Source organism: Bidens hawaiensis, unplaced genomic scaffold (assembly GCF_021521415.1).
Source record: "Bidens hawaiensis isolate Kalapana, Puna unplaced genomic scaffold, B.hawaiensis_p1.1 tig00000536_1, whole genome shotgun sequence".
NCBI lineage: Eukaryota > Viridiplantae > Streptophyta > Magnoliopsida > Asterales > Asteraceae > Bidens > Bidens hawaiensis.
This window is the reverse complement of record NW_027491034.1, coordinates 5,177,272-5,249,360: the sequence shown is the minus strand read 5'-3', so window position 1 is coordinate 5,249,360 and position 72,089 is coordinate 5,177,272. Positions and strand designations below refer to the sequence as shown.

Sequence of the window (72,089 nt, the reverse complement as noted above, 5' to 3'; positions counted from 1 at the left end):
GGCTACCTTTAGTCAATGGGGGCCGCGTACGAAGTATCGGGCGTTACTTAGTTGGTCGTTCGAAAAAAAAAATAAAACGTCGTTATCAAATCATCCATTACGACCGTTTCAAACCAAACATCACATCTGTAGTCCACGCATCGTGAATTACAAAGTACGTTATGAGATTACGATAAAGAGCTGGACTTCTCTTTGGCTCTTTATTCCATGATATTCCTTTAATATAAACAAATTTCATTTTTGTTTTTTTTTATATTTCTTAAATTATAAGTATGCTTTCTTTTAGTAGTACCATAATAATAAATACTTAAACGATGTAACACTCGATAATCAGATAAAATTATTATTTATTAATACGTAAGATAGATTTTGAAAGATTAATCTTGAATATTAATAATTGAATTGTAGTAGGTTTAAAAAATGTATGTCTTAAACAACAAATTTAGTAGGTCTATAAATATGGTCTAATTTATTAGTTTTATTTGTGAGAGTGAGATAGAGAGTTAATGAGTCTCATCTCCATGTACGTTTGATAAGTTCGTGAAGTTCGTTTGTGAAGTTCGTTTGGTTATATGAAAAGAGTCGAGAGTTGTCACCCTAATATCTAGTGTTCGTTTATTTGATAAGTTCATTTGATTCGATTGTTTGATCCGTCTGGACCAACAGATTTCTGATATGGTTATTGGTTAGAGATATTTTGTTTCACATCATATCATTTATTTTTATTGTAATATTTTTAATCTTATGCCATCTCTTACAAAATAGGGGTGTATACGGTTCCGTTCGGTTATTAGCATTAACCCAACCTAACCGATTGGTTATCGGTTCGGTTCGGTTAATTTTGGTTAATAACCAATATCAAATTGGGGCTAAAATTTTGCTTAAAAATACATGAAATAAATGTTTGAGTTAAATGTCATTTTAGTACATGTGTTTGTCCAACTACGCAACTTTAGTAGCTATTCTTTATTTTGTGCAAATGGCTACCTCAGTTTTAAAAAGCTTGCATTTTTAGTACTTTTTGTTAACACCGTTTATTTTGTTCGTTAAATCAAGGACACTTTGGTAATTTCACTATTTTCTTTTCACCACCATCATACCACCACCACCACCACCACCATGTCAACACACACACTAAACCTTTTCCGACGTCCGGAATCCAAACGCATCGTGAACGCGCCTCTCTCTCACCCAATCTGACGTCGTTTCCACCCAGTTCTTGGCGTTATCCGTGGTCTTCCTCCACCTCTCTCTCACCCAACCCGACGTTGTTTCCACCCAGTTCCTCATAACCCACCATATAACGTCTTTTCTGCAACACTTACCAACACTCCCTATCCTCTACGCTCTCTTCATCTACCTATTCTTCCTCGGTGCCCTGACCTCAATCACCTACAGCACCTTCCAAGGCTTCTACCGTAGACTCGTCAAGTTCTTTCCCGCCCTCAAATCCTTGTTTTACTCGTTTTTAGCGCTCAGTCGCGACGATGCTTGTTTTGTTTTTGGTTTGAATTTGGATGGGATGATTATCGATTTTGAGGAATTAAGGTTTGCTGGGATTTTGGGGAATTATGGAATTAGGGTTCATATGATAATTATTGGGGGGGGGGGGGGGGGGGTTAATTAACGGGGAGAGAAAAGAAGAAAAGAAAAAGAAAAAGAATAATATAATACTAAAATTACCCAAATACCCCTCATTTAAATAATAAAATTACGCAAATACCCCGGTCTTAACAGATGAAAGTTAACGGGGTTAACAAAGGTACTAAAAATGCAAGATTTTTGAAACTGATGTAGCCATTTGCACAAAATAAAGAATAGGTACTAAAGTTGTGTAGTTGGACAAATCACAGGTACTAAAATGACACTTAACTCTAAAAGTTTAAATATATGAAATGAATGCATAACTATATGAAATGAATGTATAAATATATGAAATTGAGATATTAGTACATGAAATGGAGATATAAATGCATGTAAATGATATTATTAAACTATTAATACATGAAATAGAGGGAAAAAATGCTTGAAAATATTAAAAAATGAAGAGTTCGGTTCGGTTAATTCGGTTTTCGGTTATATCGGTTCGGTTTCATAGGTTTTCGGCTCGGTTTCGGGTAACGATTCGGTTGTTGCTCACCCCTACTTACAAATTTGATGGACCTATTTCTCACTAAAAATCTTATCTCACACATCAGGTACGTTCAGTAGATAGTTTGCTTATATAAACTCATTTTTTAGAAAGTTAGGGCATGTTTGGAAAATCCTTATTGGCTTTTACAAAAAGACATTTTGTAAAGCCAGGATTTGGGGCTTTTTAAAAACTGTTTTTTAACTATTTTAAAAAGCTAAAATAAAAATGACTTTTATGATTGCCAAACACGTTTTAACTTATTGGCTTTTTGAAAACACCAATAAGTCAATAAATATTTTTCAAACTCAATCTCAAACATGCTTTTAAAACGAAAATGATTGTAGATTAATAAAAGTAAACAAGAGATAAAACGTGTTTTGGTTTTCGAATGGCACATCGTCTTGTAATTAATTTAAAACAAGTGTATTAAAACACTCATCAAATCTTTAAACACGGATGCACTATTGTAAATGTTTAACACGCCATTAAAAACACGCGTCAAAAGTCATTGCAACACCAAATTAAACATTCAAGGTTTCACACACAACTTTATGGTTTTGTGGCGCCACTACCAGATCCATATGCGTTGTAATCCATTCGTAATTACAATTGATGTGACAGTGACACGAATTTATCATTAAGATTGTACCAAATAGTGTTAAAAAATGTATTCTTTTTCACAAAAAAACACCACATGTTCTAGAAGTTACGAAACAAGTTAAAAGAACAAGGATTCGAGAAGGGAAACTGAATTAACATATATATTGCCGACAGATATTATAAAATATTCCTTAATAATTCCTCACTAAATAAAGTTTTATATATGCGTATAAATAAATAATGTAAGTCGCACCACATGTGGCAAGCATACGAAAACACGCATAACGTCACACTCTGAGCAACTAAACACATAATATCATATCCCCAAACTAAATACAAATAATTTTACTGTTTCCTTTCCCCCAAATTGATTAATAATAATTCGCGTCTTGTAATCTTCTATCAGGTAATTAATTACTCTGCTTTAATTTTATTTTAGGGTTTAGTTTCACGATTCAATTGCTGTTTTTGTTGTGGATTTGATCGGATCTGTGTTTATGTTAGGTTTTCTTTCAGCTAAATTCGTTTCGGAAAATTTGTATATCTGGCTGGGGATTTATTTCAATAATTGATTGAATTTGAGTTTTCTGATGTTAATTTCAGTGTTTCTTATGTATAACTGAAATTTGAATTGGTTGCTATTATGTGTGTTGATGACATGCTCGGTATTTGTGATTTAGAGTAGAAAAGGCATTCGATACTCACAAGCCGAGCCGTGCTAGCTCGTAGGCCTTTAAACTATCAGTGAACTGTTTGGGAACCATTCGGTGGGAGAACATGAACAAAATATGTGTGTTCGTTTAATTAAACAAACGATCATGAACACATGTTTCGTTTGTTCATTTATGCCCGTGTATTTATGTTTGTTTACATATTAATAACAGATCACGAATCTCATAATAAAATTACTGCTACCGAGCTGAAAATCCAAGCTCGGGCTTGGCATGTGTTCTAATTGATCCTGCATCTTAGTAGTGATACAACTTTTGGGGATTCTAGTTTTTTAGCTTGTGATTTGCATTTTAAAGTACAGTAGATGTAGATTTTTGTGGTAATTAGTAATAAGACATGCAATAAGACTGAGATTTAAGAATCTGACTCCAAAATTTTTTTTCATTTCAGGCTGTCTTATATCAGTTAAACCATCAATTTGATGGGAGGTTTATTAAGCAAAAACAGCTGCAGACCAACTGAGACTTTGCATGTTCCAAATAGTGACTCCTGCAAGAGGCAGAAAACATTATCAAGCTTTTGGGATGATAAGCCTCGGTTAATCCCCAATCTTCCTGACGAAATCTCACTAGAAATTCTTGCTAGACTTCCAAGAATCTGCTATTTGAACGTGAAAGCAGTATCACGAAGCTGGAAAGCCGCAGTAACAAGTTCTGAAATTTACAAAGTTAGGAAAGAATTAGGCACCACAGAAGAATGGCTCTATGTTTTGACCAAAAACCAAGGCGATAAACTTTTCTGGCATGCATTGGACCCGGTTTCCAAAACATGGCAAAGATTGCCACCTGTTCCTAACGTGCATTCAGAAGACGATTATAAAAACGGGATGTCGGGTTCTCGTATATGGAACATGGTGGGATCAAGTATCAGGATTGCAGATGCTGTGAGAGGATGGCTTGGACGAAAGGACGGTTCAGATCAAATCCGGTTTTGTGGGTGTGCGATTGGAGCCGTCGATGGCTATCTTTACATGATTGGAGGGTTCAATAAAGCTTCTGCTATGAACTGCGTTTGGAGATACGACCCGGTTTCAAATTCTTGGAGTGAAGCAAATTCTATGTCAATTGGTAGAGCTTATTGCAAAACGGGCGTGTTGAACAATAAGTTATATGTCGTTGGGGGCGTTAGCCGCGGCCGTGGCGGTTTAACACCGCTACAGTCAGCAGAGGTGTTTGACCCTCAAACCGGGTTATGGTCTGAAATACCAAATATGCCCTTTTCAAAAGCGCAAGTTTTACCGACCGCGTTTTTAGCAGATTTGCTTAAACCGATTGCAACTGGATTGACGTCTTATAGAGGGAAGTTATATGTTCCTCAAAGTTTATATTGCTGGCCGTTTTTTGTTGATGTTGGTGGTGAAGTTTATGACCCGGAAACTGATTTGTGGGCTGACATGCCTACGGGTATGGGTGAAGGCTGGCCCGCTAAACAAGCAGGGACCAAATTGAGTGTGATTGTCGATGGTGATCTGTACGCGTTGGACCCTTCTACTTCATTAGAAAGTGCTAAAATTAAGGTTTATGATCATCAAGATGATTCTTGGAAAGTGGTTGAAGGTGATATACCTATTTGTGACTTTGCTGAGTCAGAATCGCCATATTTGCTAGCGGGTTTGCTAGGAAAGCTTCATGTTATTACTAAAGATGGTGGTAATAATATCGCGGTTATGCGGGCTGATACACGAAATGATTTGCCGACATCAGCAGGCGAAGAAGGGGAAGGTGAAGGGACATCTGGATCAGTAAGAGTGTCGGTATCCAATATTTGGAATGTGATTGCTTCCCGGAACTCGGGATCTACGGAGCTTGTGAGTTGTCAAAATCTTGATATATAATCCTCTGGTTTTCTGTATGCTGCTATGTTTGCAGGTATGTTTTACTATGTGGAGAATGTTGTAAATAATAATATCGAGAAACGTTGTTGTGCTAGCTTACTGTTATTGTACTTTTGAGACCTTTATGAACTTTTAAGATTACTTATATATAGTCTTGATGATTACTTAAAGAAGTTCATTAGATTTTAATGAAAGTAAAATGATCTGATTTTACAAACATTTTATTTGTATGTTTTGATATTTATAAATTATGGTCATGGGTATGACAAGCAATGGGGTATGGACTCTAATTTAATTATGAGTCGGTTTCTGTCAAGTTAAAATAGCTTTGCTGGACTCGGCTTAGTAATTTATAATACAAGTTGATTAAAAATGGTTTTTTATAATACTAGTTTGGTACTTTAGTCAAAAGATGGTATAGTAGGTAGGTTTTGTTGTTTGGATTAGGTTGGATAATCTCTAAACTGTTTAAAAATCACTTTCGGATTAAATACTGGTATTATTAAAATCTTAAATCCAAAAAGAAACAAGATCTCGTTTTTTTATTCGCTAAGCGCTGGCTGGATCAATCGATGGACGAGGGAATTGTAAAGATATGAAGTGAGTGCCACTTGATGTGTATTTAATGTCCTGACTACTAAATCATGTAACAAAAACACATCATACACTTGCATTTTATAGGTGTGAACCATATAACAAGATTTTGTTGAAATGACACTGTAACTTCACTAACTTGACAGTTATGTCAGTACCAAAGGTATTCACGGCTTCACTTCGGATCTAACACCGCCTCCAACCCAAGTTCGGGTTGATTTTCTCGATGGAGAAGAGAGAGGGGGCACCAACCAATCAAAATATTATTTTCTATTATTTTTATTTATTCTGGTTCACTACTTTTGACATGATAACATACTTACTGTCGGTAAATGGCATGTCGTAGGAATATGAGTGATTTACTTACTGCTAATTGTCTATGTTGCTCATGATGCTTGGTTAAAGTTGATAGTCGTTGATACCGATGGCCTAAGGTAATATTGAGTGCCCAAGTTACAATATAATAGTGAATGTCTATGCAGTTACTATTGATAATTTGCATACCGATGATGTGATTACTACCGACATTGATTTTACTGTTGTTCATAGTTGCTAATCACAACCAATTACTATGGACAAACTGAGCAGCCGGACCGGACCGGACCGGACCGGACCAAATGCAATTTCCAAAGGCTTGCAATATGATAGATCATTTTTTTTCTTAGCCCGCGTAGCAACTCTAAACCTCCCTATTAGGGTTTTGTCCCTTAGACCTTAGTAGGGCGCCCGTCTTAACTCCTTAAAGACTCTCTTTGAACACTCGAGCAAGGGGCTTTGCTTGCTTGAATCCTCAAGGAACCTAGGTGTCAAAAATTGAAAAAGAGTATTGAATCTGACTTTATACAAATCCAATCCAACTCACTAAAATGACTTGATGGCATTAGAATCGTCGATATATGATAACAAACCAACCGATAATGAGCCAAAACATAACTTTTAGTTCCTCCAAAATTCTAAAGGTGTTGATTTCTCTTACTTTTAGCCCCACATTCCGTGTTTGGAGCCTCCGATTCTGAGTTTGAATATTTTTTACTTTTTATCTGTGAAGAAACACGGATCTACTCCCGTTGACGGGTCTTAGATCCGATGAGTTCACATGGTAGGATACGGATAACAACCAATACGATATAAGCCCAACTTCCTAAAGTCCAGTGACGTAAACCTGCAAAACCAACACCGTGAGCTCGTTACAGGAAGGACAAGAGGGGAGGTCTTCCCGTAACCACCCTCCGACGTGAGAATAAGTACAGTTCTTATGAAGGTAAAGTACTTAAGTATATAGAGAGAGTACAGTGGGAGTGAATAAATACCTCATGAAGATTGAGAGGGTATTTATAGCCGAAGGATGTGGGAATGTGATTGGGCCAGCTGTCCTTTTCAGAAGATGCTCTCGTAACCACCTGGACACGTGTCCTCATATGATAGGATCAACTATACGTCGCATGTGCATGTATAACAACCTGGACACACGTCCTTATGAGATAGGACGATAAATAACCCTGGCCATGTGCACAGTTATAATGGCCTTGCCAGGTGTCCTTTATTCATTGGCCGAGAGATCACGTATTGCCTAAGAAAACATCTTGGTAAATCTTCTAGAAAGTAATTAGTTAATTACAGCTGTCCTGAGGCATTACCTCCTGGTCATTCAGGCAGACGAATACTTTTTCCTGCGTATGACTTCTGAGGGTGCCAGGATGCTTCCGCATAAGACGTACGGGTGTTCCTTCCTTAAACGGTTATGCGGGTGATTCATATGTTCTGCGGGTGTCTTACGAGGAGGAATCCTCTGACCCGTGGGAGGTTCTTAAGGGTATTTGGGTCTTTTTGGTACCCTACCTCTATAAGTCCCTCAGTCCAGTGTTTCTTCCGCTTGAAGCATTTTTATGCGGGTGAAATTTTGGACTTAAGGATATTTTTGAGGATTTTTCTGAAATTTGCAAGTTGTGGTGAAGATATTTTTGTAATGGATAACCATACCGATAGTACAATGTGACAGCTTGCAGGCGCGTGTGTCAGGAAATGTAACGTTTATTCCGGCTGTCACTGTACCCGACTGTTCACATTTTTTCTTTTTCGAATTTCCCGCGTAACGTGGCGTCTGCCGATTTGATCCTAATGTTCTCTCTCCACTGTTCATATCCCATCGCATTAACTGCGATGGGTATAAATAGTGGAGGTTACATTCTTTTCGAAGTTTTATCGCATTTGATTTCCAAATATCGTCTTTCTTTTTCTTCCTTAAGCTCCGATTAACCATTCAACTTTTTTTCACGATTGCTCGTTGTTCTTTATTTCTTGCTGAAGTGATGACTAATCGGTCTTTAACTCCAAATATTGACGAAGTGGAGGTCAATTGGGACCGATCTGAGTATGAGGATTTGTTCCGTACCTATGGTATTCCACCGGAATGGGGACCTGAGTTTCCCGCTACCGGATCCATTGCCAGTCTGCCGCCACTTGGCAAGATGGCTGTATATGCTGACTGTTTCTCTTATGGGAATTTCAGTTACCCCATAACCAAGTTTTTCATCAGGGTGTTGAGTGGCTATGGGATCCATTTATCCCAACTACACCCTCGTGCCATTATGCAGATTCATCACTACGAATTTGTATATATGGCACACAAGATGTTGCCCCGGCTTCATCGATTTCCCGTTTTTTACTGGATGATCAACCGAGGTGGGTGGTTCAAGTGCCAGCCGATAGGATTATTGGCCACGTTACCAAAGGTGGTTCCAAGAACTGGCACGATAAGTTTTTCTGGATCTCCGAGGATGTCATGCCGGAGGTAATGGTTCGTCGTCCGACGAACAAGGCACTCCCAAAAATTGTCACAGCTGCTCATGAGGGTCGAGAGTGGTTCCGCGTCCTAGTTTCAGAACCAACCCCAATGCGGGCATTTCCCGAGGAAGCCCTTGTATGGGCGGGTATGAGCCGTTTGTGGCCATCTCCATTCTTAGAGCCTGTTTTCATTGGTTTAGACGATCGTAAGTTATCCTATTTCTTTTTGCTCTTCTTTTGTATGAAATTTTATGATTGATTTTTTACGTTTTCTCTTTCAGGTCCAGGACCTATGCTAAACGCTCTTTTTGAGGACAAGGGTTGTACAAGGAAGAGTATTCGCGACGCGAAAGATAAACCCGTTCTTGAAAAGACTGAGAGCCACTTCCTTTTTCCTGTTAAGGTGCGTGCCGAACCCGTAGTTTCGGACGCTACTTTTCAGTCAGGTGCGTATGTTTTAAACCCTCCTCCGCTTAATGCTCTTACTTCTGATGGGGTAATCGTCATTCTATCGTCGAGTGACGATTCTGCAACCCAAGAAGAAGGGAGAGCTGACGATGCTTCTGAATATTCATCTGTCTCGCACCTGTTGGCAGAATTGAAGCGAAAGAGGACCCTTCGGTCTTCTCAGGCAAGTGATGCGGGCACAAGTACCGCGGATGCCAGAGAAGAACCAGTGATAAAGAAACGGCGGAGCCATCGCCCTAAGAAGCAAGATGCCAGTCTTGCTGAATGCATGAAGACGATGGCTGGTAAGTATTATCATTTTGCATTTCATTGTTTTGACCGATATTTAAATGTGGTTTTACTGTACAGATCCGTCGATGGTTGTTGGTGGGAATGCTGTATCAGATAAGTTACCATCGCCAACACCTGAGTCCGAGAAGCAGTCATCTCCTCCTCCGGATAAGAAGAAGGAAGATAAGCCTCCTACCCCTCCTGCTGAGACAAATGTAGAGGGTCCGAATCTTCAATCGGGGGCTAATGACTCCTTGGATTACCTTTTTGCGGTTGGGGAAGCTACTGGTTTCCAAGAGAACGATCCCGTTGTGAACGAGGAAGGCTTCAGAACCCAGGAATCCCCACCTCGTTCTCCTCCACAATTTTCTTTCACTTCTTCACCTCTACCCACGGGTGAGGGGGGAAGTTTTCAATTTGGGCGATCATTTCAGGACCCCGGTGGCAGTGTCACAAAGTGCTCCTCAACAATCTTCCTCTATCCATGTTCGCCTCCATGCGTCAAGCTCTGACTATTACGGAGAGGCGAATCCAGGGGAGGACTATCACCTGTTTACTCCTCACTGGGATATTGTTAATGGATCTCGTTTTACTGATCCGGACGTTTGTATGGCATTCATTAACCAGTGTGTGCCACCTGCGGAACGAATTCACCAGTGTGGACGCTCTCGCCATGATCTTCATACGGATTATTCTTCGTCTTTAGCCAACACTTTGGCTTGCGGACAAGAAATACTACGCAAATGGCGAACGTTGGGTGGGAAGCTGGGAGAGATGACCCGAGCTGCCGAGGATGCTAAGAAAGAGGCTGAGGAGCATCGTTCAGTGGCGAACACGGCGAAGTGGAAATTATCCGATGCAGAAATTGCTTTTAAAAGTGAAAAAGATCGGCATTCTACTGCTGCCCGTCAATGGAAGGAAGCCTATGAGAGACAAAATTCCCTTCTTGAAGCTGCCCGCGGCGATGCTCAGCGGAAAAAAGAGGACCTGGCCAAAGCACTTGAGGCTAATTCAGCTTTGGAAAGCCAAGTGACCCACCGTCAAGGTAGCAAAATTTAAGAACCTGAAGCAGAATTAAAGCTGCAGAAGGAGCAGGTTGAGCTTAAGGATAAAGGCGCTGCCGAAATACAAGCGGCTTATGACTCACTTCTGCAAGCTCGTGAAGAAGCGGAAGCCCGTGCAACTGAAGCTTTAAATGACAATCAAAAGATAGCTGACGGGTTCCGGGAACTTCAGGAAAGGGCGGAACGTGCTGAGCAAGACCGCCAATGGTTGTTGGGTCGAGGAATTGACTTTGTAAGTTTCCTTTACATATTTTTCATCGCCCATTTAATGGTGTTGATGCTAATGAATCACTTTTCCTTTAACAGGTCATTCGACACATTAAAGTGAGTCCTGATCTAACTGACAACTTCGCCTTCCTGCTTACCGCCTCTTCCCAGGCCGGCCGCGTGACAGGCTTTAACGAAGGGATGATGTATGCTCAGACCGGTCGTTCCTTTGAAGACCATCCGCTTCATGGTCTTGACGTCAAGCAGGAATATGATATGCGTATTAAAGAATACGACGACCTTGTGTTTCCTTTGTAGGGTATGCTTCCGGAGTTTGCCTCAGCCAACGATGGTGTGCAACAATTGAAGAACTATCTGGATGACAAGTCGGGGGACACCCCGCCTACCCCTCCTGAGGACACTCCATCAACACCTCCGGAAGATGTATCAGCTCCTAATCCTTAGGATAGACTTAATCTTTAAGACTTGTAATTTCTTTTCATATCTTGTAGCCATCTTTTGACTATGAATGAAAAGGAACTTTTTGTATTGTGAATATCATATTGTATGTAAGATAATATCTTTTATGAGATATTTTTGAGTTACCAACGATTTGAATTTTTGCAAGTGGAATGGTTGTGATGACGTGGCGGAAAGAGAAATATCGTGGGACAACTGACGAGACGTGTACGACGCCTTTTGACAGCCTGTTCTCACTTTTTCGTCTTTCCCGCTTGACGTGTCAATCATCTACTAGTCTGCTTTTTCTCTCTCCTCTGGCAGTCAGTCGGTCACATTAATTGCGATGTGTATAAATAGATCACGCTTGCTTTCCGTTCATTCTTATCTTCCACTGATTTTTATTCTTTCCTTCTCAATAAAAAATCTAAGATTTCGTACTTCGATCTTTAAATTTTCAGATCTAAGTTTGACAAATCTGTAGTACAATTCATTTTATTCAGATGGCTGGTGATAAGAAGAACGCTCCCGCTATTCATGAGGTTGTTGTTAGCCTCAAGGAGATAGATTATAATGATGTTGTAAATGTATACGGTCTAGCATCGGAATGGGAGCCAGAACGTCCTGTCGAAGGTTCTATCGCTACTGACCCTCCGACGAATAAAATGGTCGTGTACACAGAACACTTTATCTCAGGAAACCTTAGGTTTCCTGTAACGAAGTTCGTCCAGTCGATCTTGACAACATAAGGGGTTCCCTTTCACAAATCCATCCCTTTGGGATGTTGAGGGTTCGACATTTCGAATTCTGCTGTCAGGCTAGGGATCTTGAACCGTCCGTTGGCATGTTCGCGGTCTTTACAAGATGACCTATCGAGACGGGTGGTATAGTTGGGCCACAACCAGAAAGGCGGTTATTGGCACTGAAGGGATCCGTAGTCTCTATTGCTGGAAACCAAAATTCTTCTGGATCCAGGAAGACGTCGTCCCTTTTACGATGACCCGCCGAAAATCGGCCGATGGGATGCCAACAGTTACTCCTACCACAGCGGTGAATGCGTCTTGGTACACAACGTTGACCAGTACTCCAACTCCCGTGCGCACAATTCATGAGGGCGCGATGGTGAGTGCAAGGATGAGTCGTTTGTGGCCTTTTCCGGGATTGAAATCGTACTTTGAGAAGCCCAACAAGAGTAAGGTTAATATTTCTTTTCTGAAATTCTTCTTTAATCCTGACTTCTGTTATTTTGTATACAGGTGAGGGTTCCATTTTTAGCACGCTTTTGGACAGCGATGAAGGTCTCATGGTGCGTCGTCCTATTGATCCAAAGGACGAGCCCGTGCTTGAGCGTACCCGTCACAATTTTATGTTCCCCGCCACACTTCGCTTGGAACCCTTAGTTTCCTAGGCGATGTATGCGAAAAATGAGGAACTTTATTTGAAATGTGAGGGTGTTCTTCAAAATCGTCCAATTACTGCCGTTACATCCAGTGGGGTGATAGTACTTCTTTCGTCTAGCGAGGAGTCGTCACTCTGCGAAGGAGGGTTAACAGTTGATTCTACTAAAACCCTGCGTTTGACTGTAGGTCTGACCTGCAAGCAAGACACAAAGGCAATTACCAGCCAGGTGGGGAATGATGAAGGTGATGACGCCACTGCCGAGGGTGACCATCAGATCGCTGATGATGTTAACGTCGAGGGAGAGCCTCAAGCTGTTGTCGCGGGTGTTTCCAAGGTAGTTGGTAAACGTAAAGTTCAACCTACCAAGTTCGCTCCGTCCAAAAAGCAAAAAAAGGGCGAATTTGGGAGCCCGCCTTCATCAGCTTGCTTCCAAAGATATTTCTTTAGGTAAGCTTAACACTTTTCAAACCTGACAACTATATTATATCAAACATGTTTTTAATAGACGATTGTCATCTTTCAGTAGCCCTGAAAGATTTTTCTACAGACGTTTCAGGTCTAAAGAGTTCACTCCGCCTCCTCCTCCACCGTCATCACCACTCAACACCGCCCATGACCCGATTGTTGTAACGGATACCTCTCCTCTTAAAGAGAAGGAAATTGGTAACTCCGAAGACCCCGTTATGTCATCCTTCTTCAATGTCCATCATTTCAGAGATCAAGGAGGGGTTAGTGCGTTTGCCTACGGGCGTCAAGCATCCCCGTCTCCTCGTGAAGAAGAGGCTATCACGCACACACACATATATATATACACTTTTATATTTCTTTCTTTTCTTTCCTTTGTTATTTATTTTCTTTTTATAAACATTGAGTATAATTTCGACTTAGGGCTTAAGCCTTTAATATAATATTATATTATATTCATTTGACATTACGCCTAACCTTGTTGGTGTTTTGAAATTCCTAAGGATTCGAGCAGCACTTCCACGCCACTTGATCAACCCTTCTTACGCCAAACGAAACCACCACTCCTTATCGCTCGTTGGCACGTTTCTCGAGGCACCAATACTTCACGTCATGCACTCCAAAATGATTGTCGGGACGTAAGTACGGCATCACCTTCTTGATATATACACGTCGTCGGAAAATGGCACGAGAATCGAGGTATGGCATGGAAAACGAGGAATCGGACTCGTTTATCGAGGTGGATCGAAGGCACGGTTTTCGAGGTGTGGTGAGATGTTTAGAGAGAGAGATATAAGCTGAATTTTGGTGTGGATTATGAAGACCTGGACCTTGCTATTTATAGGTAAGATTTTGGATCCCATCGCGGTACGCGATGGGTTCCTTGGCTGGCCTATCACGTAGCGTGACTATGTCGTCTGTGTCACCACGTAGACCTCCCACGTGGCGACACGTGGCAGGCGTTGTGCCGCGTGGCGACACGTGGCAGAAGACGGTGCCACCGTGTGCCACGTGGCACACGTGTCGCAGCCTGTCAGAGCACGTCATCGCGTATCGCGATGACGTTGGTTCAACAGCGATCGCGTATCGCTAATGACCCTTCCAGAAGCTTTGACCAAGCCCCATCGCGGTACGCGATGGGCTTGTCTTTTGTCCCGTCGCGTATCGCGATAAGACAAAAAAAACAGAATTTTCATTTTCAACCTTGGAGTTTGGATTTTATCAGTTTTGGTCCCTTAACTTTGGAAAGTTGACGTTTTTGGCTCAAAAATTTCCGTGTTGTTACATCCTCCCCACCTTGAAATAAATCTCGTCCTCGAGATTGCTTCACGAGAATAAGTGGGGGTATTTCCTTCTCATTTCCGATTCTAGTTCTCAAGTATACTCAGGTCCTCTTCGCGAATCCCATTTTACTTTCACTATTTTTAATGTTCGTCTTTTGAGTTTCTTTAGTTTGGAATCTTCGATTTGAATTGGTTTTTCAATGAATTTTAAATTCTCGTTTATTTCCACATCTTTTAAAGGCATCGAAAGAGATTCATCGGCTAAACATTTACGCAGATTCGAGATATGGAATACGTCGTGTATCCTTGCGTTTCCTCGGGTAGTCGCAATCGGTAGGCGACGGTACCAATTTGTTCAAGTACCTTAGAGGGTCCAACGAATCTTGGACTTAACTTTCCTTTCTTGCCGAAGCGAACTACGCCTTTCCATGGCGAAACTTTCAAAAGAACTTTATTACCGACTATAAACTCTAATGGCTTACGACGGACGTCGGCATAACTCTTTTGGCGATCACGTGCCGTCTTAAGTCGTTCACGGATTTGAATGAATTTTTCGGTAGTTTCTTGGACTATCTCGGGTCCATATAATTGATTATCTCCGGCTTCAGACCAACACACGGGCGTTCTACATTTTCGACCATATAACGCCTCGAATGTTGCGACTTGAATACTTGTATGATAACTATTGTTATACGAAAATTCCATTAGGGGTAAGTGGTCATCCCAACTTCCACCTAGATCTATCACACAAGCTCGGAGCATATCTTCCAACGTTTGAATCGTCCTTTCGCTTTGCCCATCAGTTTGTGGGTGATAGGCGGTGCTAAGGTTCAGTTTTGTACCAAGCGCTTGTTGGAAGCTATTCCAAAAATGAGACGTGAAACGACTGTCTCAATCAGAAATTATGGACAATGGTACTCCATCTAAAGCAACAATGTTATTAACATAAATACAAGCTAGTTTGTCCATTGAGTACGACTCATTGATGGGAATGAAGTGTGCGGATTTCGTTAAACGATCCACAATTACCCAGATTGCATTATGTTGTCGAGTCGTTTTAGGGAGTTTAGTAATGAAATCCATAGTGATCAACTCTCACTTCCATACGGGAAGTTCGGGTTGCTGAAGCAATCCCGAAGGCTTTTGGTATTCAGCCTTGACTTTCAAACACGTCAAACATTTCGCCACATGCGAAGCGACATCCCTTTTCATTCCATTCCACCAATAATTTGCTTTTAGGTTATGGTACATTTTGTCGCTCCCGGGATGCATCATGTACTTGGATTTGTGAGCCTCATTCGAAATCTTCTCACGTAAGTTTCCAACTTGGTACCCAAATTCTATTGCCGAGTCTAAGGATGCCATCGTCACCTTTGACTAGCGAGTCAATGGTGCCATTACGTTTTTCATCGGAGATTTGGTTTTCATTTATTGCTTGAGTTTGCGCGGATTTAATTTGCTTGAAAAGATCGACTTGTAATTCCAGCCTCAATGCTCGGACTCTTTTTGGCTTTTCGTGCTCTTTACTACTTAAGGCATCAGCCACAACGTTGGCTTTGCCTTCATGATACACAATTTCACAATCGTAGTCGTTGATGGTCTCCATCCAGCGTCGTTGGCACATGTTGAGCTCTTTTTGATCAAAGATGTGCTTTAAGCTCTTATGATTAGTGTACACGGTAAATCTTACTCCATAGAGATAGTGCCTCCATATCTTAAGTGCAAAGATTATGGCGCCTAACTTTAGATCGTCAGTTGTGTAGTTCTTTTCATTCACTTTAAGTTGACGAGAGGCGTAAGCGATTACTTTCTTTCGTTGCATCAATACACATCCCAAGTCGGAATGAGACGCATAGCAAAAGACAACGAAATCTTCAATACCTTCTGGCAAGGCCAGTATAGGAGCTTGGGTAAGCTTTTGTTTAAGTATATCGAATGCCTCTTGTTGCTTTGTTCCCCATTCATATTTGATGTTCTTACGAGTCAAGGAGGTTAGGGGAACAACAATTCGGGAAAAGTTTTCGATGAACCTTCGATAATAGCCGGCCAATCCCAAGAAACTTCGAATCTCGGTTGGTGACTTTGGGATCTCCCACTTAGAGATAGCTTCAATCTTAGCGGGGTCTACTTGAATACCGTTGACGTTGATAATATGACCAAGAAATTGCACCTTGTGCAACCAGAACTTGCATTTAGAGAACTTGGCGTACAATTTCTCAGTCCTAAGAATTTCAAGTAATGTTCGAAGATGATTTTCATGGTCGTCCTTAGACTTAGAGTAAATGAGTATGTCGTCAATGAAAACAATAAAAAATTTATCCAAGTAAGGCTTGCAAATTCGATTCATCATGTCCATGAACGCAGCCGGCGCATTAGTAAGTCCAAATAGCATAATGGTGAACTCATAATGGTCGTACCTTGTTCGAAACGCGGTTTTTGGAATGTCTTCGGATTGGACTTTGAGTTGGTGATAGCCGGAACGAAGATCGATTTTGGAAAAGAAGCTAGCACCTTGAAGTTGGTCAAAAAGATCGTCGATTCGAGGGAGTGGATATCGGTTCCTGATTGTGACTTTGTTGAGAGCTCGGTAATCGATGCACATACGCATGGATCCATCCTTCTTCTTAACGAACTGTAACGATTCCGACGAAACCCGGTATACCCTAACCGGTAGACAATAGTTACGTCATATTTAATGTCGGGTACATGAGTTACCATAGTAATTATACGAGAATACATGGTTCACTGTATTGATTGTACGTGAATATATAATTCATCGTATTGAATATGCGATTAATCGATCGATAGTTATTGAAACCCGAACGAATCGAGGGTTCAATTATAGACAAGATATATGATATTTAGTGATGTTTACGAAGTATTAAAGCTTCGGGATAAGTGAATTAAAGCACAGAAAAAGAATTTCGATTTAATGGTACGTCGGTACATTAAACGAAACCTTTAATACCAAACCGAGCAAAAGATGATCCCGAAAAAGATGCGCGATAATTAATGATATGATGTTTTAAGTTAATAAATGTCATGGTTTAAGTTTTTAAAGTTCTTAAATCAGTTTTATATAAATTTCGTTTTTAAGCCGAAAAACGACCGTTTTAGCCTCGTTTTAAGCCAAGTTAAACATTTAACCGAAAAACGAACTGAACCAGATTATCCAAAACATTATCCGGATTGCGGATATCCAAACATGTGGCTAAGAATGAAGAGGTGGGTCCCACCCCACCCCCTCAAACTTCCGATCGGCCCTCACCTTGCCACATTATCTTTTTTTTTTTCAAGCATTCCAACATCCTTCATCAATCCTCTCCACATTCTCATCCATAAATTCATATTTTTAGCAAGAAAACTCAAGGTAAATGCATATTGTAATGGCTAAATCTTGGTTTCGGTTCCATATTTTGAGTTTATTTGCAAGAAAATGAGGTTTCAAAGATGAAAACCGATTCTTGCATGATCAAGTGATGTATACGGGTTATACAAGGGATCTTGGTCCAAGAAAGGAGTTAAACGAACCAAAAACGAATTTTTACGGTTTAAATCTTTGTTTTTGAATCATAACCGAAACTATAGTGTAAGAGGCTTGATCGTGAGTGTAACTTGCTTGATATTGCGGTATGTTGGTTGTAGGTTCTGTGTTTAGTGGTAGATAAGGTGGAAAGACGAGTTTGTAGCTTGTAGTGGCGGAAAACGAAAGGTATATTCGGTTTTGTTCGGTTTTGGAGTTTTTGGACAGATTGTGGTAGGTTTAGAGTTGGGTCATGAAATTTTACAGGGATGTTCTACACATGAAAATAAGAGTTCTGTGAATTTTTTGTAATTTTTGGACAAAGGATGAATATTTGGTGAATTTAATGCTCGGTTTTGGCCAAAAATGGTGAAAAATAGTTAAATATAATGAAAAATTCTGGAAAATTGCAGATAAGCTTTTTATATCATGTATATGTCACACACAAAATTTTAGGTCAGTAGGAGAAGTCTAAATGGGCTTTTCGGTTAAACGAGTTCTAGGGTTTTCTAGCTCGGTTTTAGTGAAAATGGCATGTAAAAAGAGATTTTGGTTCTGGAAAAATTACAGGGGACTATGTGGATGGCAGGGGACATCCAGGAAAAAATTTGGGATTTTTCTAAGGTCGTTTGGTATTTACAAGATTTTAGTGTTTAAATGGTGTTTAAAAATAGATAAATAAATTTTAAATATAAAAATTAATTCTGGAAATATTTTTATAAAATTCCCCACTGTCAAAAAGTGATTTGGGAAAAATTTCAAGATCCGAGACAAAACGGATAATTAATTGTGCAAAAACAAACTTTTAAAGTTTAAAACGCGTAAACCGGTAAAGTTCGCTTAAACGAACTGACTGGTGTATAAAAACCCTAAAAATGAACTATTTTCATATCATAGAGTTAAACAAGTAAAAAATGAATCATCCGAAAATAATTCGGATGATTTGGGTATTTTTTTTACCGATTTAACAGTTTCCGGTACGCCAAAGACGGAAACGGGTCCCGCGGCCAAACAGGGCGTCTAAACCGAGCTCTAATTTCACAACTTTAACTAAATTATCAGTCAACAACTATTTTCGGGTCGTGTGTGACCAAACTCATTTTTGAAACGTAAAAACGGATAACCGTGCTAGGCACGCAAAACTAGAAAATCGACTAATAGTAATCGTGACCATGGAACTCTAAACGATATCACAATCTGAGTCCGGAGAAGTGTTTCTGGGTTAACATTGCCCCCAGAACGGGTACAGTGCTGGGTTAACAGTGTCCCCAGATGTACCGGTTAACTTGGTTAAAGTTATATTAATAATGAGTGTATAGTAACGATCGTAGGGATCATATTACAGATTAGAAGTGTTAACTGATAATGATTGTTGTTACCTGCTTGCATGTGCTAAGGTGAGTTTCACGAGCCCCTTTTTCTGAATTGTTTTTAAATACTTTCTCGGGGCGAAAGCATGTTACTACTGAAATGTTTAAGTACATACTGAACGCATGGATTTGCGTGGATTTATATATATTTTATTGTACGGGAATCGTACGGAAATGTACTAAGATGGTAATTGTCTGAGTTGCTAACATTCTAAGGCCCCGGAACACGAGTGATTAACTGAAAGCCGGTAGAGTGTGGATAGTACTATTGGTCTGACAAACCCAACTGGTCCGGCATGGATTTGCTGATGTTTCCCAGCCAGTTGCACATGTCTATTTTGTTGTTGATATATATTTTGCTATGTAATAGACATAGCGGTTTGGGGCAGGTCCGTGGGCGGGGGATATGCCACGGGGGTTGTGTGTGATAGTCAGAGGTTTCACTTGTTGGCTCAGCATAATTACATCGATAATATTATATTTTGATAATGATTTATCATGGTTTACTCGAATTGTGAAACTCACCAACTATTCGTAGTTGACCCGTTTTCTCACATGCTTTTCAGGTACAATTAAGATGAAGTGATTGCTTACATGCTAAGTGCTTGATGTGTGTATGATTTGCGTGCGGGATGTTAGGATATATTATAATAAATAGAATTATGTATCGTATGGTATGATGTGTGTATCACCTAGACGGTAATGAAATACGAGATAATGTAATTTGAAGTATATTAATGTATTCAGTTTTCTTTATAAACAATGTGGTTGATATCAGAGGTGTCTGTTGCATCCCGTTTACGTTTCCGCTGCGGTTTCGGGGTGTTACAGAACTTGGTATCAGAGCCATTGGTTATAAAGAATTAGGATGTCTTTAAAAGATACCTAAAATATAACCAGTAGCTCAAGTATTATAGGATCTGAATATTAACTAATAATTTATAGTGACGAGATCTGGATGAACTTGGATGGACAAGTGAGTTATATGGTCCGGAACATAATAACAGACTTGTCTGCACGAGGGAATTCAGGGGAAGTCACGGGGTACATTAATAGGTAAAAATGGCAACATATGTGTAAAGTATATAATATTATTTATGCGTGCTAGTGTGTATATATATATGTACGTATCTTGTGGGTACATGTATTGAGAAATAGGACCCGGATAAGGAACCGGGGGATGAAATAATAAAAGTACCAAGGATGCTGAAATTTCTAGAGCATCGGTTGATGATAAGCCTGACTTATCGGGCCATAGTTACGATATTACCAAGTTAGATCTTCCGTTTGACATTAACCAGAAATATCTAGTAACCGTCACTCCCAACCAAAATTGATAAATCCCTTACCCTACCAACACCGGTACCGTATATCCTAATAACCCCCTATGTTCACCCGCACCGCCGACCCTCACGTACGGACGGATCTGTACCTGAACCCATTCTTATTCCATTAAGGTAGATAAATAAATAAATAAATAAATAAAATAAAATAATAAAATAATGAATTTGATAATAAATGAGCAGATAAAAATAATATAAAGAAATATATATATGTATTTCTCACTCTCAAACATATGAGTCATACCACCTCCAGATCGAGAATTACTGATTTTAGCAAACCTAGAACGCCTGAGGACATTGACTGAGCAAGTGATAGAGTTTCCCATAATAGTAATTAATAATAATTGAAGGCAACCCATGTTGCGCGATCACCTTGAACATTGCAACTCTCTATGTTATCCTTACATCCGTTAGATGCCCATACCCATGTATACTCGAATAGAATGATTACCCATACACAAAGAGGTGTTGGAATCATTATAGCCTAGTTGGTTGTTCGTTCGTAGGTGGTATACCGTGTATGCCGGATATACGAATAGACACGGATATTATAACTCCATGGTACGTAATCGTTTGGTGCTCACGGTGAGCATGTATCGGTTATGCTGACATGCAGAAGGATATTGAAATCAAGCATATTAAACATTAATCGTTGTTGAGAAAGATCTATATGTCAGTTGGTGACAAGGGTTATGAAACATATTTAAACGTTAACCGACGTCAGGTTAAGTCCGCATGTTATTATATTGTGGGACATATATATATACTAGATACTGGTATGTGTAATTTGTATGATAATATTTGGTGTGTATGTGTACCTGCTGTTTATACGGTGAGATTACTATTGATTACTGCGTACGGGATGAGTACGGCAGAATGACATAAAAAGAGTAACTCCAATGATGGAGATTGATATGATTAAGTGATTGCTCAAAGATAGCAGATGATGATACCGAATGTCGTATCGCAGATCACTGCTAGTGTTGATGCAAATGTGATCGCAGAATGATAGATCGAGCAATCACATGATTATAAATATTTCAATTCTTAGTGTTATTACTAAGAGTGATAATGTCCCACCGAATACTATTATGACTACAAGTATTAGTTATAAACTAAACATGAATAGTAGTCGTAATGAATTAGATCCGGTATGAAGGATACGTTTATCGGTTGTGTTAAGGGGATTATTAATAGTTTACTGATGGTAAAGGGAGGAATAGATTAGCGAGTGGATAGAAAAGATTGAAATGGTTAAGGATATTGGTAAGAGCCTAGAACATTGTGTAGTGAAATATGCTACAGATATGTTGGTAGATTATGTTGTACCGTGATGAACACGATGGTACGAAATTATGGTTAGAAAATATTTACTCAGATGATATGGTCGGAATTTAAAATCTAGTGCTAGAACACTTTTATTCAAGTAATTAAGTTCAGAGATTGGAAACTGAGCTATGGAAGATAGAAATATTGTGTGCTGATCACTCAGAACGCGCTAATCGTTTGAAGGAATTGCCATGTCTGGTAACATGGCTAATTACTCCTGAAACTAAGCGAAGTGAGCGCTATATTGGGGACTAACTCCATTGATAAGGAGTATAGTCAATCCTGTAAAATATACAACCTTTGGAAGGGTTGTGTCACAAGCCAGCATTGATATATTTGACTCTATGGGAAGCGGACTGGAAGGACGTTAGGTGAGACGTCGAGTGTTAAAGAAAAGAAATGATAAAGGTATAGGGCAAGATGGGCTTTTGAATAAGTAGGTATGTCCTACAACCCAGAATTATACTAAGACTAGTTCTAGTGTGAAAACATGAACCGCATGAAGGGTCCTTCCCTAAATGTGGAAAATATGGTTATCGGTAGGAAGAAGAATGTCTAGTGATAGTAGGCCACAGGTGTGGTAAAGATGGACGTAATGCCCCAATTGTAGAACCAATTGAAGCCATGTGAACCGGCAACCCCAACCCATTCGTGTACAACCACTCTGAACCCAACAGCTCCAATAACAATCCATCCAAAGAAATCAAATTACGCCAAACAGTTGTACTTGCTATGAATGTGGCAATACAGAACGTTTCAAGAGAAATTGCCCAAAGTTGAACCAATGTGTCGTTAGAAGACGAACCTCATGACAAGCATCAACCTCTGATCAAGCAAGGAGCCGTGCTTTTGTGAGTAATTCGAATAAAGCCCGTCATGATCCAAAGTTGGTATTAAGTACGTTGTAGTTTTAAATCAATAGACTTCAGTGATATTGTTACGGTCGTCGATAGAAGCTAGTTCCTGTTAACCTCCTATCATTTGGAAAGATACCGATTAGTGAAACTATAGAACCCTATACTGTAGAATCGCTAACGGTAAACCCCTAATGGTTAACTAAATTGTTTGGAATTGTCCTATTATTCTGAACGATTAACCTTTCCTTATTGACCTACGACCAGTAAAGTTAAGAAGTTTTGACGTAATAGTTAACATGGATTGGCTAACTCAACATGAAGCTGAAATCAAATATGAAAAGAAGATGATTAGAAGCTCTCCTTCGGACGATGAAGCGATTAGATACAGAGAAAAGTGTACGGTGTTATGTTACCACTCTAATCTCATCTTGAGATGTTATAATATTTACGACAAGAAGACGTGGTGTATTTAACAAACGCGATTGCTAAAGTATTTAAAAGAAAACATATAGAAGATATCCCGATGGTACGCGAATTTCCACAAGTTTTCCCAGAAGAACTTCCTGGATTACCGCCAACCCGACAGGTCGAATTCAGAATCGATTTAATGCCTCAAGCTGGCCCTGTTGCTAAAACACCTTACCGACTTGCACCAACTGAAATGCAAGAATTTTTGGATAAGGTTTTATACGACCTAGTTAGTCGCCATGGGGTGCACCAGTGTTATTTGGGAAATGAAGGACGGAAGTGTTAAGATATGTATTGATTAGGGAGAATTGAATAAAGTGACGATCAAGAATAGGTATTCACTTCTTCGAAGTAAATGATATGTTTAACCAACTGCAAAGGGCGATTTATTTTTAGAAAATTGGTCTTAGATATAGTTATCACCAAATGAAAAATCCAAGAGGAAGACGTTGCAACAACAGCGTTTCGGACTCGCTACGGCCATTATGAATTCTTAGTTAAGCCTTTTGGGCTAACAAATGCGCCGACAGCATTCATGGAACTCATGAACCGAGTCTGTAAACTTTATTTTGACAAATTTGTCATAACATTCATTGATGATATTTTGATATATTCGCAACGTAAAGAAGAGCACGAACGACGGTTAAGGAAAATTGTGGAAGTGTTAAAGCAAGAGGAGTTGTACGCGAAGTTTTCGAGATGTGATTTTGAATAAAGAAGGCATAATCCCTTGGTCATGTTGTAAAGCAACAAGGATTTCACATAGATCCAAATAAGATAGAAACCATTAAAATTGTGCCAAGCGCCGATTTTAAGTCTCCCCGATGGAGACGATGGTTTTGTCGCGTATTGTGACGCATCGCGTAAAGGGTTAGGATGCGTGTTGACGCTGTATAATAAGGTTATAGCCTATGCTTCCCGACAGTTAAAAGTACACGAGAAAAATTACACTACTCACGACTTAGAACTGGGAGCGGTTATCTTCGCACTTAAAATCTGGAGACATTATCTCTACGGTACGAAGTGCACCATCTTCACCGATCATAAAAGTTTACAGCACATATTCGATCAGAAAGAACTGAATATGAGGCAACGAAGACGGGTCGAGTTGTTAAACGATTATGACTGTGACATCCGTTATCACCCCGGCAAGGCTAACGTCATAGCCGATGCCTTGAGTAGGAAAGATCGGGTTAAGCCATTGCGAGTGAAAGCGCTAGGGATGATAGTCCAGTCGAACCTTTCGGACATGATTCGAGTCGCTCAACGTGAGGCGTAGAAAGAGGAACATTTGGAAAAGGAAGGACTTTACGGCAATGAGAAGAATTTCGAACAGCGCGTGGACGAAATTCTCTATTTCAAAAATTGGGTTTGGATCCCGACCCTCCATGACCTTCGTGAATTAATCATGGACGAAGCGCATAGATCGAAATATTCCATACATCCGGGATCGGATTAGACTATTGATGATACGAATATCTGAAAGGATTTTATTAATGGCCGAGTTTGGAGAAATATATGGTTACGTATGTTGGTGAATATTTAAGTTATGCAAGAGATAAGGCTGCATACCGAAAACCCTTGGGAACGCCACAACGACAGAAAATTCGCCAATGATAGTGGGAATAAATTACAATGGATTTCGGGACGCAAATTCCCAAGATATATCAAAGGCATGAGGCAAATTGGGTAATCGCGGATCGATTAACCAATCCTCGCATTTAATCCCAATCCATGACGATTACCAAAATGAATTCTCGCCCAAATTCATGATGGTGAAATGGTATCTCGTCGTGGAGTACCAGTTTCAATTATCTCAGATCGAAATAGTCATCCTACTTCCATTATTGGAAGGCGGGGAAGGAAGCATCGAGAGCTTGAAGCTTTCTATGGGTGAAGTAGTTATCACCAATTTGTTAAAGTGAAAATGGGCGTCAATCAAGCCATAAGATTTGAATTGATTCGAGAAACAACCAATCGGATTTATAATGTTTAAGATAAGTTGAAAGCAGCGCGAGATTGGCAAAGGATTTATGCCAACATTCAAAGGAAACCATTGTCGCTGGAAAGAGGTGACAAGGTATTTTTAAGGCATCACCTTAGAGAGGTGATATGAGGTTTGGCAAAACCGAAAATAGCTCCTTAATATATTGGATCTCATGAGACTATCTCCATGGTTGGTCATTTAGTTTATCGATTAAAGTACTCCAGGGGCTAAGTACTGTACATGATGTTTTGCCATGTATACGGATTGAAAAGTACCTAAGCGATGAGGCAACGAAAGTACTAGTAATGGAAGTACTCATAGAAGACATACTTGTTATCATAAATAATTCCGTAGAGATAGTAGACGGGAAAACAAAACAGTTTGGACATACCAAGCTTTATTGATTAAGATTAAGAGGAATTCACAGCGAGGAACAGATTATACCTAGTAACGCGAAGGTGAATTCTGAAGGAAAACCCCCACCTTTCTCTCGGAAGGGGATAGTGGGCGTGTAAAATTTCGAGGACGAAATTTCTTAACGGGGGGAGAATGTAACGATTCCGACGAAACCCGGTATACCCTAACCGGTAGACAATAGTTACGTCATATTTAATGTCGGGTACATGAGTTACCATAGTAATTATACGAGAATACATGGTTCACTGTATTGATTGTACGTGAATATATAATTCATCGTATTGAATATGCGATTAATCGATCGATAGTTATTGAAACCCGAACGAATCGAGGGTTCAATTATAGACGAGATATATGATATTTAGTGATGTTTACGAAGTATTAAAGCTTCGGGATAAGTGAATTAAAGCAAAGAAAAAGAATTTCGATTTAATGGTACGTCGGTACATTAAACAAAACCTTTAATACCAAACCGAGCAAGAGATGATCGATCAAGCCGAAAAAGATGCGCGATAATTAATGATATGATGTTTTAAGTTAATAAATGTCATGGTTTAAGTTTCTAAAGTTCTTAAATCGGTTTTATATAAATTTCATTTTTAAGCCGAAAAACGACCGTTTTAGCCTCGTTTTAAGCCAAGTTAAACATTTAACCGAAAAACGAACTGAACCAGATTATCCAAAACATTATCCGGATTGCGAATATCCAAACATGTGGCTAAGAATGAAGAGGTGGGTCCCACCCCACCCCCTCAAACTTCCGATCGGCCCTCACCTTGCCACATTATCTTTTATTTTTTTTCTCAAGCATTCCAACATCCTTCATCAATCCTCTCCACATTCTCATCCATAAAATCAGATTTTTAGCAAGAAAACTCAAGGTAAATGCATATTGTGATGGCTAAATCTTGGTTTCGGTTCCATATTTTGAGTTTATTTGCAAGAAAATGAGGTTTCAAAGATGAAAACCGATTCTTGCATGATCAAGTGATGTATACGGGTTATACAAGGGATCTTGGTCTAAGAAAGGAGTTAAACGAACCAAAAACGAATTTTTACGGTTTAAATCTTTGTTTTTGAATCATAACCGAAACTATAGTGTAAGAGGCTTGATCGTGAGTGTAACTTGCTTGGTATTGTGGTATGTTGGTTGTAGGTTCTGTGTTTAGTGGTAGATAAGGTGGAAAGACGAGTTTGTAGCTTGTAGTGACGGAAAACGAAAGGTATATTCGGTTTTGTTCGGTTTTGGAGTTTTTGGACAGATTGTGGTAGGTTTAGAGTTGGGTCATGAAATTTTACAGGGATGTTCTACACATGAAAATAAGAGTTCTGTGAATTTTTTGTAATTTTTGGACAAAGGATGAATATTTGGTGAATTTAATGCTCGGTTTTGGCCAAAAATGGTGAAAAAAAGTTAATTATCATGAAAAATTCTGGAAAATTGCAGATAAGCTTTTTATATCATGTATATGTCACACACAAAATTTTAGGTCAGTTGGAGAAGTCTAAGTGGGCTTTTCGGTTAAACGAGTTCTAGGGTTTTCTAGCTCGGTTTTAGTGGAAATGGCATGTAAAAAGAGATTTTGGTTCTGGAAAAATTACAGGGGACTATGTGGATGGAAGGGGACATCCAGAAAAAAATTTGGGAATTTTCTAAGGTCGTTTGGTATTTACGACATATTTAGTGTTTAAATGGTGTTTAAAAATAAATAAATAAATTTTAAATATAAAAATTAATTCTGGAAATATTTTTATTAAATTCCCCACTGTCAAAAAGTGATTTGGGAAAAATTTCAAGATCCGAGACAAAACGGATAATTAATTGTGCAAAAACAAACTTTTAAAGTTTAAAACGCGTAAACCGGTAAAGTTCGCTTAAATGAACTGACTGGTGTACAAAAACCCTAAAAATGAACTATTTTCATATCATAGAGTTAAACAAGTAAAAAATGAATCATCCGAAAATAATTCGGATGATTTGGGTATTTTTTTTACCGATTTAACAGTTTCCGGTACGCCAAAGACGGAAACGGGTCCCGCGGCCAAACGGGGCGTCTAAACCGAGCTCTAATTTCACAACTTTAACTAAATTATCAGTCAACAACTATTTTCGGGTTGTGTGTGACCAAACTCATTTTTGAAACGTAAAAACGGATAACCGTGCTAGGCACGCAAAACGAGAAAATCGACTAATAGTAATCGTGACCATGGAACTCTAAACGATATCACAATCTGAGTCCGGAGAAGTGTTTCTGGGTTAACATTGCCCCCAGAACGGGTACAGTGCTGGGTTAACAGTGTCCCCAGATGTACCGGTTAACTTGGTTAAAGTTATATTAATAATGAGTGTATAGTAACGATCGTAGGGATCATATTACAGATTGGACGTGTTAACTGATAATGATTGTTGTTACCTGCTTGCATGTGCTAAGGTGAGTTTCACGAGCCCCTTTTTCTGAATTGTTTTTAAATACTTTCTCGGGGCGGAAGCATGTTACTACTGAAATGTTTAAGTACATACTGAACGCATGGATTTTCGTGGATTTATATATATTTTATTGTACGGGAATCGTACGGAAATGTACTAAGATGATAATTGTCTGAGTTGCTAACATTCTAAGGCCCCGGAACACGAGTGATTAACTGAAAGCCGGTAGAGTGTGGATAGTACTATTGGTCTGACAAACCCAACAGGTCCGGCATGGATTTGCTGATGTTTCCCAGCCAGTTGCACATGTCTATTTTGTTGTTGATATATATTTTGCTATGTAATGTTAGACATAGCGGTTTGGGGCAGGTCCGTGGGCGGGGGATATGCCACGGGGGTTGTGTGTGATAGTCAGAGGTTTCACTTGTGGGCTCAGCATAATTACATCGATAATATTATATTTTGATAATGATTTATCATGGTTTACTCGAATTGTGAAACTCACCAACTATTCGTAGTTGACCCGTTTTCTCACATGCTTTTCATGTAAAATTAAGATGAAGTGATTGCTTACATGCTAAGTGCTTGATGTGTGTAAGATTTGCGTGCGGGATGTTAGGATATATTATAATAAATAGAATTATGTATCGTATGGTATGATGTGTGTATCACCTAGACGGTAATGAAATACGAGATAATGTAATTTGAAGTATATTAATGTATTCAGTTTTCTTTATAAACAATGTGGTTGATATCAGAGGTGTCTGTTGCATCCCGTTTACGTTTCCGCTGCGGTTTCGGGGTGTTACACGAACAGTATCGGCGCTCCCCATGGTGATGAACTTGGTCGTATGAATCCTTTCTCGAGAAGCTCGTCAAGTTGTTTCTTCAGTTCTTTCATCTCGGTTGGCGCGAGGCGATACGGAGCTTTGGCGATTGGAGCAGTGCCGGAATAAGATCGATCCTAAATTCTATTTCACGATCGAGAGGAATGCCGGGAAGTTCATCGGGAAAGACATCGGCATAATTGGAAACAACAGGAACGTTTTTAATTTCTTTGGGTTTTGATTACTCGGTGACGTAGGCCATGAATGCTAAGCATCCTTGATTCAAACATTTTTTAGCCCTTATCATAGTGATTAGGCTAACTTGACCAGCGTCTTTATCCCCTTCAATTCGAATAGTACGTTTATCCGGGGATTGGAGTTCAACAGTCTTGCTATTGCAAAGGATACGGGCATGGTTGTCGGATAACCAATCCATACCCAACACAACATCAAAACCAGGAAGAGTCATGGGTAGCAATTGAATAGGTAAAACGTAACCGGCTAATAAGATTTTTCCGTTTTCTAGTGCTTCGGAGATTTTAATGATTTCGCCATTAGCGGTTTCAACGCTTAGAGTTTTATTAAGTTTGATTAAAGGTTCGTTTATAGACTACAAAATTTATAATCTATAAAACTTAAATTGGCTTCTGAGTCAAACAAGACTCTAGCATAAGCATTGTTAACAAGGAACGTACCGGTAATGGTTTCCGGCATGTCGGCCGCTTTCTTCATATCAAGGACGAAAACTCTTGCATTGCCCTTCTTGGGCTCCTTCTTTTGACCGCTACCACCCGCACCACCAGTCGCGGGCTTATTTTTGGGGCATTCGAAACTAAGGTGTCCCATCTCCTTGCAGTTGTAGCAGGTCATCTTCTTCTTCCAACAATCGGTCGTGGCGTGGCCGGGTTTGTGACATGATTCACAAAGTCGTGGAGTTAAGTGGCAACGACCCCTATGGTACTTCTTACAAATTTTGCATTGTGAGATGCCGGGGTTGAAGCCAGACCTTCGTTGGTCAACTCCTTTACCCTTGAAACGGGTATTTCCTTCCTTCTTCGGGTCTTGTGTTGTCACGACCCTCTTATCCTCTTCTTTATTGCGGATCATTCCGCCCATCAAGTACCAGCCAACTCCATTGCGGAGTCAGCGGTTTGTGGCAAGTGTGACCTCACCATGTCACGAATCTATCGTGGTAGTCCCCATATGTAGCGTGTAACTTTGCTGGATTCCGGGGTAACCAACTGGGGAACCAATCGGCAGAATTCATAGAATTTTTTATTATACTCACGAAGGTTTGTTCCAACAACCTTGTGAGACAAGAACTTGGTTTGAATTTGGTCCGTTTCATGCATCAGACAAAATTTCGACATCAGCAACTCTATGAACTCGCTCCAAGACATGTTATACATCATCTCCCTTACCCTACTCAAGATCAACGTGTTCCACAATTCTAGAGCCTCGCCTTTAAACATGAGAGCGGAATACTGAATCTTCTATTCATTCGAACACTTGCTTGTAATTACTACTGTCTCCATCTCTTCAAGCCACCTTACAGTCGTGATGGCTCCCTTGTCACCTTGGAACTCCTTCGGTCCATAGTACTTGAAGTCTTTGAACGAATATCCACCAATTTTGAGTGTCTTGAATTCTTGGCGAACCCCACCATCAGCGTTTGATTCATGTACACTTTCATCCATTCGTGAGAGTCTAGAACGAGGTTCGGAAATATATTTTCGAGAAGGATTCATGGAGTGAGAATGTTTAGTTTGTCTATATTGGGATCTATTTTCGGTTTCAGCCCTTACGACATCTTTGACTATTCTTTGGATTTGGTTCATGTATTTTTCAGGAATCGGTTCCTCTTGTTCATTTTCGGGACCTTTTCTTTTTTCTTCTCGTTTTTCGGCTTCCTTTCGGGAGGTCTATTATCACTTTGTCGAGACATTCTTTTTACCTTATATTCTTTTTCAATCTTTTTTTTATCTGAAATATTAACATCGTTTTCTTTTATTAAAACACAAGTTTTATTAACCATATATATATATATATATTATTTTACAACATTCCTTATATATCGTTCATACGATATATAAACTCCTATCCTTATTACATTAAATTTCACACATAACATACAAACCAGATTACACACATACACTTCATGCCATCACCACCATCATCTCAGTCATTTAAAAACTTCTTAACAACCCTTGTCAGTTTGTTGCATTTGTGAAGAAGCTTCTCTCTCATCTTCTTCTTTTTCTTCCCTTCCTCAACCACCTTCTTTCTCCAATCATCGGTCTCGTGTAGAGCGCGATCCAGATGTTCTTCATATAACTGCGGGACAACGTCGGGTATCCATATTGTGGAGATGGGTCGCGGTAACCCAATGTCACCATCTCGTAATGATTCCTCGGTTCAGGATACGGGACCTCAGTCATATCAGATGCAAGGTAGAAGAAGGTATTTGCAGCTTTGTTTTGCTCACGAATCTCATCGGCTTGTTCTTCTTCAGTTGAGATTACACCTTGGAATGGTGGGAAGCTTGACGAAGCTTGGTTCTTGATCTTCTCAAGATACTGAACATACGGATCGACGGAACCGTAGCTTGGGTTGTGGGAAGTGAGTGATCCATCAATGGATGTTGGTATCTCGTTAAGATTGTCAGGAAGCTCTTCTTCCGGTTCGGACTATTCCACATGATCCTCCTCTTCTTCGGGGTCCTCCTCTTCTTCCTCCATAGGTTCTTCTTCCTCTTCCATATACTGGGTGGTCTCGTTGATCATTGAGGGCATTTTGAAACTCTCGTAAGGCATCATCACCCTCATTCTTGGTTTGCGGGATGATCCTTCGCCATTGTTGGGTCATGAGTTGACTTCGAGAGCGGTATAGCTTCCAGTATGCCACCTTCGTTGATCGGAGTGGCATTGCATCCAGTCGGAGGACAGGGACTTTGGTTCTTCCTTGATTGGTCAGTTTGAAAGGAAGGCATGGGATGGATGTGGATTTGGTAAATATCCAGTGGGAAAGTATTGTGGTATCTCCGATGGTTGATAAGTCGGGATCTCTGATGGGTGTACGTCGGTATTTCAGATGGATGATATATGGGCATTATTGGTGGATGATAGCTCGAGTGTCTTGGTGGTTCGATTTGTTTGGGTGGGCTATCGGGTAGTTTAATTAGGCATTTCTCAGTCCCGGGGAAGTATATTGGTTTGGGACGTTCAATGTATTGGTCTCGGCTAAAGAAGGCCTCAAAGTAATCTTCATCCATGACGTCTTTTGGGAATTTGTAGTATTTTTTTTCTCTTCTTGCCTCACGATCATAATACTCCATTAATTTCTCATAAGACATCTTTGATGGATGGTTTAGAATGTAGAGAGGGAAAGAGAGGGTTACCAACCAATCGTATCCCTATTCAAATAAACAAGTAAATTATTTTCCTATGCTTGGATCGAAGCTTGGGTATTGTTTTATGATACCCAATTCGCTAAGATCTATGACTCTAATACCAAACTGTCACACCCCCATCTTAGGCCTAAGAGTGCGACTCGACAGTTGGTACCGCATTTGTAAATAAATCAGAGTTACGGGTTATTAGCGGAAGTCTTTATAAAACATGTGGATTTAAATTTAAAATATATACATTATAAAAGACGAGACGAAAGTTTCGTTTAGTTTTACTTGTTTATAAGTTTAACAAAAACCATCATATTTTATTATTCAGACAAAATATCCGAGCCATCGGATTCTTGAGTCTTCGTCCTTCAGGCTCTATTCTTGATTACATGCAAAATGTTATAAAAATACGTCAGCAATGATTGCTGGTGAATATGCTGACGCGAAAACATTTTCTTTTACTTTGTCACCCCTCGAGGGTTACGCAAGCCTCGGCCCATCTTGGCTTAGGAATAACAAAGTTAAAACAATATCATTATAAACTCGAGTTTCTACACTAGGTCACCCCAGCAAAACACCGCAGCGTTTCGAAGTACTTAGGTGCCATAAATATACATAAGGTCATTCTCACTCGAACATACTTTGGTTCGGCCCATCGTGGCTGGAGGTCGTGACCAGGCGTGGTGCGATGTGCCCACCGCATTCCACATATGTAAGGATCCAGACAAACGTATACTACAGCCTGAGGGCTAAGCTCATACTCTTATTTACAATGTTTTTAGAGACACTTGGTCTCATGTAAAGTTTTACACATAACACATTTATTTGTTTGAAAACAAGTTTGTAAAAAGTGGGGCGTATTTACCTTTGATCGGGATTGGTTTCCAACACCGTCCTTGCGTCACGTTCTTGCTATCTCGCACCTATAGTACAAGTATAACCATTTGTTAGTCAGATATACAATCCGGCTTAAGACCTTTAGTCTTTATTTTACCTCGATGAACCTTTAGTTCATTTCTCATTTACTTAAAAACTTTTAGTTTAAAAGTATTGTTTATAAACCTTTAGTTTATTATAAAACCCTTCGTTTCTTCTTCTTTAAGAAACGTATTCTTTTCTTTATTATTTAAGAATACTCATTAAACTTAAATAATATCTATAACAAAGAATTATATATATATAATCACACACACACACATATATATATATATACACTTTTATATTTCTTTCTTTTCTTTCCTTTGTTATTTATTTTCTTTTTATAAACATCGAGTATAATTTCGACTTAGGGCTTAAGCCTTTAATATAATATTATATTATATTCATTTGACATTACGCCTAACCTTGTTGGCATTTTGGAATTCCTAAGGATTCGAGCAGCACTTCCACGCCACTTGATCAACCCTTCTTACGCCAAACGAAACCACCACTCCTTATCGCTCGTTGGCACGTTTCTCGAGGGACCAATACTTCACGGCATGAACTCCAGAATGATTGTCGGGACGTCGGTACGGGATCACCTTCTTGATATATACGTCGTTGGAAAATGGCACGAGAATCGAGGTATGGCACGGAAAATGAGGAATCGGACTCGTTTATCGAGGTGGATTGAAGGCACGGTTTTCGAGGTGTGGTGAGATGTTTAGAGAGAGATATAAGCTGAATTTTGGTGTGGATTATGAAGACCCGGACCTTGCTATTTATAGGCAAGATTTTGGATCCTATCTCGGTACGCGATGGGTTCCTTGGCTGGCCTATCGCGTAGCGCGATATAGGCCATCTGTGTCACCACGTAGACCTGCCACGTGGCGACACGTTGCAGGTATTGTGCCGCGTGGCGACACGTGGCGACGTGTTGTCACGTGGTGACACGTGGCGGCAGACGGTGCCACCGTGTGCCACGTGGCACACGTGTCGCAACCTGTCAGACCATGTCATCGCGTATCGCGATGACGTTGGTTCAACAGCGATCGCATATCGCTAATAACCCTTCCGGAAGCTTTGACCAAGCCCCATCGCGATACGTGATGGGCTTGTCTTTTGTCCCGTCGCGTATCGCGATAAGACAAAAAAACAGAATTTTCATTTTCAACCTTGGAGTTTGGATTTTGGCAGTTTTGGTCCCTTAACTTTGGAAAGTTGACACTTTTGGCTCAAAAATTTCCGTGTTGTTACACTGAGCTTGCAGATAAAGAAGATGGGATAGACCAGTTGAAAGCTCTTCTTGAGGCTGAAGAGGAAGATGAAGAATTGCAAGATGGTGCGGAAGATGAAAACGCGGAAGGCGAAGATGTGACATCATAGATATAGATTTATCTTATTTGTAATCATCATCTTTTTCTGTAATCTCTTTTGATAAATAATAAGCTCGTGTTGTCTGGTACACTTTGTCTTATGCTTCATAATATAAGTGTTTGTAGGATCTTCTTGTTTGTCAATAAAGGATTACATACGAATGGAAACACATATTACATGATACTAAAATAAAATTTTCATAAATCAGGCATAAGCCAGATGAACTTACAAAAGATAACGTTTCATATTTTCAACTAGTCTATATAGGCACGCATGCCAAAAATGAAAAATAACCGCCATTGCTATATGTAACATTTCTTTAACTGTGCCACATTCCAAGTTCTAGGGATCTCAGTCCCATCCAACTTATCTAACTTGTAAGCACCCTTGGATAAAACTTGTTTCACCTTATAAGGGCCTTCCCAAGTTGGGGCCAACTTGCCCGGAGGTTCTTGGCTAGAAGCCTCATTATTGTGGAAGACAAAGTCTCCCGCATCAAATTCACATTTTTGGACCTGCAAGTTATAATATTTCTGCAGTTGGCGTTTATAATTATGATCGCGGATCGATGCCAGTTCCCTCCTTTTTTCAATGAGGTCAAGATTCATCCGTAGTTCACGATCATTATCATTGATCATCAAGACTCTAACGGATGGAATCCCTATTTCGGCTGGGATCATAGCCTCAGTGCCATAGGTTAAACTAAAGGCCGTCTCGGAATTCTATGAATGCTTCTGGGTGCGGAAGGCCCAAAGTACATGGGGCAATTCGTCAACCCATCCCGTCCGTTTAGTTCATAACCTCGCTTTGATCCCTTCATTGATTGTTCGGTTGGTCCGTTCAACCTGACCATTTGCTTGCGGATGGGCTACAGATGTAAAGTTTTGAATGACCTGAAGTTCTTTCTACCATTCTTGTAGTCCGCTGTCCGCAAACTGGGTCCCATTGTCACTTACCAGTTCCTGCGGAAGACCAAACCGGCAAATGATGAATTCCCATAGGAATTTCTTAATGCTCGATGTCGTGATCGATGCAACTGGTTTGGCTTCCACCCATTTGGTGAAGTAATCAATGGCCACAATAAAAAATTTGACTCGTCAAGGGGCTTCTGGGAATGGTCCCACAATGTCGATGGCCCATTTCTAAAACGGCCATGCGGACGTCACTGGTATCAATTCGTTCTTTGGTCGTAGGGTATTGGGAGCATGATGTTGACAAGAATCACATTTCCTGATTTCTTGAACAGCGTCTAAATGCATCCCAAGCCAGTAATACCCAGCGTTCATGAGTTTTGCCACGGTCATCCTAGGACCCGCGTGTAAGCCACAAATGCCTTCGTGGACTTCTCGTATTAAGTAGTTCGCGTCTTCGGCGTCCACGCAACGCAACAGCGGTCCCAAAAACGACCTCCGGTACCAAACATCATCATTTATTTGGTAATTCAAGGCCTTGTGCTTGATTTTTCGAGCCGCGGCCTTTTCTGCTGGCAGAATTCCTAACGACAGATAAGTTATAATCGGTGTCTTCCAAGATTCTCTGCCAGTCTGAATTACCAGAACTTGATTTTGCGGAATTACCAGAACTTGATTTTTCTTGGGACAAATATGAAGCCATGACATCATTTTTTGCTTCATAAGTTCCATTAATCTGTCCTACAATCAACATAGAATCCACCCGTGCTTTCAAATGTTTCACCCCAAGCTTCTTGGCTATCCGCAGGCTTGCCAGAAAAGCTTCATATTCCGTCTCGTTGTTAGTACTTTTGAAGTATAACTTTATGACGTATGTAAATTCGTGGCCTTCGGGATTGACTAGCCTGAGGCCTGTGCCAGATCCCTCACTGCTTGAAGCCCCGCCCGTGAACAGTGACCAAATTTGTCCCTGTTCAGGAGGTGCTTGGGGTTGCTGCTCAATCAAACATTCTTTTTCTTTGTGTTGCGGAACCTCGGTGACGAAGTCCGCCAACACCTGCCATTTAATTGCTGGCCTGGGTTTATATTCTATCGCATGTTCACCCAGCTCGATGGCCCACCTTGCCAGTCGCCCAGAAAATTATGGTTTACTCAGAACGTTTTTGAGTTTATATCCAGTTAACACATTGATGGGATTCCCCTGAAAGTACCTGCGGAGACGTTGGGCGGCATAGACCAGTGCTAAAACAAGTTTTTCCAGCATTGAATATCTGGTCTCCGGGTCTAACAATGTCCTACTGACGTAATAGATCGGCGTTTGGAAATTCTTTCTATCTGTCAATAATACAGCCTCGATGGCAATATCAGATGCTGATAAGTATAGCGTCAATGGTTCTCCCGCATAAGGTGTTGTCAGAGTGGGCAACTCCATTAAACATTTCTTGACTTCTTGGAACGCTTGTTCAGCTTCCGTGGTCCACTTGAATTGTGCTTTTTTGAGACAATTTCTCAAAGTTGAAACGAACGGATAAGATTTAGCTGCGTGGTTTGCCAAGAACCTGTTTAGTGCTACCAATCTTCCGTTGAGTGTTTGTACTTCCTTGAGGGATGAGGGAGACGGCATGCGGGCTACTGCCTGGGTTTTATCCGGGTTGGCTTTAAAACCCGCACCCATATCGATGACTCCCAGAAATTTTCCTTTCTCCATCCCGAAAGAACATTTAGCCGGATTCAGCTTCATGTTAATACTCCTTAAGGTTTCAAATGTCTATTCGATGTCTCTAAACATCTGATCTTCTTCGATGCTTTTTATTACCAAGTCGTCCATGTAGACTTCCGGGTTTCGACCAATCTGGTTCTTGAATGCTTGATCCATTAGCCGCTAATATGTGGCACCCGCGTTCTTCAATCCAAAGGGCATCATGTTATAGCAAAATGTCCCTTGGTCTGTACGAAACGTTGTTTTATCCTCATCACCCGCCGCCATGCGGATTTGGTAATAGCCTTTATAGGCATCGAGGAAGCATTTAAACTTGAACGGGGCCACTGCGTCTACTTTGAGATCAATTTCCGGCAACGGATAACAGTATTTCGGACATGCCTTGTTCAAATCTTTGAAGTCTATACACATCCGCCAAGTTCCGTTACTCTTCGGAACGATGACCGGATTAGCCACCTATGTCTGATATTTGATTTCCCGAATAATTCCGGCATGAAGCAAATATTGTACTTGATCATTCATGGCTTTTGTTTGTTCCGGACCCATCTTCCGCTTTTTTGGACAATTGGCGTAAACATCGGGTTTACCCTTAGTTTGTGCTCCGCAATATTCCGCGGGACACCAATCATGTCCGCGGGTTGCCAAGCGAAGATGTCCATATTCTTAGTCAACAATTTCTTTAAGAAAGTCCTCACTATTTCTGAATTAGCGGGTCCGATTATGACTGTCTGATCAGGGAATTTTTTGTTCAAAACTCACTTCTCTGGTTCAGTCCTCTGAGCTTGTTTTGGAACTTTGCTAGGCTTTGAACTTTCAGTTGCGAAGCAATATCGATTAACATGAATTATTGCTACGCCGGTGCGGGTTGGAACTCCTACCGCGCCGTGAGCCATGGACGGGTGAGCATTAAAGTCACCAATTGCTTCCCGCCCTAGAATGATGTCATGTTTGGAAGTTGCTGGTAGGACCAAAAACTCAACTTCCTTGGTTCTTGAATGAATCCCATCACTAAGAGTGTCCGGGAAGGATATTACCCATCGCGGGTGCATCACCTCACCTCCAAATCCGGATACAGGAGCATGAATAGGTTTCAATCTCTCCTTATCCTCCTCATCGAGTTGTTCAAAGCACTGTTCGTACATAATGTCAGATGTACTACCAGTGTCAAAGAAAACATACTGCGAACGGTAATGACCAAAGAGGGCAGTGATTATCAAAGGATTCTTATTGCACGGTCCACCTTTAATACGTGGAAAAATTACTGGTTCATTTTTCCATTCCTCATCCAGGAGCTCTCTCCTTTCCCACCAACCCTATGTCCACCTTGAATCATGTGAACATTCAAATCTTTGACCATGTTCAAGTTTGCCTGATTTCACAGCTGCTTCAATTTCATTTTTCAAGGCTATACACTCGTTCGTGTTGTGTCCGATGTAATTATGATATGAGCAGTGTTTTTTTTATCGAGGAATGATCTTCTTGGTAATGGTTGGGGTTTCCTGAAATTCACATTCTCGGTGGTGAGAATTTCTGAAGGTGTTTTTGACAATGAAGTCTAATTGTTGGATGACCGTGCTGAAAAATTTTGCTTGTTCTTATTACCAATCAGAGATCTTGCGTCGAATGATTTTGATACCTCCGCGTTCGGCTGAAGTCTAGACATTGTCCCCTTTTCCTGTTTATTAGGCCGTGGAGTTTGGAATTATACTTTCAACTTCTGCTTTGAATTGTTATACCCCAAGGTTTTCGCAGTTCTGGCGTACAACTTTGCCGCGGTCATGATATCATCCCATTCTTGTGGCTTTCCATCTCTGCCAGTTAGTGTGCGGATCAACGCATCACATCTAACATTCTTGCGAAAGGCACCACGAAGCATGTCTTTGCTGATTTCGCCAATGTTCAGACTTTCATCATTGAATCGGGTAATGAAATCTTCCACAGATTCGTTATCTCGGTGAATAACGTCCAAAATTTCCGAATGATCACGAGTGTGTTTCATTTGCTGGCTAAACTGTTGGGAAAGTTTTTTCACCAGATCATCCCAGCTGGAAATTTGACCATCTGGTAATTTTTCAAACCATTCACGTGATGCCCCTGTTAGTGTCAATGCAAACATATGACACCAATAGGGAAGCGTCCATCCGCGAACACCACCTACCTCCACAAAGTTTTGGAGATGATCGCTTGGATCAGTCATTCCGTTATACTTACCCACCGATGTAGGTATTTTAGCATTGACTGAAAAAGGTGTTGTCGTGATGCGTGCTATGAACTTCGATTTTTCAGCAAAGGCTGCTGGGCGATATGGTTTAGTGAAATCTTTCTCCGCATCACTATGATATTGAGTATGACCGACCACGTCTTGCGGGCGACTGATCCCTTTACGCGAACGCAGCCTGCTGTCACCAGTATAGAAACTGAAATCTCTTGGGTGATATGTTGAATCATAACTATCGAGCTCATCTACGTAAGACGGCATCCACATGTCCACACGAGGACGGGGACGCAACCTCCGTACTTCACCAAATTCTTGTTCTGCTTGTTGACTATAACGGATTTGACTTACTCTTACCATTGGTGGAGGGGAAAGAGATCTCCTGGGAGATTCATCATAAGTCAGAGTGCGGGCATGGAAACGTTCATTGTCCTTTATTCATTGGCCGAGAGATCACGTATTGCCCAAGAAAGCATCTTGGTAAATCTTCTAGAAAGTAATTAGTTAATTACAGCTGTCCTGAGGCATTACCACCTGATCATTCAGGCGGACGAATACTTTGTCCTGCGTATGACTTCTGAGGGTGCCAGGATGCTTCCGCATAAGTCGTACAGGGGTTCCTTCCTTAGATGGTTATGCGGGTGTCTTACGAGGAGGAATCCTCTGACCCGCGGAAGTATCTTAAGGGTATTTGGGTTTTTTTGATTCATTAATATCTAATGACGAATAATATAGTGTTATTGAAGTATAACTTAGTTTTATTATTTTATTTATTTAACCCGCCCCGACCCTAGATTTACTTTTAACTAGTTGTTTGACCCGTCGCGATGCGGCGGAGTATGGTGTATTTTTTTTATATATTTCTTTGTGTATTAAGGTTCGCAACACAAATTAAACCACCATAAACACTTGGGACATTGAAGACTGTAAACAACAGTTTTTATTATTAAGCAGCCTACATCAATTCTATTTCGTTGTTTCTCCCCGTTCAATAAACTCAAAACGTTTGTCAAATTAAATGGTCAAAGAAATGTTATAAAAGATAAGATACAATTGAGCCATGAATCAAAGAGAGAAGAACTATATATACTCAAATAATGGCTAACTTTAGGACCATCAACCAAGAAAGCTAACCATCCTTTCCAACTTATTTGAACCTTTGTTTTCTTAGTCTTTGCATTTCTTTGACCATTTGCCACTGTTCTTGTCCTAGCTCACCCCATTAGCTTCCCCATAGCAAGACATCTACAAATCACACTCATATCATCACTTAAATATGCTAGACTGCTAGTGCACCTATTAGTTCATATATATTAAATACAAACCAATTTAAACCTAGTGTACGTGTTCGTTAAAAGTTAAATGAGTAAACAGGAACATGCCCTTGTTCATGTTAGTCCAGTTCATTTATAGGAAAAAGGTCATGAATGATAGAGAACGTAGTACCAATAAGTTATTTGTCAATCACTCTTCACTCTACATGTCAGGTAATAGAAATTTTTGCATTATTATGAATAACGGGTGTAGTTGGTTCATGTTTTGGGTACATCGGTCATAATAAGCCAACACATTTTGGGTATATCAGTCATAAAAATGCAAATGGTCCAATTTTATTATTGTTATTTTTGGAATTAATAAAAGGTTATTTGCAACCATAGATTTCAAAAACTTTGTGACGCATTGTAAAACAGCAAATGGGTCGTTTGGGTGTTTCGGTTTAGTTTTATTTGTGGACCAACAAAGCCCCTTTCGGCCCGGTAGAGAACAAAAAATTCGTATACGCTAAAACAAAAACGTTGATTCGTTCTGAAAACGCAGACAGGTTGATTCAGGTTCAGTTTTATTCCTGAACCGACTACATCTGTTTTGATCTCATAAAAATACGAAGTTGTTCATCTAAACCAAAACCAAAACCATTTTCACCCATTACAAAAAACAGAACACGTCACTTTCGATTAAATTTATGACCCGACAAAAAAAACGCTTTGACCCATTATGAGATAACATACGGGTCAAAATGCATCAAGCCGTTCTTAATATGCAAACAGATTGATTTGGGTTCAGTTTTACTCTTGAACCAACCACACCCATATCGACCTGATAGTTATTCAAGTATGTAAAGTGCCTAGCCCATAGCTAAAACAAATGTAAACATAAAAACAAATCTAGAATGCTACATACCAAATAAAGCAATAAAGAACAGAAGGTATCTAACCTCAACATCAGCTCTTAGCAAATACAGTTGCCCTGGATGTCATGAAATAAAGAAGGCAAATATAAACAGTCAAATTAACGAAGTAGATAAAAACGTGCAGCAAAAAAATGAAGAATAATGTCTATATAGTTGTATGTTTTCATAAGAAGGCTATTTTGAACTGCTTTAATGCTTCCAAGAAGTAATGTAGTCTAATGTAACGGTCGTAAATTAACAAATCTTGTTTGTTTAAGGGTTTTCTTTGGATGCAAACTGAGTGAACAGTCAAGTATTTTATTGAAGGCTACATGAATTATAATTTCAATTTGGGGATTTTAAAATTCGTCAGGAGTATGCAGATTTTATTAAATATAACTGTTTTTCAGTTTGGGAGTACGCATCTAAGAGAGCCCCATTCTTATCAGCAAAAGGTTATTGCAAAGCACGAAACAAAGTTGGAATTCACAAATTTTATAAGTCTACCTTTCGAATTGTTTCAATGTCAACATATTCTTCTTTAGATTCCTTCTCAGAGTACTCGAATCCATAATTGTCGATACCTGAGTCAGAATGAGAAAAGGGAAAATCAGTGCTACATTAAATAACCAATGCAATTATCAAGAAGTAATCTTATGGTGTGGACGGGTGGTATAGAGCTACTAACATTGCATTACACTAAACATGTGGTGGCAGCTTACCACTCATTGGAGCTTTGTGAATTCAGAGGGTTGATGCATTACCCTGAGGAGACTGGATGAAGGTGTTATCCGGTTCCAATAGAAACAGCTCCAGTATGCTAACTCTGACCAAAAAAGGAGAAAATATTAACAAATTCCATCATAATCACTTAGGATCTCAATTACGAACATAACTCAAATAAACATAAAAAAAAAAAATCAAAACACTTGAATACAACTGAGTGTACGAACCTATTTTAAGCTGCTATGGTCTCCGTTGATGTAGTCTTCCTGTGGCATCGATGTCTTGGATATAATGACCATCCTTTGAGCGATTGACCAAGGGGGAGAAATTGTAGATGAAGATGAAGTCGCCATTGATGTTTTATAACCAGAATAGAAAACAATGGAGCAGAGCAGAGAATAGAAAGTCATTTGAAATTGTAATATTATAAATGGGCTTGATTGATGTCTGGTAGCCCATAGCCTCTTTTTAAGTGAACCGACTCCTTTAATTTGTTGGTCTTCTTCTTCTTCGTATAAAAAAAAAAAAAAAAAAACACTTGTGCGTTAGGGTTCATTGAGCAACATAACATAAGATAATATAATAATAGTTGTTGGATTAAATGTCTACTACATTCGGCATGAATTCAGGCGCCAATGCTAATCCAAACAAGTCCACTGAGGTTCTTTTATTATTATTATTATTATTATTATTATTTCTCAAAGGGTTTTGCTGTGTAAATTGATTAGGGTTTGAGTAATGATAAGATAATGATTGTGTTGTAGGTTGTATCGCCTCCTACCGATGCTGTATCGAGCCTTTGTTTCAGTCCCAAAGCCAATCACCTTGTTGCTACTTCATGGGATAATCAGGTAGCTTTACACTTTTGCTTCTTTCTCTTTAACATCATTCATTTTAATTATTATTATTATTATTGCAGGTGAGATGCTGGGAAGTAACCAAAAATGGAAATACAGTTAGCAGTGTTGCAAAGACAGCCATGGCTCATGATCAACCTGTAAGTTTTCATACTTTCTCTTTTATGTCTTCTTTTCTTCATTTTAATCATTGATGCAGGTTCTATGCTCATCATGGAAAGATGATGGAACCACCGTCTTCTCTGGCGGCTGTGATAAGCAAGTTAAGATGTGGCCGTTATTGTCTGGCGCTCAACCCACAACTGTGGCGATGCATGATGCACCCGTCACTCAGGTTGCTTGGATTTCAGAGATGAACCTTTTGGTTTCAGGAAGCTGGGATAAAACTCTAAGGTCTGTGTGTACTTACTTACTTAGGTATTGGGTACAGGTGTGCATGGATTGAACCCGAAATAACCAACTCATAACCTAAATAACTAAAAAATTAATAAATGGTGTCTTGCAAAAACTTTATGCCCAAATGTCTAATTGCTAGTTGATTATAATATACACAATTTAAGCCCGGATGTGTAATAATCAATCAATATATTATTAATAAAAAAATTTCAGGCTCAGAGTTTCGGGCCCAAGTTCATTTTTGGGTCATTTTTCAGTCCTCAAGTTAGAAGACCGAAAGACAAAATAGAAAAAATGAAGCCCGACCCCTTGTGAAATCTGTAAAATCTTAAAAACAATTTACGAAAACTTAGAAACTTAGGGTGCGTTCGTTTCACGGAATGGAATTGGAATTGGAATTTAAAGGAATTGGAATTGGAATTGGAATTTAAACATTCCCATAGGAATGGAATTTGCTGGAATTGGAATCCCAATTCCATTTAACGTGTTTGGTTGGCCAATGAGTCGGAGGCAATCACTTTGACCCACTCTACCGACGACCCACAACGTTTTTGGACGATCCGGCCCGCTGGTGATCCGAACCGCTTCCACCTGACCCGACCCGGCCCGCTTTCATTTTTTTTTGTTTCGTTATTTTTTCCAGTTTCATTTCGGTTTGTTTTTTTTTGCTTCATTTGGTTAGTTTATTGTGTTTTGTTCCGGCTCAGTTTCGATTTTTTTGGTTCGTTTAGGTTGGTTTTTCGTTTTCTGTTTTCTTCGAGTTCGTTTTTTTTTTTCAGTTTTTTGAGATTTAGGCCCATTTCGGTTTTTTTGGTTCGTTTAACTCGTTTTTTTTATTTCTGTTTGGTTCAAGTTCCCTTTTTTTTTGCTTATTTTGTTCAGTTTTTTCGTTTTATGTTTGGTTCAAGTTCGTTTTTTTTGCTTATCTTGTTCAGTTTCTTGGGTTTTGGCTCGTTTCGATTTTTTTGGTTCGTTTATGTTGTTTTTTTTCGGTTTCTGTTTGGTTCAAGTTTGTTTTTTTTACTTATTTTGTTCAGTTTTTTGGGTTTCGGCCCGTTTCGTGTTTTTGGTTCGTTTTTTCGGTTTCTGTTTGGTTCAAGTTCATTTTTTTGCTTATTTTGTTCATTTTTTTGGGTTTCGGCCCGTTTTGGTTTCTTTGATTCGTTTATGTTGTTTTTTCGGCTTCTGTTTGGTTCAAGTTCGTTTTTTGCTTAATATGTTCAGTTTTTTTTGTTTCGGCCTGTTTTGGTTTTTTTGGTTCGTTTATGTCGTCTTTTTTTGTTTCGTTTCCGTTCGGGTTTAATTTTTTGTTTCGTTTTGTTCGTTTCTTTTTTTTTGTTTCATTTTAGTCGGTTTACTCGGTTCGGTTTAACTTCTATTTTGGTTAGTTTTTTTTTCGGTTTATGTATTTTTAGTTCGGTTTCGTTTCATTTCGGTTTCTATTCTTTGTTTTTTTTTGGTCCATGAAATGGCCGGGGCGTCGGCGGACCGGGTCGGGTTGAGCCGAACTGACCCTTGCGTCAAACCGAACACAAACTGACGCAGGGCGCCGAACCGAATGCGAGTTGACCCGGGGCGTTGACCCAAACGCGACCCGGCCCGGAGCACTGAGCTGAAAGCGCTAAGACTCGGAGCGTCGATCTGAATGTGAACACACCCGAAATGTCGACCCGAACGCGACCATGTTAGTCGCCCAATTTAAGATTCCATCAAATTTACTTGAATTCCTTCACATGATGGAAGGATTTAGAATCCCTTTGTTTAAAGGAATTTGAAGGAATTGAATTCCAATTCCATGCCAACCGAACACACCAAAATGGAATTAAGATTCCAATTCCTACGAAACGAACACGCCATGTCATGGGATTTTAATTCCAATTCCTTTGAATTCCCACGAATTCTGTGAAACGAACGCGCCCTTACTTTTATGTTTTTGGTTTTGTTTGAGCGAAAATCGAAAAAACGAAAGCAAACGGTTTACAAACACTTCGAATGAGTTTTCTGTTGGAATATGTAGAATGTGTGAGCAGTGAGATGCAACCGAGTTAGGGTTCATCTAGAGACACATGAGATGTAAACGAGTTAGCATACATCGAGAGTCAAACCGAGTTAGGGTTTAAGAGCTGTCATCAGTTTTTTGAGTTAGAATTTCTGATCAATATAAATGAGAATTAGTCGTTTACTTCTTGTTTTTATTATTGATCAGGACTTGATTTTTTGTATTTTGTTCGGTTTGAGCCAAAAGCGAAAAACCAAAACCGATCTGTATTCAAAAGCCCAAAAACGAAATATTAGTTTTCGGTTTGGTTTGAGCTCCAAACCAACCCGTGCACACCCGTAGACTATAGTTTATTTTAAGAATATTATGCAAGATGTTACTGTGGTGCGGTTTCTCGTGTTTAGTTTAGTTTTCTTTATATTACTTCACACGTGATTTGGTTATAAATTTTTTTTGTAATGTTATTTTATGTCATCTGTTCTAGGTACTGGGATTTAAGACAATCGAATCCAGTTTACACACAACAACTTCCAGACCGTTGCTATTCACTTTCAGTGAAACATCCCTTAATGGTTGTTGCCACTGCTGATAGAAATCTTATTGCATTCAACTTACAAAACCCTCAGGTAAACTCAGTTTCAAGTTATCATTATTATTATGATTATTGTTATTATTATTATTATTATTATTATTAGACAGAATTACAAATTTTGTCCTTTAAAAATAGCCAAAAACCGGTTCGTGTCCTTTTCTAAGTTTTCTTGCAGGCGGTGTACTTTAAACTTTTTTTTTCTACACGTTATGTCCTTTACGCTAACTGGGTTAGAAAAACTCAGTTAAATGACAACATGTGCATAGCATGTGAGGGCATATTGGTCTTTTCGTCTACTGGTAGTTATTTATAATTAAAAAATAAATTAATATATTATAACAAAAATAAATAATAGATATTAAATATATACTCTCTCTCTCTCTTCCCGTCTTCTTTCTCTCTCTCTACTCTCTCCCTCCCTCTCACTACAGCAACACCACCACTGCCTAACCACCAAACCAACCACCGTTCTCAGCCGTGACCACCACAACTACCATCACCACCAAACCAACTCCCTTTCTTCTTAAGTCACCACCAAATCAGGTGACCCAACTCCATTAAGTGACCAAAACAAGTCCCCCTGTACCGAAACCGGCAAAAACTCAAACACCCTTTTCGTAATTTCACTTGAATTGATACCCGACAAGCTCCCAACAAAAACCCCTTTCGGTAAACCCGACAACTGGGATAAGGAATCAACCAAGTACCCATCAATTATAGTCAAATTGGGCAAATGGGTTTGTTATAAAACACTCGAATTGGTTAAAGATTGATGAATTGGAGGATACGAAACCGGTGTGATATCCGATTGCTTGATGAAAGACGTGTCTGTGAACCTGAAAGGCTTGTCTTTGCGTGAAGGCCATGGGGTGTTGAGAAGGGTTTCTGAAGATAAAGATCGAAGCTTTTCAAGATTTGGTGAAGTGGGTACGGAGTCTTCTAGTGATTCTGCGATTTGGAGGACAAACGGGTCGGATAGGGCGGAAATTGGGGGTCGGGTCAAAAACCTGGGTTTGGGTTTTCTTGGTGGTGTGAAGGATGGAGATGGTGTTGTGTGGAAGATGGTGGTGAAAGCTGAAACAGTTAATTGTATGGAGTTGGGTCACCTGATTTGTTTTGGTCCATAGATCACTGGTTTGGTGGTGATGGTAGTTGTTTTGGTCATTTATTTTAAGTGACCCAACTCCATAGATCACTGGTTTGGTGGTGATGGTAGTTGTGGTGGTCACGGCTGAGAACGGTGGTTGGTTTGGTGGTTAGGCAGTGGTGGTGTTGCTGTAGTGAGAGGGAGGGAGAGAGTAGAGAGAGAGAAAGAAGACGGGAAGAGAGAGAGAGAGTATATATTTAATATCTATTATTTATTTTTGTTATAATATATTAATTTATTTTTTAATTATAAATAACTACCAGTAGACGAAAAGACCAATATGCCCTCACATGCTATGCACATGTTGTCATTTAACTGAGTTTTTCTAACCCAGTTAGCGTAAAGGACATAACTTGTAGAAAAAAAAAGTTTAAAGTACACCGCCTGCAAGGAAACTTAGAAAAGGACACGAACCGGTTTTTGGCTATTTTTAAAGGACAAAATTTGTAATTCTGTCTTATTATTATTATTATTATTATATTGTATCTTCTACTTTTTTAAAATGACCAAATTGAGTTGACTGTTACATCAAACAGGCAGAGTTTAAGAGAATCGTGTCCCCTTTGAAGTACCAAACAAGATGTGTTGCTGCCTTTCCCGACCAAACTGGTTTCTTGGTATGGGTGTATTTTGTTGTTGTTTATTATACGTTTATTTTTAACAGTTGCGTATGTAATGATGATGGATGGGTTTTGGTTTATAGGTTGGATCGATTGAAGGACGGGTGGGCGTGCATCACCTTGATGAACAACAAAGTAGTAAGAATTTCACATTTAAATGCCACCGAGAGGGAAATGAAATTTATGCGGTCAACTCTCTTAACTTCCATCCTGTAAGATATCTTTTTTTTAAATTTCTATTTATGGTTATGAATGTTCAAATATACAAACCTTAAATCATATATTGTTCTTGTTTAGGTTCATCATACATTTGCAACTGCCGGATCGGATGGTGCTTTTAACTTTTGGGACAAGGATAGCAAGCAAAGATTAAAGGTATATCCATATTCTTAGATCTTAGTTGTTGAGTTTGATGGATGACTCAAATAAAAAGTTGAAATTTTTAAATATTTATGTATGGTTATTAATGGTCATGCAGGCAATGTCAAGGTGCAATCAACCTATACCTTGCAGTAGCTTTAACCATGATGGCTCCATATATGCATATGCGGTATGCGTTTATTATCGAGCTTATAATTAAGTTTTAAATTTGTTTGATAGTTGAGTCTGATAAATAACCGTGTTATTTGTAGGTATGTTATGATTGGGGTAAGGGTGCTGAAAATCATAATCCAGCTACAGCAAAGACCTCCATTTACTTGCACTTGCCGCAGGTATGCTGAAAGTTATTATTAATACTTAATAGGGGAGATTTTTGTATTAACTTTTTAAGAGTAAGAAATAATGAAATGGATTATATGATTGTGTGTTTGTTAGGAGGCCGATGTTAAAAGCAAGCCGCGTGCTGGGGCCGTTGGAAAGAAGTGAAAATGTCTTTTGATTCTTTTTGGGGACCTGTTTTTGTTCTTGTCATTCAGCATTTTTTGTGTAGGGATTAGTTGATAATGAGGAAATTAAGACACGCGTATAAGTATAATATTCTTTTGATATTAGACGATCTTGCAATTTTGACCAAGTTAACGGACCAGTCATCAGAATGGCTATTTATCGGTTCACCTGGACTGGTTTTAAACAATAAATTAAAAGGTTGAAAATATATTAAAAAAAAAAAAGAATGAAGTCTCGATATATTGAAAATTTGAACTTTTTTACAACAATATGTGTTCTAATCTGATATATTTATAAAAATGAATCTTTTAGGTAATATTCAATTACAAGTCCAAATATTTAATATCTGTTATCTGAACGTTTGATCTTTTGTGGGTCCATATGTGCGTGCTAGAGAAGTGTGATATATGTTTTAATTGCAAGTTTTCTTATACTCATTTTATAAGAAATATTATACATATACATCTTATATTACGATATATGAAACAAAAATATAAATTTCAGCTTACCTGAGTTAGCAATAAAAAAACCAATCTAGAAAACCATGCCTTAAGGTTTCTTGAATTCTATACAATGAAGTTAAACACAGGACTTTCATCTCTCTGTAAAATATACCCCCAACAATATACTCTTGAGTTTACTTCAATCACCCCCACACATTTCTGGTTCAACTCGGTTCGTTAATGGGCGGGTTTTCAGAACCATCACAGCTTCCGGTTATTGGTTTTTTGACCCGACGGTTCACTCTTCAAAATAGTGGTTAAAACAGGATGATTTATGTTATATTTTATTTTTATTGCAAGTTTTTCAACAAAGTAATCCTATTTGTAAAATTAAATAAAAGTTGACAGTTTATAATCAAGCTCCACAACCTATGGACAACATATAGACAACAATTCAACACAACCCTTAACAGCATTACACTAATTAATCATCTGGGACCAGACAAATGGTCGTTGCTCGGGTTATATGAATCCGGGTTAATATAATACTGATACTGAATTTGAATATTTGTCTGACTAAGTTCTTGGCGGGAAATCCCTCTTTCCTTCCATTCCTCCCATCGACGGGCTAAACCTTCCCCTTCGACCATTCTAACGACTTCTGACATCGCTGGTCGATCCAGCGGTGCAGCTTGCGTGCACAGTAAAGCTATTTGTATCAGTTTTTCGACTCCCTCATTCACATAGTTACCTTGTAAATCCGCATCCACTAGCGTCTCCAACTTCTTATCCTCCAAAAGCCCTTTCACCTGTAAACGGTTTCAAACTCAGATCATAAAGCTAAGAAACATATATAAACTTTGTTAAAAACAGTCAAGAACCACATGGTGATGTTGGAGGATGCCTACCCAATGAGCAGCATGACCTCATCATCTTTCTCAAGGCGGGCCAGATCATAGGCCAGCTGGCCCGTCACAAGTTCTAGAAGCATTATACCGTACCCAAAGACATCCGTTTTTTCTGATGATCTGCCAGTGGACAGATACTCGGGGGCTATGTGTCCAATCGTACCACGAACCGCGGTTGTAACATGCGTATCTTTGAACTCCATGAGTTTAGCCAACCCAAAATCTCCCACGACCGCTTCAAACTCATCATCCAATAGTATGTTGGCAGCCTTCACATCCCGGTGTATGATCTTCGGGTCACTTTGTTCATGCAAATACGCTAGTCCCCTCGCGGAACCCAGCGCGATCCGTTCCCGTGTCGCCCAATCAAGCACAGCTTGTGTATCGCGTCTATCTAAAAAAATATTATGCTTTTGACCAAAGAAAAGTCATGCATTTGCCCAAGAAGAGTCAAGCATTTGACTTTAAAAAATAAAAAAAGTCATGCATGTGACCAAAAACTCATGCATTTGACCAAATAAAGTCAAGCATTTGCCCAAAAAGGCATGCATCAAACCAAAACAAGTCAAAGATGGTAGTAAAAATAGTCAAATACCTCGTAAACATGATGCAACGCTACCGTTGACCATGTAGGGATAAACCAGTAACCGCTCGGTTGGTGTCATGCAAAATCCTTGCAACCGGAGAAGATTCCGGTGCACAGCCATACTGATAAGTTCAACCTCAGTCTGAAACTGCAATTCACCACCGTGAGAGCGATCCTCTCTAAGTCTTTTAACCGCCACCAGGCCACCATCAGCTAAGCGCCCTTTGTAAACTTTACCAAATCCACCTTGCCCAAGAACATTCTTACTGCTAAAACTGTCGGTTGCAACTTGCAATTCGCGCAGAGAAAACCGCTTTAACTGTCCCAGGTGAACCATGGGGTCCTCCTCAGCTGCAAATATTTCAGAAAATTAATTTGAGTGAGCAGAAAACGGTCATTAGGAACTAAAATTAAATTATGATGTTAAGTTATTTAACGAACCTGGTATATCAAAGAAATGATCCCGTGACCTTTTGCGACGAAGGGTCCAATAACAAGGATGGCTGCACCGGTAGCAACTCCAATGGCGATAGGTCCGGTTGGAGTGTTGCCAACTGAAATCATAGTTGCATATACATAGAAGAACAAACGTAAAAGATGTTCATGAATATAAACAAACATATGCATGAATTTAAAATGAACGAACGTAAAAGAACGTTCATGAATAAACAAAGAGATGTGTGTTCATGTTCGTTCATTCATAGATTTAACAAACGAACATATACAAGCTTACTGCCAAACAGTTCATCAACTGTCCATTGAATGTTCAGTTCATTTACAGGCCTAAATATTGTTAAATTGATTCCAACATAACCCAAAATGATGAAGAAATCAACTAATAAGAGTTATAACATGGGCAGTTATATAAATGAACGAACTTAAACAAACGTAAACCAACAACATAAACAACCATAAATTAATTTAAATGAACGTTTATGAACCTAAATGAACTACGAGGCATATGTACATGCTCGTTGTATAACAAAATGAGCAAAATTTTTATTGATGTTTGTTCGTTTATTAAATAAACAAACTTCCCACCAAAGTATGCACTGGAAGTTTGGTTCATTTAGATGCCTAAATATAGTTAACTTGATTCCAACACAACTGATACAGTTTTGGAAGCGATCAATGGCTCAAGAAATTCATGATTAATTAAAGGCGATAAAACGAACCAAAGGTTCAATAAACTTAATCGAAAACTAATCTTGTTCTCCAATCAATTCCAAAGTATATATAGGAGTTTCAAATCAACCAAGGAGATAATAACAAACATATATAACACGAAAATAATGCAAAGATCTTGTCAAAATAATAAATTATTCAAATTCCAAACTTAGAGATAAATCTTGATCCCTTGTAAACCAACTCCTCACCCATGAAATCCTTATCCCATGCAATCGGCTCATGGGTCATCCCCACTTGTGCCGGGTCTAATAAAACCCGATACGACCACATCAATAACACCATGATGAAAAAAACTAATAAACTCCGAGTTATCCCATGGGCAGAAATAACACAAGTAACAAGTCGTTATCACACCACAAGTTCATTCCTTTAGAATGAGCAAACCTTATATTGTGTCAAACATAAATAATTCTTCAAACACGCGTAAATTAATGATGGCAGTGAAAAATACCTGAAGCAGGTGGTGGATTAGGTGCAGGAGCTTGTGGATTAATCTCAGGAAATGTCAAGTTGGGATTATTGTTGAAACTGAAATAACAGAAATTTGTAGTTCAACATCATATATAAAACATCAATATAATGTTAAATACCAACCAACAGCAAACCTGAGGTTTGTGAACAACGTAAATGAACCATTGATAGGGACAAGTCCTTCCAAAAAGTTGTTTGATAGATCACTGTGATAGAAAGAAACCGAAAACATTTAGCCGATTATAATTTTATGAAAGTAAGTAAAATACAATGGGTTGGATTTTATACATACAGAACTTGCAGAGAACCTATGGTAGTTAAAGAACCTGGAATATTTCCCTTCAAAGAGTTGTTATTGAGACGGCTATCCTTGCACATAGAACAGATACATTATTAAAGTCATAAAAGGATAATAAATACTTGATCATGATAACATACAGGAAACGGAGGTTCTTAAGTTGGCCCAATGTGTTAGGAATGTTCCCGTCTAACCGGTTCGCGTAAAGATCCAAGCTCACCAAGCTCCTTAATTTCCCAAGTTCAGTTGGAATCTTTCCAGTCATGTTATTACCATATAGCTCCCTGTTGCAAAATTAAATTAATTCACAAAAAGAATTAAACATATTAATTAATATGGTGTGCATGAAACCAAAATAACAGACATAACTGAACCCAACCTGAAACCGATGGTTTCGCTTTGTGTTTTTTCGAAAACCGAATTTCTGGTTTGGTTTCAGTTTTGCATGTGGTGAATATAAATAACCTAACCGAAACCGTAGAAACCGAAAAATCTAACTTTTGTTTTATAAAATTTATGGAATGTATTTTGTATTTTTAAATGTAAGTAATTTTATTAAAACATAAATATGGTGTAGACCAAAAATTTTAGGTACATGTGTGTAATAATCAAATAATCATTAGTTGAAAAACAAGAATTAAGCCCAAAGTTTCATACCCAAATTCATTATTTTGGGTCATTTCTTTTTTGGCCCAAAAATTTGATGCTTTAATTGAAAAACCGAAAAATTCAAAACCAAACCGAACCGAATCCATGGTGAAAACCAAACACCGGATTCTCAGTTATTGGATCGGTTTAAGCCCAAAACCGACCCAGAAGGCAAGACTTACAAATACTGTAAGTTTGTAAGTTGACCAAGCTCAGGAACTAGTTGACCCGACAAACTGGCGCTTCCAAGATCACTGCACCAGACAAACCACAAGTTTCTTCTTCAGACCATTTGATGCAACAAAAAAGATCAAAATTTAATTGAAACACAAGCTTACACTCGAGTAACACTACTACCTTGGTTGCAAGTAACATGAAACCATGTACATGGATTGGGGAGGGTCGCATCCCAACTTTGCATTATTCCGTTAGGATCACTTACTTTGTTCTTCAGGGCAGTTAAGTTTTGCACATACAAATTTGTTTATGTTCTCATCCTAAAAGCATCAAATCAATACAGATTTACAGCTAACCATCATAATTTTTATGAGAGTTTTAAACAAACAAATTTACCCAGTAAATTCTCGAATCGAATTGAGCTTAAACGAGCTTGAGCCCGAGCCCGAGCCCAAAAATAAGCGTGTATAATAAAATGAGCCTGAGCCCAAGTTCTTGCCTCACTAATCGGGCTCGAGTAGGCTCGTTAGCCCAAACAAGCCTATATTTATATTTGATATGTTAAATTTATATTCACATGATATTATGATCATATATAAAATTATGATAAAAATAACTAAATAATATTTATTATGTTACATATAAAATAAGTTAAATATATAAGTAAGTAAATTAATAAAGCAATTAACAAATAACAAACGGATTGAGCTCGAAATTAATAAACTACTCACGATCCAAGCTCAGGCTTGGATAGGCTCAACTTGATTAAATTAGGGGTGTGTGTGGTGTGGCTTGGTGCTGTTATGTTGTGGTCTCCGATCCATCATGGGTCGGGTCCGGTTTAGACGAATAGACAGAATTAGGAGTTTAAGCTGTTTGAGTTTTGGCCAAGCCCAAAAGCTCTAATCAGGCCCAGTTTAGTTAAAGGGTTAAACCCTAATTGTCTAGTCTATATATTCTCTCCTGTACTTGTAAGTTTGGATCACTCATTAATAAGAAAACCCTAGTTATCGACAGTGGACGTAGGTCATACACCGTGACCGAACCACTTAAATCCTTGTGTCTCTTTCGTTTATTCTTTCGGTTTTACTATTGTATTCGTGTTTGTGTGTGACTCCGAACCTAACAATTGGCATCAGAGCCTGGTTCTCGATTATACACACAGTTCCGCCGCCGCTGCTCCGCTGCTACAGTTCCACCGCCGCTGCTACAGTACCGCTGCCGCTGCTACAGTACCGCGCCGCCGCTACAGTACCGCCGCCGCTGCTACAGTTCCGCCGCCGCTGATTAGGGTTCCGCAGCTGCTGGTTCGTTTTTTCTGATCAGTTTCCAGTCCTTTTATTCCTTGGGTAGTTTGATTGTTTGCTGTAATCAAAACTCAGTTTGGATAATGGCTGAGGACGGAAAGATCAAGATTGAGAAGTTTGATGGTCAGGATTTTGGATGGTGGAAAATGCAAATTGAGGATTTGCTATGTCAGAAAGACTTAATGGAAGCACTAGAAGAGAGGAAACCGGAAAGTATGAAAGATGATGAGTGGAAGGTACTTGACAGAAAAGCCATAGCTGTTATTATACTCTCACTAGCTAAGAATGTGGCATTCAATATTGTAAATGAAACTACCACGTATGGTTTTATGAAAGCCTTGTCAAATATGTATGAAAAGCCTTCTGCATCAAACAAGGTATTTCTGATTAGACAGCTAGTTAACACCAGAATGAAGGAAGGGGCATCTGTTACCTCTCATGTTAATGACTTCAACACTATTATTTCTCGTTTGTCTTCTGTTGATATCAAGTTTGATGATGAAGTTCAAGCGTTACTCTTGTTATCCTCGTTACCCGAAAGTTGGTCAGGGACTGTTACTGCAGTTAGTAGTTCTTCTGGGAATACTAAGCTTACTTTTGAAGGAGTCCGGGATTTGATTTTAGGGGAGGACATAAGAAGAAGGAATTATGGTGAGACATCTAGTTCTATATTGAGCACCGAAGGGAGAGGTAGGAGAAGAGAGAAAGGTAATGGCAGGGGTAGGTCAAAGTCTAGAAGAAGAAGTCAGTCAAAGCCCAGAAAAGACATTGAGTGTTGGAATTGCAAAGAAATAGGGCATTTCAGAAACCAATGCCCTAACCCCTCAATTTCAAAAGAAAAGAAAGAATCTAAGAAGGAAGTTAATCTGGCCACCGGTTCAGATGATTCAGAAGGTTCAGAAGAGACTCTTATCTGCTGTGTTGAAGAATCAACAGATTCATGGATTATGGATTCTGGTGCATCTTTTCATGCCACTTATAGCACGAAGAAGATGAAGAATCTCCGAACAGGTAATTTTGGTAAAGTTCGTTTGGCTAATAATCATGCTGTTGATATCACGGGGATGGGGGATATTGAACTAAAAACTTCATTGGGCACCTCATGGACTCTAAAGGATGTTCGGGTCGTTCCTAGCCTTAGAAGAAAGCTAATTTCTGTTGGGCAGTTAGATGACCAAGGATATGATGTTATGTTTGGTGGGGGTCAATGGAAAGTTGTGAAAGGGAATCTTGTGATCGCCAGAGGTAAAAAGAAGGGCACTTTATACATGGTTGAAATTCCAGCTGATGGGGTAAATGCAGTGACCAGTGGACCGAGTCAGTCTAGTTTGTGGCACCAACGACTCGGCCACATGAGTGAAAAAGGGATGAAAATGCTCGTTGCTAGAGGAAAAATTCCAGAACTGAAGAAGGTTGAATCTGAATTTTGTGAACCATGTGTTTTCGGTAAAAAGAAGAAAGTATCTTTTGTGAAGACCGGAAAACAACCGAAAGCTCAGAAATTGGAGCTTCTTCACTCTGATGTCTATGGACCAACTTCAGTCTCTTCTTTGGGAGGATCGCACTATTATGTCACCTTCATTGATGATTCGACACGCAAGGTATTGGTTTACTTTCTTAAAAATAAATCTGATGTTTTTGATACTTTTAAGAAATGGAAAACTGCTGTTGAATTGGAAACTGATTTGAAGGTGAAATGCTTGAAGTCGGACAACGGTGGTGAATACGTTAGCAAAGAATTCCGTGATTATTGTGAAGAGTACGGTATTCGGATGATCTTTACAGTCCCTGGCACTTCTCAACAAAATGGAGTGGCAGAACGAATGAACAGGACGTTAAATGAAATGGCAAGAAGTATGAGACTTAATGCCGGGCTTCCAAAGACGTTCTGGGCAGATGCAGTTAACACTGCAGCTTATTTAATTAACCGGGGATTGTCAGTACCGCTGGGTTTCAAGACACCAGAAGAAGAGTGGAAAGGTAAAGCTGCATATTATAAGCATTTGAAAGTCTTTGGGTGTAGCGCTTATGATCTAGTGAAAAATGACAAGCTTGATGCTAAAGCAAAAAAATATGTTTTCATTGGATATGGGTCAAACGAAATGGGCTACAGGCTTTGGGATTTAGAAAGCAGAAAAGTAGTCAGAAGCAAGCATGCAACTTTTAATGAGGCTAAGTTATACAAAGATAGAAACACTTCAAAATCAAGGGTTCAGAAAGAGCAGGTTGAATATGAAATTGATGCTCATAAAAAGACAGTTGAGTCAGCTACCGAACCCGAGACAGAAACTGAAGAAACCACAGTTCCTGAATTTGAAGATGATGATATTGGTGGAAATGAAGAGTCAGAGGGAGTCTCTGACAGTGGGAGTTCAGAGTCTGAGGATGAATAGTCTCCACAAGAACCTGACCCGCCTCAGCACTGGGTTAGGAGGTCCACCAGAGTTTCTAAACAGCCGGTACGTTACAAACCTTCAGTTAATTATCTCATTTTAACTGAAAATGGTGAGCCAGAGAGTTATTATGAAGCACTTAAGTTGAAAGATTCGCTCCAGTGGGAGCATGCTATGAAGGAGGAGATGAACTCTTTGAGTAAAAATCAGACATGGGTTTTAACCAAGTTTCCACCAGATAAAAGAGTTCTACAGAATAAATGGGTCTATAGAGTCAAGGAAGAACATGATGGGTCTAAACGATACAAAGCTCGTTTAGTGGTCAAGGGTTTCCAGCAAAAGAAGGGAATTGATTATAATGAAATATTCTCTCCAGTTGTGAAGATGACCACCATCAGATTGATCTTAAGTATTGTTGATGCAGAAAATTTACATCTAGAGCAATTAGATGTTAAGACAGCATTTTTACATGGTGATCTTGACGAGGAGATCTATATGGCACAACCTGAGGGATTTCAGGTTGCCGGGAAAGAAAAATGGGTCTGCAAATTGAAGAAAAGCTTGTATGGTCTGAAGCAGGCACCTAGGCAATGGTACCTAAAGTTTGATGATTTTATGGTGAGAACTGGGTACAAGAAATGCGAGGCCGACCATTGCTGCTACTTAAAGAAGTTTAAAGGCTCATATATCATTCTACTTCTTTATGTAGATGATATGTTAATTGCAGGATCTGATATGAAGGAGATTCGCAAGTTGAAGAAACAGTTGTCTGATGAATTTGAGATGAAAGATCTTGGTCCAGCCAAACAGATTTTGGGGATGAGTATATCCAGAAAGAAAGATGGCTCCATAACACTATCCCAAGAGAAATACATAGGGAAAGTGTTAGAAAGATTCAGGATGAATGATGAGAAGACTAAACCGAGAAACACACCTTTGGGAAGTCATTTCAAACTTACCAAAGACCAGTCTCCCAGAACAGAGGAAGAAAGAACAGAGATGGCTAAAGTTCCGTATGCATCTGCTGTTGGCAGTCTCATGTACGCCATGGTTTGTACACGGCCAGACATTGCTCATGCTGTCGGGGTAGTTAGTCGTTTTATGTCGGATCCGGGAAAGGAACATTGGGAAGCGGTGAAATGGTTACTCAGATACTTAAAGGGTACTTCCAGTTTGGGGTTATGTTTTAAGGGGAAGGATACAATTCTCAGGGGTTATTCAGATGCTGATCTGGGTGGATGTAAGAAGACGTTTAAAAGCACTACTGGTTATGTTTTCACAGTTGGGGGAACAGCAGTATGTTGGATGTCCAGACTTCAGAAAAGTGTTGCTTTATCAACCACTGAGGCAGAATATATGGCAGCAGCCGAAGCAAGTAAAGAATTAGTATGGTTGAGAACTTTTCTTGAAGAGTTGGGAAAGAAACAGGCAGAGTTCTTCTTATATTGTGACAATGAGAGTGCAGTGAAACTTGCGAAGAATCCAGTCTATCATTCGAAGACTAAGCACATCGGGAGGAGATATCACTTTGTCAGAGATTTGATCAGTGATGGTGTTTTCAGTTTGAAAAATATCTCAGGTGCTAAGAATCCAGCAGATATGTTCACCAAGCCAGTGATACTGGATAAGCTGAAGCTGTGCAGAGCTTCAGCAGGCCTTCAGGAATAATGTTGAGAAGGCGAAGGGTAACTAGGAGGTGCAAAACCAGATGGGTTTTATTTTACATGTACAAGGCAATGCAGGTGAAGACATTTTACGTCTCCAAATGGGAGCAGGTTGAAATGTTTGACGCATCCAAGTGGTGGTTTAGAGAAGATGTCTCGAAGCCCAAGTGGGAGATTGTTATGTTGTGGTCTCCGATCCATCATGGGTCGGGTCCGGTTTAGACGAATAGACAGAATTAGGAGTTTAAGCTGTTTGAGTTTTGGCCAAGCCCAAAAGCTCTAATCAGGCCCAGTTTAGTTAAAGGGTTAAACCCTAATTGTCTAGTCTATATATTCTCTCCTGTACTTGTAAGTTTGGATCACTCATTAATAAGAAAATCCTAGTTATCGACAGTGGACGTAGGTCATACACCGTGACCGAACCACTTAAATCCTTGTGTCTCTTTCGTTTATTCTTTCGGTTTTACTATTGTATTCGTGTTTGTGTGTGACTCCGAACCTAACAGGTGCGATTTTAGACTAAAACAGAACCGAATACCAAATTTTCGGTTTTTTTATTTTTAAAACCGTTCAGTTTCAGTTATCTTGGTTTTCAGTTTTCGGATTCAATTTGGTTATTTCGGTGTTCCTAACCGTGCCAAAAAAATTGACCTAAAATATTGATATTGGGCCCAATACTTTCTTAAAATAAGTTAATGGTTAATAGATTATGGAAAAGTTGGGCCTACAATGTTAAGAGCTAATAAAAGAAACATACGTTCAAAATTAAAGATAAAATAAATTGAATAACATTTAGTCATTGGTAGGTTCGGTTTTAATGCTTAAGGATAAGTTATTACGGTTTTTATGGTTTTCCCGGTTGTTTTGGTTATTTTGGTTTAGCTTGATTTTTTCAGTTCTTCACAAAACACAAAACCAAACCAAACAAATATTTTGGTTTTTATTAAAGTCGAAAACCGAACCGTCGGTTTCAAACTCGGGTTGGTTTTTCGGTTTCATGCACACCCCTAGTTTAAACCCCAAGGCACATCTACAGAGAGGTGAAAGAATATATAGGACACATGTTAATTAATTACAAATCCTTGTTATTTTCCCTAGAAACAAAACTACTTTCTTTTATATGATCTATAAAACTTTCCCTTGAATTGAAAGCTAGTCTGCAGCAAGTTACTAAATTTGATCAAGAACAATGAAAAAGGAAAAGTGCATACCTTCACTATTCCCACAAACACTTGATAAATTAGAGAAGCCGAAAATAAACCAAACGATGATCACGGGGATGGTTGGCCCCATTCCCCTCGAGCTAACAAGCTAAGGTTTTGTTAATTAAACTCCACCCAAGCAAATAAAAGCTTGAAAAATAAATGCTAGTTTTGAACACAGGTCAAGCAAACAATGCTGCTAATTAATATTAACAGGCAGGCAGCCACGTACAATGAAAGAAAGAAAGACTTGAAAATGGATTGTAATTATCAAGTAATTTCATGTGGGGTTTGGAGTGTTAGATATGCTCAACACATGACATTTGGGTGCAAGTCTTTGTGTGTACTAAGTCAGTCAACGGTTGCATGCTTAATATTTTCTCCTGAAAAGACAAGTGATTGTACCGTAGGGACAAAATAGACGTGAGGGGTGACGCATTTTGTTCCTTTCATTTTCTGATGTACTTATGTTCATGCCAAAAAACTGAAGGGTTTTCTTTTGAACGATCAACAAAAATTTATTAAAACGAGCAAAGCGCTAGATTCACTGATAGCCGTACAACCAAATACAAAAACAGCAACACACACAAAACCAAGCACACCAACCCCACCCGAAAGCGACACCAATCTTCCCAAAAAGTAACTAAAGGTTTTCATTCAGGCATTTTATCAAACACTTGGAGGGCAGAGGCAGTATATCATTTAGAAGAAAAATGGATCTCAAAGAGAAATAAATCAGAATAAAGAAAGCAATGATACATACATACATACGTATGAATGGGTAATGTCTGATGACCCATTAACCATCAGTTTGATGCTGGACTGCCAATTTCTATGACTTGCAAACCACGTACCATGTTTGTTCGGTAAATTTAATTAAAAGGAATTGTTATTGAACCACCAAAAGTGGAGCATGCCTTCAACACGAGAAAACTTACCTGACCCATATATAAGCTTTACTGGACGGACATGTTGTTTTATTAGATCATGTCCGCCATCGAAAATATACCGGATACACTAAACGCAAGTAAGATTCTTCGTCCACACTTTCTTTTAAATTAAATACACCCCATCCACTTATTCATCTAGTCACCCAATCTAGCATTCTTTTGTAACATTTTAATTAATACGTATAAAAAATAATGACTGTCATTGCAAAATAATCCAAAACAATTTTACAAAATAATAATAACAACATTTTTAAAGCATGAAAAGTTAGAGTTATCTAATCTAATATGTTGTGTGTTAAAATGGTAGTGTGTTGTAAGATGCAGCATGCCAAATTTACATCAACTCAAACATAACCTACCTAACACAAAACAATAAATAACCGAAGCAGGATATAACACATGTCTTCATAGCTTCACACAAATTAGACTTGTTTATAAAAAAAACCTTATTTATTTCTTTTGCCTACTAATACTTAAAATTCAAAATTTAAATATTATATATTTCTATCTTTTGAACCAGTTACATGTAAACTACATCCACTTATTTTTAAGCTTTTAAATTTGCATAAAGATGCCTAAATATTCTAAGGCTTTACATAAACATATTGATAAGATACAATGACTTAAATAAATGGGTTAAAAGGGACAATTCTTAACACAATAGTAACCTGTTTGGTTACATGTGTTCACGGGTTTGACCAGAAACCATTTGGTCCCGAACAAACCAATGATTTTTGTGTTGGATTTGTCAAAGTTTCACATCCTAAACTAGGAGGAAGAGTGAAGATGACGATTGTAACTATTTACTACTCCATGCATTCCTAGATTTAGAGGTCTATTTTAGTTGTATTAAAGTGGCCTTCTGGTTCAATGGCATGAGAGTGATGGTTAAAGTTTGGGATCTTGAGACCTGACTCAAGCGGGTTTTCCCACAGTGATGGGTTTCCATCTTGATGATGTTCTTGGGTGAGTCAGGCCTAGAATGTCAAAATCAGTATGGGCGGCTGACATCCCGTCTCAAGAATCTAGAAAGATGTATTAAAGTGAGGGTCAAAGTGTCTTCATATCACAATTTAAAACGGGGCACCTCAAGTTTAGATCAAACAGGTTAGGTTGAGTTGGGTTGGATTAATATATGAGCACTTCTTTTGTCCGAACTTCTGATGTTTTATCATACTGAATAATAAATATCATTAGGAAGACTGTCTTCTGGTTCAGTTATATGATTAGTGCTTTAAAGAGAATAAAATAACAGGTTTTTAGAAATTTGACTTGTTAGTATGATATACCACACGTGCTTTCATAATCATCACATTAACCAATCTTCAACTTTAGGATGTCCCGTGCCACATCTCCAAAATAATTGTTTACTTAGACCAATTCTAATTTGAGCTTTTAAATCTCATTCAAATCAAAAAATATGACTAGACTCGTTAACCCAGATTGTGAGCGATGAACTTTGTGACGCCATCGTTCATAATTGAATATTAAGAAACGTAGTCGGATAAATGACAAGTTGATAGATATCCGATTCAGATTAATGGCGATGGAAATTGAAAATGAATTAAGTAACATAAACCGAAACTAGAATTGATATGAAGAAGATGATCCTATCGGATCTTACAGACTCGATAGACCAACACCGAAGTGTTCCCGGGACTGTGCCCTCTCTCAATGCCAAGCAAAGAGCCTAACAACTTACTAATATCATTCCTCTCCTCCTAAATGACTATTGATCTTATTTATAGAAATAGAAATTACACTTTACCCCCTTCTAGAATAGACAAATGACAATTAACGATAAACCTGATTATGATTTCTATCACAAGTTATGATAAATTCTTTGACCGGGCTGATTAAGATTTTTTTTGTTATTATTGTTAGACTTAACCGTTAGGGTCAACCATTATGTTCTAGGATATTTCTATTATGAAATATTATATGCAAATTAAATATTAAAAAATATGAATGCAACTGTATGACTGTATGTCTCTTTAAACGGTCCATATTTAAAATTAACAACTTACAATTGATAAAAGATCACTCTAGTATAAATATGATTATAATAGATATTCATCCTTCGACGGTGAAGTCCTTAATTTGTGTATGGTTAGGGATTAAGTTGTGCTCGGCTCAACAGAATTACGGAAGCTCGAGCTAAAGTTTGCCTTGTTTCAAGCTCTACTAATTCTTTAGCTTGTCTCGTTTATTAACTATACCAATTGAAATATACACAATTATATGTATATAAAATGCAATATCTTTTAGGGTCACAAGCCTACTTGAGCTCGATAAGTGAAGGGCGAGCTTGATAATTTAATAAACAAATTTTTTGTTTAACCCGAGATCATTTAAGCTCGGCTCGATCTAAGCTTTTGACTAGCCGAGATTTTGAATAGCTCATAACCTTGTTTACTCCATACACCCCATTAACGGTGATAATAGAACAAGCAAAAACCCTTGATTAAAGGTTTAGAACCATATATGTGGCAAAAATTTTGTAAAACCTCAAGAGGGTCCGAGTTCGATTTTATCAAGTGTCAAGCCTGGCCCAAATAGAGGGCGACGGACTGAGGCCCACAATTGTTAAAAAAAATATTGTTTATATTTGATATATAATTTTATTTAAAAAATAAATCCTACAAAATAACTCATTGGTTGAATGGAAAGCGTGTTAGGTTAGGGAACTAAGGATTTTGGGTTAAATTCTCTCACAAGTGGTGTTCTTTTCTATTTTATTTATATTTTTTTATTCACAAATTTTTCATTTGTGTTTTATATGAGTTATTTTAGTAATTTGTTTATTATTACTTATTTTTGTTCATTTTGGGCGTTTAAAACTGAAAGACAATCATAATGGTAAAATTGTCAAATTATCTATCACATAATTAAAAATACGATTTTAGAGGCCTGTTTTCTAACACATCCTGGGCCTCAAAATTCTAAGAGATTCTCGGGATGGCCTTATCAGATGTATGCAAACTGATAAGGTATAACATCATATTTCTAGTATTCAAACTTAGTTAAAGAATATTAATAAGAAAACTAATAAAAAGTTTCGGTAAAATACCGACTTTTCCCACCACCACCACTTGTCTTTCTTTTTTGAAGAGAGAGAATATTAATAAGAAAATTTCTAGAAGATTTGACTCCCAAAAGTCCATTCAACTGTTTTATTTGTGGACTGTAGAACTAGCTTGACTTTGTCACTTTGAGCTGTGTTTAAAGCTACAATATATAATTTGGTCATTTCTGTATATCTTTATCTGGTCCAGTAGCTTGATCCAAACACAACCCTTTTGTCGAAATGGGTCGGATCCACTCTCTGATTTCAACTATCTGGTTTGTGTCTGTATTATATTATCATGTGTCCATTGTTTATGGGAATGCTGAAGGTACGTATTATGTGATGTATTCATGTAATTTGATGTTTTTACGATGAGCAAGTAACCGAGTTTATGTGTAAGACGTACAGGTGATGCATTGTATGCCTTCAAGAAACAATTACGCGATCCTTACAACGTTCTTCAAAGTTGGGATCGAACTCTTGTCAATCCTTGTACTTGGGACCATATTACTTGCGACAATCAAAATACTGTTACAAGAGTGTAAGCTTATTTATACACAATTTTAACAATATATATTACTCAGTAATTTCGATCTCCTCGCAAAGTCTTACAAAGAATTCTACATTCGCAGCGATCTTGGAACTGCCAACCTGACTGGTCAGCTTGTTCCACAGCTTGGGCAGCTTGTGAATCTGCAGTACATGTAAGTCTTACTTTATCTAACAAAGTTCCGGTTGTTTTTAACTTCTAACGGGTCAAATGAATAAAATAAAAAAGAGTTTGCGGAAAAGGGAGCAGATCAAGAGGCCAAACAGCAAAAAATGTGACCATTGAGTGCATAAAACATCTTAATTTGTTTTATTAAAGACAAATTATATTGGAAATAATGTAACAATCACGTTTGACCCATTAATTATCTGTAGACAAGGTGAGAGTTTTGGACAATATCAATAAATTTGGGCCAAGCCAACCAAGTTGTACCATTTTGCCTCTAGTAGTTACCAATACCAACATGCATGGTGCTAAATTAATGTTATGTGTCACAGGGAGCTCTACAACAATAACATAAGCGGAAAAATTCCTCAACATCTTGGGAACTTAACGAGTTTAGTAAGCTTGGATCTTTACCTGAACAAGTTAGAAGGTCGCATTCCAAAAACATTGGGCAAGCTTCAGAAACTTCGCTTCCTGTATGATTTCACATCATGCACATTGTCTTCTTGATAAATACTACTACAGTACATTAATTATCAGTTTATTACAATAATAATGTACGTAAATCTTAAAATTAGCCCGAAACTTTATGTGACTTTCAAAATGTTTGAAACGTTCCTCTTATAGCTTATTTCAATCTAACCCATGTAAGATAAAACAAAACTGAAATCAATCATATGTTAGTAAATTATCATTGAGATTATCCGATTAAAAATCACGGTGTTGTGTATCTGCTTCTTATGCAAGGATAGTCGTCTCAACAACAACGCTTTGACAGGAACTATTCCATATTCATTGACTACCATAACTACACTACAAGTTCTGTGAGTATATATTACAGTGGTTTTACCTATTCATGTCTATATAAATTTATATTATATTCAATTTTTTTACCTTTTTGCAGTGATCTATCAAGCAATAATCTGAGAGGATATGTTCCTAACAACGGCTCCTTTTCACTGTTCACACCTATGAGGTAACGAAAACACCTTCGAGTCAAATGGGTAATTTTCTGTACAGATTGGAAGGGGTCGGGGGCTGCGTTAACCGAAAACACTTTTTATCTTAAACTTTTGACACTTTATATATTAACTTTATTTCTAATACAAGCTGCATTAGTCTGAACAGAAAAATTGATCTTACTTGGAATAACAATACCATTTTTTGGGATAATACTGTTTAAATACATATACTTTAGAAACTTTCTACCCGTTAGAGAGAAAACATAACCCGACCCGAACTGACCCATTCTTAAAGACATGAGTCAAACTTGTCACCTCTAGTAAAATCACCTCACCAATTTGTTCTGTTGACTGCAATATCTTGTATTCTTTCAGTTTTGCCAATAATCCAAAGTTGATTTTTCCCGCGGTTATTCCTCTTGCTCCAGCCCCAGCTCCTGCTCCAACTCCATTGAAAACATAATCTTCTAAGGTAATTCAAGTTTGGTCGGTGGGTTGTCATATGAACGTTCTGTTGTTTTGTCCCATCTGTTTTGAGTTTTCTATAATAATGTACTAACATTGTTAGAAAGATTGAAGATTTGCATCATATAAAATAATAATATCATTGCCTTCAAAATAAAACAAAACAAGAGGCTATTGGCATTTGATAATACATACTCAAGAAAATTGTTAGATTTGTTGAACCCGTTTGACCCGCTTTTTTTTCTTTTTTTACTTATCAATCATATACAATCGGAATTAACATACTTTCATACAAAGAGGTTAAAATCGTCACCTCTAACACTCTTCAACTTTAGGACCCGCACGAATAGGTATCCACCCTTTGCAAAATTAAATTTTAACTTGACTTTGTCCAAGTCGAATTCAAAAAAACAAACATTTCATTCAAACTTTTTAATTCTTACTAACCCTGATTGTGAGCCATGAACTTTGTGATGATCATGTTGGTGTATATTAAAACTGTAACCAAAAGAAACCATGATGACATTGAGACCAACAAAGCCAACATCATTATTGTTCAACCATGCAAATAGTTTCTGTTAGATATACGAGGTGTCATGTGTCAGTTCATGAGAACAATTTTCCATTATACTAGACACATCATGTAACATTTCGGATCTTTCGTTTTGTATTTATTGTAATTATACCCGACCCGTTTAAGGGTTCGGGTTAGTCGTTAATGAAATGATCGCAATTATTGAATATTTTATTATTTAATATTTTAAATATTTAAAGTTACAAGAATTTACAATTTTTATTGCCTAAATTCAAACTTTAAGCCAATAATGTTTCCATCTCAATAGTACAGGGACTAGTTGTGTAAATCTGCTATAATATTATATTTATTTAATATATAATAATAAACTAAAAACCCTAAATCAGGCCTGGTCCGATCGGAAAAGACCCAAACCCGTATTCTAACCCGTTTCGTTCAAACCCTCACAATCCGCGCGTTTTGGTCCAATTAAACTTAGGGAAATAGTATATACGACCGTATATTACCCTAATCGGCTATCAATTTCAGTAAACATCGCGTTGTTAGCCGTAATTGAATCGTATTTACCAAAACCAAACCGTAGGAACCCTAAATTTTGGATCCTATATAAATCGTTCGAAATAACTCGATTAAACACACCCAAGCGCCTACCATTCCCCTAACCTTAATTCGATTATCATCATCACCCCGTAACCGAATTAAGGCCAGGTTTGGCCGAACACCTCTTGAACTCAATATCATACGATTTGGCCGAGTTACATGGAGTTTTATATATGGATAGATTTGCGTTTGGAAGGAGAATCAAAGCCCCATACTTAATTGAGCAAACATGGTACAGTTTTCTTGATTCAGCATCTAGGGTTTTTAGGTTCATCTGCGTTCATGTATTAAGGGGGTGTTTGGCTAAGCTTTTTCTTTTTGTTTTTTTGCTTTTGGAGGGGTAAAATGTCCAAAATGCCCCTCCAAAAGCACCAAATTAAAGCTTTTTTGCTTTTTGGAGGGGCATTTTGGACATTTTACCCCTCCAAAAGCAAAAAAGCAAAAACAAAAAGCTTAGCCAAACACCCCCTTATTATCTCGAATCCGACTTTTAACAACTCTTAATGTTGGCTCAGTTGGTTGATCACTAGTAAAATAACGGCTGGGTCGCGGGTTCGAACCCCGCCCAACCGGTTTTGGCTTTTCTTTTTTGTTAATATTATTTAGTTATCTTAATTCTTTTAACCATAATTATCCTCTACACAAATAATCATTTAAATATTATAACCGACGTAAATAGTCGTTTTTCCCGTCATCCTAAATCCGATTTTACTAAACTTATATTAACATTCTTATCATTATTATTAATTACTATTATTGTTATTAGTATTATTATCATTATTATTACTATTATTATTATCAATAGTATTTATTATCAATATTCATTATTATTATTTATTACTAGTCATTATCATTATTATTATCATAATAATAATAATAATTATTATTATTATTATTATTTTATATTAGTACTTATTATTAAATTATTATTATTTATCATCATTAGTTAATATCAATATTATTAGTATTATGTATTATTATTACTCTTATTGTTATTATTGTTATTACCATTATTATTATTATTATTATTATTATTATTGTTATATAAATATTATTAACATTATCAATATTACTATAATATTTATTATTATTATTATTGTTACCATCATTATTATTGTTACCTCGTATAAACACTAGTATTAAGATTATCAATATTATTATTATTATAAATATTATTATCAACATTCCCAATATTACTATTATTATTATTATCAATATTATCTTCATTATTACTAATATTATTATTAGCATTGTTTTTATCAAAATTGTCCTTATTATCATTGCTATTTATTATAGTTATTATTAATATTATTCATTACTAACAATATTATTATTAAGATTACTATTACTATTAGTACTAACATCTATCAACAATCTTAAATGTTATAACTAAACCAAATGTGACTTAAGTGTTTACTGTTTTATGTTGGTTGGTATCCTCATCTCATTAGTATGATCATACGCCGTCGGAGTAAACCATTATCTATGTGATTCGGTTGAAAAGACAACTTTTATTTCTTGTTATACTGGTTATAGTGATTTACAATTATCGCTTGGAATTGTCATTTTATTACTATACATACTCAAAAACCGTGGTTTACTTGCTCAACTTTATGTTGACAAATATATGTATTTTCACGCATGGAGCATGTAGCTTTATTGGATGACTTCAAAATTGTTGAAGTAGTGATACCTTAGGTTGCTCAATGATGTGAAGAATGCTATTTAATTTAAGTTTATTATTGATATATGTATATGTTTTGAGAGCTATGTATTATTGTGATTTAATGTATGGTTTAAGTGAAATAATAATTTAGATATTGACACGTATAATTACATAGTGTCTTTTGAGCTATGATACAATTAATGTCACGCCCCGGCATGTTCCGTCGTAGGTTAGGGTGTGACACATCATAGAAACCTTTGATACATATCATGTCTACTTTTAGGTAATAAGTTCATAGTCCAGTCTTTATTTTCCGTTTGAGTAGTATGTTCTTAGTAGCTATTAAGATTGAATTGTCTTCTATGTAAGTGATGATTTGAATGATGGAACAACTTAGCGATTGTATGACTTCTTACATATGATTGATGTTATGTGCGTTTTCAGATTTTTTGTTTTATTTTATTTTTTGGAAAATTGTAATGAGATAGCATAAAAAATAAACTGATGCGAAGTTCCCACAAGGACTCCAGGAGATAATCAATAGATATGGACTAGAATCGCCCCACGAACTCCTAAAATTTCTAATGCGGGCTATTGCCGCATCAAAATATTGTTCGATTTGACCGGGAAGTACCACCATCGTCCTCACGGATTTGCTTTTGGTTACTCATGTAGAGACTTCTTAAGATGTCACCAATCCTAATACTCATTCGCTACTATTACGCGCCCAAAATGCGTTATGATAGAGAATGTATCCACTTCCTTATAAAGAAGACTTCGTTAGCCTGCCCAACTGATGTGGAATGTTACAATCCAACCCCTTAGGGATCCAGGGCCCTCAAATGACCTGACACCACCAGTCTGACCCTACCTCTAATACCACTTGTTACAGCAGAACTATCATCGTACCATAATATTGTCTGCTTTGGCAGGGATGAATCGCCATCGCCTCGCGAATTTGCTTTTGGTTGCCCAGGTGGAGACTTCCCATGAGATCACCTATCATAATGTGATAATACCACTCCCACTTGAACACGCTTAACTCTGAAATTCTCCCATCATCAATTACCATTTAACATCCAAACACATTATGATAGAGAATATATTTACCTTCTTCTTGTAAAGAATGTTTTGTTCACCTCCCAAATATTTATAGGGAAAAAAAAGGAAATTAACCCATAAAATAAATAAAAATTTCAATTCATGTATTTGAATCGAGAATTTTTTTATTTTTTTCATATAGCAATATCCTTCCAGTTGTAAAAAAAAAATTACAATACTCTTCTGATTGTTAAATAAAATAATAATAAAAAAAACATTTTGTAAATAAAATATATGTATAATTTCTTTTAGAGTAAATTTCTTTTTTAGACAACATAGTTACATCTCGTTCTCATTCAGTCAATAAAATGGAACATTTGTATAGGGTTGATAAAAAAGCCCGAGCTTGATGAGTATGTCCGAACCCCGATGGGTATGGGTAGAGTGTAGGATTAGGATTTAAAACTTTTCGTGGGTATGAGCTGAGTATGGGATTAGATGATACCCGACCCGGTTACCCGAAAACTCATACTCATTTACCTGAACCATAAACCCGAAATTATTTTTGTATTTTGTAGGTTGTGAAATACATATATAAAAAGTTATATAAAATTTATAATGATCTTATTTATTTATTGTCAAGCTTATATATATGGAGTTTTATATATTTTAAATTTGTAATAGTTGTATGAATTAAAGGTATAAAATAGTTTTAATGATAAAAAAAATGTATATGAAAATCCCAACGGGTAATTACCCGACAAATAATTGATGGGTAATGGGCCGTGTATGGGACACGGTTTTACAAACGGGTACGGACATGAGAATACTAATACCCGGTCTGAATCCCGGCCCGTTGCCATCCCTACCTATTTTTGTACGAATAAGTCCTGGCGTTTAAATTAAATTGTTTTGACCATTGAGGCTACAAATAGTAAGTTTTCTTTATTTTTTTCCTCTTCTTTTTGTTTTCTTTTATTCCTTTTTACTGTTTTTTTAACACCTTTCATATATACAACAACAACCATACCTGATAAGATCTCATAAATAACAATGCTATAAATATGGTTTGCGAAGGGTGAGATATAGGCTTTCGTACCTCTATTCCAAAGAACAGAGATGTTATTTCCAGAGAGACCATAGGCTCCGAAACCCATGTGCATTAGATAATATAAAAAGACAAAATTCAACAGAACACCTTTAGATAATGGATAAATAAAAAATTAAATACTAGTTAATATTAAATAATAAAAAACATTAGTCATAATAAAATAATAAATAAAGGTAGTGATAATAGTATTGGATACTGAAAATATACAATAATAGTTAAAAAAAAATTAAATTAATTTATTAACACTAAAACTAAATAAACACATAAACAAATAAAATTAAGTTTAGTAAGTATAAAAATATAATAATACTACGAATAGTAATAATATTAAATTAAAAGTAATAAATAAGTACAAATAAGGATATAGAATAAAATAACATACAAAATAGATAAACTTGAAGAAGTACGGCGATAAAAAAATGAAATATCATAATGGTATAAATGTTTTTAATAAGATAGCATAAAAAATAAACTGATGCGAAGTTTCCACAAGGACTCCAGGAGATAATCGATAGATATGGGCTAGAACCGTCCCACGAACTCCTAAAATTTCTAATGCGAGAATGTTAACAGCCTAGCTATTGCCGCATCAAAATATTGTCCGATTTGACCGGAACGTACCACCATCGTCCTCACAGATTTCCTTTTGGTTACTCATGTGGAGACTTCTTAAGGTGTCCCCCATCCTAAGAACATAGAGATTGCTTCCAGAGAGACAATCGGCTCCGAAACCCGTATGCATTAGGTAATAAAAAGACAAAATTCAACACAACACCTTTAGATAATGGATAAATAAAAAATTAAATATAGTTAATATAAATAATAAAAAACATTAGTCATAATCTATAATATATATGTAAACAAAAACATAAAAATTCTAAGTGTCGCGATGTGGTCGCTCCCCCTTTTTTTGGA

General features: G+C 38.2%; 3 protein-coding genes, 1 long non-coding RNA gene and 1 pseudogene across 5 annotated transcripts; 3 read left to right on the top strand and 2 right to left on the bottom strand.

The window, feature by feature from the left end:
• The first annotated feature begins 3,870 nt into the window (after positions 1-3,870).
• Positions 3,871-5,366, top strand: LOC143635939 (F-box/kelch-repeat protein At1g22040-like). The gene has a single exon (XM_077103649.1). The coding sequence runs from the start codon at positions 3,888-3,890 to the stop codon at positions 5,298-5,300; it is 1,413 nt and encodes a 470-aa protein (XP_076959764.1). The 5' UTR covers positions 3,871-3,887; the 3' UTR covers positions 5,301-5,366.
• A 35,057-nt stretch (positions 5,367-40,423) lies between these two features.
• LOC143635669 (uncharacterized) lies at positions 40,424-42,369 on the bottom strand. The gene is made up of 3 exons (XR_013154103.1): positions 42,275-42,369; positions 41,598-41,629; positions 40,424-40,627 (listed from the first exon to the last, which is right to left on the bottom strand). It is a non-coding gene; the product is annotated as an uncharacterized LOC143635669 (long non-coding RNA).
• Positions 42,370-42,867: 498 nt separating this feature from the next.
• Positions 42,868-48,844, top strand: LOC143635659 (protein RAE1-like). The gene is made up of 11 exons (XM_077103436.1): positions 42,868-42,939; positions 43,043-43,129; positions 43,198-43,275; positions 43,335-43,528; positions 46,015-46,156; positions 47,806-47,886; positions 47,973-48,101; positions 48,187-48,264; positions 48,368-48,439; positions 48,522-48,602; positions 48,706-48,844. The coding sequence occupies exons 1-11, from the start codon at positions 42,880-42,882 to the stop codon at positions 48,754-48,756; spliced, it is 1,053 nt and encodes a 350-aa protein (XP_076959551.1). The 5' UTR covers positions 42,868-42,879; the 3' UTR covers positions 48,757-48,844.
• Positions 48,845-49,708: 864 nt separating this feature from the next.
• On the bottom strand, positions 49,709-60,231 carry LOC143635928 (BRASSINOSTEROID INSENSITIVE 1-associated receptor kinase 1-like; annotated as a pseudogene). Its single transcript, XR_013154154.1, has 12 exons — positions 60,072-60,231; positions 56,372-56,379; positions 53,658-53,782; positions 53,502-53,573; positions 52,812-52,955; positions 52,666-52,737; positions 52,508-52,579; positions 52,354-52,430; positions 51,156-51,268; positions 50,724-51,065; positions 50,129-50,522; positions 49,709-50,029 (listed from the first exon to the last, which is right to left on the bottom strand). The product of XR_013154154.1 is annotated as a BRASSINOSTEROID INSENSITIVE 1-associated receptor kinase 1-like (transcript).
• A 3,980-nt stretch (positions 60,232-64,211) lies between these two features.
• On the top strand, positions 64,212-66,311 carry LOC143635649 (LRR receptor kinase BAK1-like). The gene is made up of 7 exons (XM_077103427.1): positions 64,212-64,407; positions 64,488-64,620; positions 64,712-64,783; positions 65,127-65,270; positions 65,547-65,618; positions 65,699-65,770; positions 66,132-66,311. The coding sequence occupies exons 1-7, from the start codon at positions 64,320-64,322 to the stop codon at positions 66,217-66,219; spliced, it is 669 nt and encodes a 222-aa protein (XP_076959542.1). The 5' UTR covers positions 64,212-64,319; the 3' UTR covers positions 66,220-66,311.
• The last annotated feature ends 5,778 nt before the right edge of the window (positions 66,312-72,089 follow it).

Excerpts from the sequence above, each read along its gene's own strand:
- LOC143635939 (XM_077103649.1), top strand. The coding sequence starts at position 3,888 with ATGGGAGGTTTATTAAGCAAAAACAGCTGCAGACCAACTGAGACTTTG.
- LOC143635659 (XM_077103436.1), top strand. The coding sequence starts at position 42,880 with ATGTCTACTACATTCGGCATGAATTCAGGCGCCAATGCTAATCCAAAC. Across the intron at positions 43,130-43,197 it reads CTACTTCATGGGATAATCAG|GTGAGATGCTGGGAAGTAAC; the intron begins GTAGCTTTACAC and ends TTATTATTGCAG. Across the intron at positions 46,157-47,805 it reads TCAACTTACAAAACCCTCAG|GCAGAGTTTAAGAGAATCGT; the intron begins GTAAACTCAGTT and ends TACATCAAACAG.
- LOC143635649 (XM_077103427.1), top strand. The coding sequence starts at position 64,320 with ATGGGTCGGATCCACTCTCTGATTTCAACTATCTGGTTTGTGTCTGTA. Across the intron at positions 64,408-64,487 it reads TGTTTATGGGAATGCTGAAG|GTGATGCATTGTATGCCTTC; the intron begins GTACGTATTATG and ends TAAGACGTACAG. Across the intron at positions 64,621-64,711 it reads CAAAATACTGTTACAAGAGT|CGATCTTGGAACTGCCAACC; the intron begins GTAAGCTTATTT and ends CTACATTCGCAG.